The sequence below is a fragment of the Sesamum indicum genome, linkage group LG11 (genome assembly GCF_000512975.1).
Source record: "Sesamum indicum cultivar Zhongzhi No. 13 linkage group LG11, S_indicum_v1.0, whole genome shotgun sequence".
In the NCBI taxonomy this organism is placed as follows: domain Eukaryota; kingdom Viridiplantae; phylum Streptophyta; class Magnoliopsida; order Lamiales; family Pedaliaceae; genus Sesamum; species Sesamum indicum.
In genome coordinates this window covers 4,368,644-4,440,732 of record NC_026155.1, presented here as the reverse complement: position 1 = coordinate 4,440,732, position 72,089 = coordinate 4,368,644, and the positions used below count along the sequence as shown (strand labels likewise).

At 34.4% G+C, this 72,089-nt stretch overlaps 3 protein-coding genes and 1 pseudogene across 3 annotated transcripts; 3 read left to right on the top strand and 1 right to left on the bottom strand.

The window, feature by feature from the left end:
- On the top strand, nt 4,437-5,794 carry LOC105173347. Its single transcript, XM_011095052.1, has 3 exons — nt 4,437-4,769; nt 4,971-5,303; nt 5,747-5,794. The coding sequence occupies exons 1-3, from the start codon at nt 4,437-4,439 to the stop codon at nt 5,792-5,794; spliced, it is 714 nt and encodes a 237-aa protein (XP_011093354.1).
- LOC105173342 lies at nt 20,609-25,802 on the top strand (annotated as a pseudogene).
- LOC105173346 (polygalacturonase QRT2) lies at nt 42,904-51,111 on the top strand. The gene is made up of 9 exons (XM_011095051.2): nt 42,904-43,233; nt 44,064-44,195; nt 45,537-45,698; nt 46,543-46,569; nt 46,668-46,875; nt 47,517-47,598; nt 48,822-48,930; nt 49,670-49,786; nt 50,666-51,111. Exons 1-9 carry the CDS (start codon nt 43,009-43,011, stop codon nt 50,894-50,896), a joined length of 1,293 nt encoding a protein of 430 aa, XP_011093353.1. The 5' UTR covers nt 42,904-43,008; the 3' UTR covers nt 50,897-51,111.
- LOC105173341 lies at nt 51,273-57,701 on the bottom strand. The gene is made up of 3 exons (XM_011095047.2): nt 57,213-57,701; nt 54,202-54,545; nt 51,273-53,756 (listed from the first exon to the last, which is right to left on the bottom strand). Exons 1-3 carry the CDS (start codon nt 57,433-57,435, stop codon nt 51,738-51,740), a joined length of 2,586 nt encoding a protein of 861 aa, XP_011093349.1. The 5' UTR covers nt 57,436-57,701; the 3' UTR covers nt 51,273-51,737.

The following is a 72,089-nucleotide window of genomic DNA, read 5'->3' as shown; positions in this document are numbered from 1 at the left end:
TATGTCTATGCAATTTTAGTGGATTAGCTGACAAGGTTGTTAGCTGATTGATTTGACTCGCGGGATTTGTCATATGGAAGCCTTGAAGGGTTGGTCGGTATGACTTGAATTCCCCGACTCTGATAGTACAGGATTAGTCCTTGGACTTGAGGAATCATGGCAGTCGCATCCATATGATGGGTATATCTTGGATCTGGCGAGAGATGAAATAAATCTTTAGAGTTTGGGCTTAGATTTATTTAATTGAATTAAATAAATCTTCAACTTAGTTGAGCTAAAATTAATTTAATTATTTATTTTCAATGGACTTTGGTTGGGCCTGATTTAATTTGATTAAATCGAGCCCGGTGCATATTTGAAATCCAAGCGCATTTTGAGGGTGGTTGGAGCCAGTTAAGGAGAAGTTGAAACTCCTAACCATGATGAAGATAATGGAGTGGCTGTTTTTATCATGGTTGAAGATTATGTGCATGTATGTGTATAGATTGCCTTGGAGACAAACTTGGTGGTTATTGAACTTTGAATTCAATTGTATGTAATATACAATAACCACTCACATATCATGCATAACTATAACCTTAGCCACGAAATTTTGCTCCCTTTTTCTTTCCAATAATGTTGTCCTTTTTGTTCTGTATTCAATTGGATTCAATTTAGAACATAAAACATTCCAAAAGCACTAATCAATAGCGTTTGTTTGGAATTATTTTTTTCTTCTAGTTCATTGTTCTATCTAGCAATAGAACAAGAACTATATCTCTTCCTTAGTGTGGTGTGAACAAATTAGAGGAGTTCTAATTTGAATCCTAAACTAAACGGGAGAACGTAAAGGGAACAACGCACGTTGCTACTCAACTATAGTAACAAAAGGTAAGGTTTCAATTTTGTTTCTATATTTTTGTTTCATCCTCTAGCCACTTGTCTAGCATTGTTATTTGCTTATTATTATGCTTTTGACAAACATCGAACGCCCGAAAATTTCAAGGGAACACCCCTTTGAACTGATTTTCAAAATTTTAATTTTATGCTTCCGCCACGTTCCCGGGCCATACCGATTCTTTCAACATCTGCAATAACTTGCTACTGCTGGAAACTTTCATAAAGTTAAGTAAGGATGAGATGATTCTAAAGCTAAGAGATGGTGGCCGTCACTGCCGAAGCCGTGGGATCTCTCAACTCAGTTATTAGTGATCATATTTGGATAGAATTAAAAGACTGTTATTATGTACCGAACATGATTAAGAATATTATTTCTATTCCTCTTTTAGACAATGATGGTTATAAATTTACGATGAATAAAAATAATTTTTATTTGATGATTGATAATAACTCTCATCTGCTTGGTACATTAGTCAATGGTCTTTATATTCTCCAACAGTCTAATTAGATTGTGACTGCCCAACACAAATAAAAATTAGATAATCATAAAAATGCACAATTATGTCACGCAAGGCTAGGCCATATCTCAAAATATAGGATGAGGAAGTTGGTAGACTAAAAGAGTTTAGAGGTAGACGATTTGGACAACCTACCAACTTGCGAATCCTATCTGAAAGGAAAAATGACCAAGAAGCCTTTTGTTGGATAAAGTACGCTTTCCAACGGTCTTTTGATTTGATCCATACAGACGTCTATAGACCATTAAATACTCCGACTAGAGGAAGATACTCGTACTTCATAATCTTTACCGATGATCACTCATGATATGGTTATGTTTACCTAATGAGGTACAAGTCTGAGGCCTTTGGAAGGTTCAAGGAGTATATATTTGAAGTCGAGAATTAAACTGGCTGTAAAAGTAAAACCCTTCAGTCAGACCGAGGGGGAGAGTATTTAAGTGGTGAATTCATTGATTACTTAAACGAGAATAGAATTCTCTCTCAATGGACTCCTCCTGAAATGCCACAACTTAATGGCATGGCTGAAAGGAGGAATCAGACCCTGTTGAACATTGTTCGATCAATGATGAGTTTTTATGAAAGTGCCCCTTTCCTTCTAGGCTCATGCTCTTGAGACGACAGTCAAATTACTTAACATGGCGCCATCTAAGATGGTGCTCCAAACACCATATGAGATATGGCATGACAAGTCTGCATCCTACAAGTATTTGAGAGTGTGGTGTAGTCCCACATACGTCAAGAGGTTAGTGGGAAACCAACTAGACTCAAGGTCTACTCTATGCAGGTTTGTCAGAAATCCAAAAGAAACTGTGTGAATAATACTTCTATGATCCATCTGCGCAAAAGAATTTTATCTCAAGAAATGCAGTGTTCTTGAAAAAGGATTTTCCTACGGATAGCCGACGCGATGAGGTGCTACTTGAGGGAACCAATGAGACACCTTAGCAGAATGAACATCATTTGAGCTTATAGTTCCCATTGAGAGTGTTCCAGTCCTCCGTAGGTCGACCAAGGAATCGCGATTGCCTGATAGGTATGGATTCTTGGGACGAACTGGTCAATTGGAAAATGATCCAAAGTCATATGGAGAAGCGATGTCGGTCATCGATTCGGATAAGTGGCTTGAGGCCATGAAATCCGAAATGGACTCGATGGGTTCAAATTAAGTTTTCCTCGTAGACCCACCTAAAGATGTTAAACCTATTGGGTGCAAATGGGTCTACAAATATAAGCATGCAGCTGACGGGGAGGTTACAGCCGTCGAGGCTAGGCTCGTGGGAAAAAGATACGCTGAATGACCCAGAGTTGATTTTGAGGAAAACCTATTTTCCTATGGCCACAGCTAAGTTGGGATTCTGCTTGCCATAGCGGCATGATATAACCATGAAATATGCAGACGGATGTAAAAACGATATTTCTCGACGGTTTCATTGAGGAAGAGATCTAGATGGATCAACCGAAGGGTTTCACTTCTTTCGAAGAGGATTAGAAGATTTGTCGTCTTCGAAGGTCTATTGATGGCCTCAAACAAGCTTCCGAAAGCTGGAACACATGTTTTGATGAAGTTATACGAGGTTATGATTTTATCAAAAATAAATTTGGTCCTTGTGTATACAATAAGGTTAGTGGGGGCGCGATTGTCGTCCCTTTTACTTTATGTAGACGACATCTTGCTCATTTGGAATGATACCAAGATGTTAGGTGACATTAAAATATGGTTGTCCACAAAATTGCCCATAAAACATATGGGTGGGGCCTCTTACATCCTTGGCATCAAGATCTATAGGGATAGATCTAGAAGGATATTAGGATTAACCCAATCTCTTGTATATTGAGAAAGTCTTGAAGAGATTCAAGATGGAGAACTTAAAATGAGGAATCCTTCCCTTGAGGCATGGGATTAAGATGTTCAAGAGGCAGCCTTCCAAGACTGATGTGGAACTAGAAAGGATGTCGGACATCCCCTATGCTTCAGCCGTAGGAAGCAATCAGTATGTCCAGTGCACTAGGCCCGATGTCGCGTACTCTTTGACAGTAACAAGCAGATATCAGGCACGCACCTGAGAGGCACAATGGAGCACAGTCAAGACAATACTTATGTACCTAAATAAATTCTCGTAGGAATTTATTGGTTAGAATTGGGCCTTTTAAGTTCTTAATATTGTCGGTAAATTAAATCTTGAGAACGTTCCCAAGGTTGTTTACTGATTAGGGATTTAGTCAACGGGCGTTCCTTAACTATCCACAAGGTAAGGAAAGGTGAGGTCTTTAGGTCGTACCAATGGCCATAACCAATTTATCTCTAACGAATGATTGTATCTTTCCATTTATGATCGACTGTGGAATTAATCATGATCCTGTCTTTAAGTAGAATACTCTTTTCTTATATTTATCTCTTCCAATTTTATTAGCTATTTAGTTTAATTTAATTTTTATTTTATTCTTCTTCACAATAAAAAAATCCCCTTAATATATTTTTATTTATGAATGAATTAACTTAAAATTAATCCCTGTGGATTAGACCCTACTCACACTTCTACAAAAGTGTTCGTAGGAATTATTTTTGGTGGATTCGACGCCCATCAAATTTTGGCGCCGTTGCTGGGGATTGGTGTCTTTAAATTAATTTTTTTATATTGTTACTTGGTTTTATGCCACGTTCTTCTCGTACAAGTGAACTTGAATTTGACTGAAAGATCGAGAAGACCGCTCGTAGATGCGGAAAAGAAATCAACCAAACATGCTGACGCCGTTGGTGGATTTTTTGGGCAACAAGAAAGGAGATATGACCCATTTTCCAATATCTATAACCTCGGATGGAGAGATCACCCAAATTTGAGGTATGGCAATCAATTTCAAAACCTTTAAAGGGTTCCACAGCAACAACCACCACCAGCACCTCAAACCAATCCCAATGATGATATGCCCCTGGAGGATATCGTGAAGACACTCGCCTTGAGCACCCAACAATTCCAACAAGAAACTCACAAATTCCAAAAAGAAACCCACTTGAGCATACAAAATTTGGAATCCCAAATGAGCCAACTGGCCTCCTCCGTCAGCAGCTTGGAGTCTAAAGGTGAGTTTCCCTCCCAAACTATTATTAATTCTAAACAAAACGGTAACGCTATTACCTTGTATAGTGGGAAAGAGCTACAACTCGAAAATAGCACTAGGCGTGGGCATGAACAGCAGGACAAAATAAAGGCTGCACTCGAAATTCTTCTGAAAAAAGCTAAAAAATCCAACCAAGTCAGCAAGGAAAGTCCCAAGATGTTTGTGCCCAAACCTCCCTTCCCGGAGAGATTTGCCAAGTCCAAAGAGGAGGAAGAGGAAAAGGAGATTCTTGAAACTTTACTCAAAGTTGAGGTAAATATTTTCCTACTCAATGCAATTAAACAAATAACTCGCTATGCAAAATTTCTCGAGGAACTGTGCACCAACAAATCCAAATTGAGAGATAATGAAAGAGTAAGTATGGGAGAAAATATATCTGCCATTCTTCAAAAAAAACTACCTCCTAAATGCAATGATCCAGGTACATTTTCTATTCCTTGAAAAATTGAAAAGATTATAATAGAAAAAGCAATATGTAATTTGGGTGCTTCTATCAATATTATGCCTCTTATCATTTATGAATCTTTGGATGTTAGCCCATTGAAAGAAATGGGGGTCGTTCTTCAACTTGCCAATCATTCCGTAGTTTACCCTGAAGGAGTTCTTGAGGATGTACTTGTGCAAGTTAATGAATTGGTTTTTCCTACTGACTTTTATGTGCTTGATATGAGGGGGCATATTTCTCCCAATTCTACATCCATCTTTCTAGGAAGACGATTCCTTGAAACCTCAAAAATCAAAATTGATGTTGATGCCGGAATTCTCTCTATGGAATTTGATAAGGAGGTTATGAGTTTTAGAATTGGATGTGCCATGAAATATTCTAATGATTTGTTTTCTATTTTTTTCATTGATTTTATTGATCCTTTGGTGCAAAAAAATTGTTATGCTCGATGGTGGAGGAGCTTTTAAGACAACAATTACCAAAAGCCTCACTTCAAGTCCAAGAGCTTACAAGAACAAAGTCTTTAATGACAAAATAAGTTCAAGGAAGAAGTCATTCATGGACCGCCAAGTTCTCCTAAATCCACACCATCACCGGGTGCATTATATAGAAGAAGTGGATTTAGAGTGTCCAATTCATTTAAGTTGAGGCACAATAACATCTAGCCAAAGACGTTAAAGAAAGGCGTTTCTTGGGAGGCAACCCATGTCCTTCTCTTTTTCTCAATTTTTGTTTTCCTCTAACTTTGTGAATGTTGTGATACCACTACAATTGATTTTTGCAGGTCATGGTGAACATGCATCACCCTACAGTTAGGCGTGCCCACGCCTAACTCGGCCAACTAATTTGTCAAAAGGTATAAGCGTCGACAAGGGACTCTTCCTCTCATTCAAGGTCTCACAATTCTTGAGCTCCCGCAGTTCCACCACTTACCCTCGAATCACTAAGGGACGTTCTCTTTCTCCTTTCTCTTATTTTATCGTCCTAGATATGCATGTTTACTACATTGGGTACAATGTGGAATTAAGTGGGGGGAGGGTGTTTTGATGATTGTTTTGATAGAAAAATGAGTCTTGGTGGATTAATTATTTTGATTGATGCTTGCGACCCCTTCCATATTTGTTGAACCCGATATTTTTCTTCTTGTCCTCATACTAGCTTTATGATCAAAGACTTAGGCTAATCAAGTAATAATTTGGTAATGTATGATAAGGGTGTGCATCTAATGACTCTTGACAACTTAAGGGTTAAGAACTTGTTTTCAAATGGTGATTTTAAAAATTGAATGTGGAAAATTGTGGATATAACCTACCTAAATAGGAATTTTGAGCTTATACACTCATGAAAATCTACAATTTTTCTTATCTTGAGAGACTATGCATTATGATTTTATCTTCCTAGAACTTGCTTTGAACCATATCGAGGCCACATCTTTATGCATATACTTGAAAACGATAAAGGCACTAGGATAAAAATTCCTTTAGCTTAAAAGACCACCCACATACAATTCCCCTTAGTAAGCCCATTTGAGCCTTATAAGCCTTAATTCCTTGTTATGAAACCCCAAGTATAAACAAACTCTACCGTCTTTTTATTACCCTTGTTTGGCCTTTCAAGGACTAGTAGAGCGTCAAGGAAACAAAAATATATTCTAAGTATGTGCTTTGACATTAAGTGTGGGGATATCTCAAGTATTGTAAAAGAGGTTTATGAGCTAACATGTCACGTGACAATCTTGTTCTATGCCTTAATAGACAAACAAAGAGAGCAAAAAAGAAGAAAAGAAAAAAAAATGCCTTCAAAAAAAACAAAAAAAAAAGAAAAAGAAAAAAATCAAGGAAGGCAAGGAAAAAAAAGAAAAAAAAAATACTCTCTGTTTGAAAGAAAGGCATAGCTCAAGTCGAGAAAAGTGGGACATGAAATTAGAGTGTGAGACAGATCAATTTTGAAAAGTTTGGATTCTAACATCTATTACTTGGTGCTCTAATTTAGTTCCTTGGATTTTCACCTCATTTTTTTTCTAATTCTTCCTACCCCTAAACCAAAGCCCCATTACAACCAAAATATAAGACCTCTTGATTCAAGTGTTTGTATATTTAAAAGTGGTGGAGATTTTAGTGTATAATCAAGCCTATGGTGAAGCATTTTCATAGCAAACATTTGAGCGAAACACTCAACCAAAAACACTTGGGAGATTGGGAGATATGAAAGCATAGTCCACTTGTTTTCCATGCTTAGTTTTTTATGAAAAATCATCTTGTGAAAACTTTTCTGAAGCTTGTTGAGTTGTCTTTCATCATATGGTGTACCATTTTTGAACACTTAACTAGATTTTTGCTTGGGTACTTTCATTTGCGATCCATAAAGTTTGGAATAAATTCTTGAACCTATTTTATCTCTATTTCTTTGCATCGAGGACGAGCAAAGGGTTAAATGGGGGGGGGGATATTTGATAGGATCGCATTTGTGCTTATTTTATGTGATATTTTGACCTATTCTGTGATCAAAATGCTCCTGATTAAATATTATTTTACAGCATTAGGACAAATGAAATGAAAAATGAAGAAAAAAACCAAAATAAAAATTCGGACAAGACTCAAACTCGATTTTTGGCAAGAATTTTGAGCTGCTTGGACTACCTTTTGATGAATGGGGAGTTTAACTAGGATTATAATTTTATTTTCATTAGTCTTTTAGTTCAATTAGGAATCTATCTTTAATCCTAGTAGAATTAAGTATCTAGTTACTATATATATATATGATGTAATTCACTTTAAGAGATAGCTTTTGAACTCTTGAGATCCCTACGTTTTTATGATATTTTCTTACTTTGTTTTTTAAGCGTTCTTCCATGAGCATGTCTAGCTAGTTCTCTCATTCCGGTTGAAGACTTGGTGAATGCTTAAATCGAACGAGTTGTGAGATTTAATTTATGCTTTCTACTTTCATTCATATTGATATTTGTGTTGTTCTCTGTGCTTTTATTACAAATAATCTTATTTATTGTCAAAAATATTTGCCTAGCCAATTGAACTTGCAAATCCGTAATTGTTTGTTTAGTTCAATAACTAGTGGTAACATAACATAATTGATTATGTAGAAGTTTTTCGATTATGTTGTGGGGAATGCACAATCTAACTTAAATAAATCCTCGTAGGTATTTATTGGTTAGAATTGGGCCTTCTTAGTTCTTAATATTATCGGTAAACTAAAGCTTGAGAACGTTCCCAAGGTTGTTTATTGATTAGGGATATAGTCAACGGACGTTCCTTGACTATCCACAAGATAAGGAAATGTGAGGTTATTAGGTCGTACCAATGGCCATAACCAATTTATCTATCATGAATGATTATTATCTTTGCATCTATGATCAACCGTGGAATTAATCATGATCCTGTCTTTTAACTGGAATACTCTTTTCTTATATTTATCTATTCCAATTTTATTAACTTTTTAGTTTAATTTAATTTTTATTTTTATTCTTCTTCACAATAAAAAAAATCCCCCTAATTATTTTTTTTTTTTTTGAAGAAATTAATTTAAAACTAATCCCTGTGGATTCGAGACTACTCACACTTCCACAAAAGTGTTCGTAGGAATTGTTTTTGGTGGATTCGACCCCCATCAATAATCTATTCTGAAAGTAACTCGATTTTATGTAATATTATTCAGTGAATAAAATGAGTATTCGCTATTGGAATTTTATTTGTTGTGCTCATTATATATATATTTGCATTTTTTCAAACATCACGACAAAGCCCACATACCACTTTAACATCGTACAATAGTTGGAATGCGCATTGGATGGCGGTCATGAAACAAACTGTCAAGGGTTGGCTCTGAAATGTTCCAAAGTCGAGGACCTCGAGAATGGGCATTAACTGTTCTATGGAGATTTGTATTAAGAGTCGCATTTATTTAATGACTGTTGTGTTTCATCGGTAACAAATGTGGGACGTCTATGCGGTTTTAGTGGGTCGATTGACTAGGTGTTGAATTGACTGAACTGACTCGCGTGGATCGTCGTATGGAAGCCTTAGAGGCTTGGTCGGTATAACTCGAATCCCCGACTCTGATAGTGAAAGCAACAATAAATGTGAGTGGATCGACCGGGGAACACGCAAGCGGAAGTGGTAATATCAATGTGAATGGACTCGAATCCACGGTCTTTTGCCTATTAGCGGGATTTCTGGGGTTCTCCATAGTAACTCACGCCTTTAGCTCAATTTTTCACAGACAAAGCCAATTGATATGTGCAATTTTAGCATGAGTCCAAAGTTCTTGGATCTGGAGTCCGATTTGGGCTAATTGAGTTAAAGTCTTTGAGAAAAAGAACCTACAAAATAACACTTTAGCACTCTGATGCTTAAGTTAGTCCTGAATTTAAGAACAAGTAAATATAAAGGTAAATTATAATGAGAAATAAGGATCTCATAAGCGAAAAAACGAATTTTGGAATAGCAGAGTAGCAGACAAGAAAGTTTATCGAATGGTGAAGGAGTGATCTCTTGAGGGGTGCCTCCCATATTTATAGAGGAGGAGCCCTTCTTCGTGAGGACTCTGAAGAGAGCTGTGAATCTGAGAAGGAAGGCGGGATTCTGGTGGATAAGGTCATCCTTTATCCACTCCTTCTACAGCACGTCTTCGAATGAGAAAGGATTCCTCCTTCATGAAGACTCCTACCTCGCAAGGAGTCCTCTTAAGCTGTAGAGTCCAATCCCTAGAAGGCACCTTCCTTCCTTCGGGCTGGCCTTGGAAAGATGTAGCAGGCCTTCATACTAGGTCTCCTTCTCAGCTCAATCGTCGATAGAGTAGGCTTATTTGTTGCACAGGTCCTGGCATGGTGGGCTCCTTCTTAGGTTGGACCTAGTGGACCTCCTTCTTGGGTCGAATTGTGCAGGATGCTTCATTCTTGGGTTAAGCCCAACGCCTTTAGGCGGGTTGACTCTCTCCTGGACTGGCGGGCTTGGCTTAAACTTAGCATTTCTTTTCTGGCCAATTCCTTTTGGGCCATGCCCATCAAGGGTAAATTATTATTTCAATAAGTTATAAGTATCATGAAAAATAATATATAAGAACAATAAAATGATATCATGATTAAGAGTAAAACATCAATTTTGTCGCAGCAGACGAGTGTAAAAGATAAATAAATGATAAATGATAAAATTTAATAAACACATATATATGAGTGACTGGTAATGATTAACTTCAAAGATCATAGAGAAAGACAAATAAATTATTACCATAGAAAATTGTAAGATGTCATTGCAGCCATAGAAAAATAATTAAAAGAAGCATATTAAGTGTTAAATTTTTGAAATCATTTAGTCGAGAATAGAAAATTGATAGAAATGAGCATATCTAACAAATGAAGTGATGCATAGTATATTTTGTTCTATTTAAATACAAATATAATGGAGGCCATAATCATTGGAAAATTATTTAAGATAAATGCAAATTAAATCAGTATCATAATCTTAGAGATACAATTTTCAATAAATATGGAATAAATATTTTATATTAAAATAGATAATTTTTTCAACCAATAAATTTTTTTTCTTGATAATTAATAATTCAATTATAATATTGGAAAAAAATATTTAATAAATCAAAATAGCTAATTTTTCTAGTTAATAAGATTTTTTCTTTACAATTAAAAATAATAATTATAATCTTGAAATAAGATTTCGATAAATACAAAATAATACTTAATATATTAAAATACATAGTGTCTCTAACCAATGAATTTTTTTAGTAGTCAAAAAGTTCAAAACCACCATATGTCTAACTACGAGAGATTACATTTTCTATTTAGAAGTTTGACCACTTATTCAATTTTAATTCTTAAAAAATCACACGTTACAATTTTGATCTTCCAATCGTCAGCTATCTGACAATTTTAATTATTTTTGTCAATTCTGATGGAGAAACCTTACGAGACATGCATGTCAACGAAACAAAGGAATTTCATGATGAATGCCTCAAAAGGAAATATATTTGCATAGGTAAATAACCTTTTTTTGTTCGTTAATAAAATTATTAAAGTTAACGAAAATTTTGTTTAGGAAAAAAATATCTATTTTCCTTCTATTTTGCAATATTTTTCAAGTTTTGGCCCATTTTTCCCATTTCCGCCATTTTTCTTCAAGTTTTAAATGAGGAAAAACAAAAAGGGAAGAATTTAATTAATAAATTTTCTATATAATCTTAACTTTTAACTTTTTATTTATTTTGTCTTTCTTCTAATTTTTTTCTAATCTATGGATTAGAAAAGTATGATAAAGTTAATATTATAAATATAAATAATAAATACGATAAAGCTTATATTTTACGTTACATATATTTTGCAGGTATTGCATTATACACAAATAGATTGTTGACAATATTTTTTTAAGAATACATATAGAAAGTTTGTGGTTTAACTTTATTTTTTGATTTTCTTTTGTCTCTCTTGAAACTTGAAAAAAGATGGAAGAAATGGATACATTTGACCAAGCTTGAAAAATACGACAAAATCGGAGAAAAATGGTTAATTTTTTTCCATCAAATGAAACTTTCGTCAATTTTAATGATTTTATTAATAAAAATACTAAAAATACCAAAATAATAATAATAATAATTTGAGGACTAAAACTACAATGTCAAATTGTTTGAAGACAAAAACTGTATAAGTAACTTTGTTTGAGGTCGAAAATTGTATTTATCCCTAGAAAAACCTCATGCTTAGGAAACTGACTTATTGGAATTAGGTCTTGGCCGAAATGCCCAAGGCTGAAGTCTCGTGAATAAATATGAGATCTTGACTTTGAATCAATGTGGTTTGTTATAATTGGTTGTTCTATTATTTTTTGTGATTTGAATTACTGAGATATATATCAATATTATGATCATTATTAGAAAATATGATATTTACGACAAAATATTGTGTAATAATTTTAAATATTATCACTAAAAATACATACTAAGTCACTAGAAAATTTATTTTGTCATATATAATTATTAGTGACAGATACATAGTGACGATCTAGTGACAATAAATAATAGTTGTCACTATAATATGTGCCTAATTGTATTTAATGATAATTTTTTGCATATCTTTTTATCACTAATTCTTGCTAATAACAATTTTTATAAAATAATAGTAATTATTAACATTACGAATAATTATGACAAAATATATAAGGAAATATTATATTTTCAGTCCTTTAACTATAGGTCGTTAGCACTTTTGATCATGTAACTTCATTTACATATTTCGTCCTTTCTATGGTAAATTTAGTCTTGAAAATATTTTTCATCCTTTTAGTATTGTGTTAACAATTTTGATCTTAATGACCTACAATTACAGCACAAAAAATGAGATATACTTTGATGCAAAGGGGGGGCAAAATTGTCAATGCAAAATTAAATTTATCAAAAAAGGACTAAATGTGAGATGTTAGAGACGAAATTCATCAGAAAAGGGATAAAATGTATAGAGTAAGTTACAAAATCAAAAGTGCTAATGACCTATAATTTTGCCAATATTTAATGAGTGATAAAATTAAAATGTAATGAAGCCTATCTCAGTTAGCGAAGGTGAGGCCTCATGACCTTAAAGGTTGTAGACTTGAACCACATTATTCGTGGTATATTGTTTCTACTGTAATAGTAGGTTTTGATTAGATTTAGTTTATTCAATTTTGTTGATTTGATTATGACATTGTAATGGTGTTTTTAGATATTGATATTGAATAGAAACAATTATATTCGATTTATTTCAATTAATTTGATAGTGTATTGGTATCTTGAGAAAATGAAATAATTATCTTTTTATTTAAAAAAAAGAACCTACTTTTTTATTTATGTGACTTTTGGCAAACTACTCATGGTAAAACACACATAAAAATGTTAAGACATAATATTTAAGAAACCTTACAGCAGAACAAGAATTTGTGAACATTATTATATTTTTAAATTTATATTGGAAAAAAAATAGGAACTTTGGATATTTCAACATTTAAATCTTAAACTAGCTCCTCGTCTAAAAACATACACCCCCGCTCTCTCATGCCGTGCACGTGAAACTTTTCTGATATAAATACGAACGAAATGAAAGACCTGTTATTTTGCTTGACTTTGAATATCATGTTAAATAGGGATGGGCATTTAAATTGAGTTGTTCGAGTCCCAATTCGATTCCAACAGGTTCGGGTAGATCGAGTCCGACGATTTTTTATAATTTTTGGATTTCAGATTATCCTTACCAAATTTTAAATAGATCAGGTTGGTTATTGATAGAGATAAGTACCAGATCGAATTAATCGGGTACTCGACATCTAATTAAAAAATATAAAAAAAAAGAAAATAAGAAATTGATGCGTGCGATTTTAGCACGAGACCAAAGTTCTTGGATTTTGATATTGGATTTGGGCTAATTGAGTGAAAGCTCTTGAGAAAGAGAACCTGTAAAATAAAATATTAGAACTCCGATGCTTAAGTTAGTTTCAAATTTAAAAATAGATAAATATAAAGATAAATTATAATTTGAAATCGTGAGAGACATAATAATTTTGTAAGTGAGAACACGAATCTTCAAATAGCAATGCAATGAAAGAATTCCTCGAAGGTGGCAGGGGGGATCCGCTTAGAGGGGTCCCTTGTATTTATAGAGGAGGAATCCCTCTATGGCAAGAGCCCTAGGAGGTGAATCTGGCGAGGAAGGCGGGATAAGGTTGTCTTTGTATCCGTTTCTTGAGCAGCAAGTCTTTGGGTGAAAGAAGACTCTTCCTTTGTGAGGACTCCTTGCGAAAGAGTAAGGAGTCCGACTTCTGGAGGGCACCTTCCTCCCTCAGGTGGGGCTTCGAAAGGAACAATAGGCATTCGTGTTGGGCCTTCTTCTTAGACCGAGCTTGCGAGTTCCATCCCTGGACAGATCGTGGGGTTGGAGGCTTCTCCCTGGGTTGAGCCTAGCAAGCCTCCCTCTTGGGCGGACCTTAAGGGAGCAGGCCTCCTTTTTGGGCTAAATGCAACACCCTTTGGCGGGTTGTCCCTCTCCTGGGCTTGTAGACCTGAGATGAGGTCTTTGCTTCCCTGTTCTCCTTTTTTATTCTGAGGTCGAAAATGAATGCAACTCTTAGTGCAAGTCTCTAAGGATTCGACGTCCAATCTCACGGTCCTCGACTTGAAACATTTCAGACCCAACCCCTTAGCAGTTGATTTCATAACCGTTATCCAATGCGCAGTCCAGCTGCATTGTTGTCTAAATGATTTGTGGGTTTTGTTGTGATGTTAAGAAGATATAAACATAATGAATGAGAACAACAAGGATAAGGTCAATAGTGAACACTCATTTTATTCACTAAATAATATTACATTATATCGAGTATTGTCAAAATAGATTACATCCAGGCCAATTTAATTGGCTTTCTGGTCACCTTTTCTAACAATATCTTTGTTGTGCTCATTTACTATGTTTAATTATGCTAACATTGCAACAGAGCCCGTTGACCATTTAGACAGTCCATGCAGTTGGACCACGCATTGGATGGCGGTTATGAAATCAACTGTTTAGGGGTTCATTCTAAAATGTTTGAATTCAAGGACCTCGAGATTGGACGTCAAGTGTCCTATAGAGACTTGTACGAAGCATCACATTCATTTGATGAGTACCATATTTCATCAACAACAAATGTTGGACGTCTATGCGATCTTAGTGGGTAAATTGACTAGGCCTCAAATCGATTGAACTGACTAGTCGGGATCATCATTTGGAAGCTTTGAAGGTTTGATCGGTATGACTTGAATCTCCGACTCTGATAGTATAGAATTAGTCCTCAAACTTGAGGAACAATGGTAGTCACGTGCATACGATGATTGTACCTTGGATCTAGCGAGAGGTGATTGTGTCACAGACATGATCATTATAAGCCTTGCCTAGTACAGTCAGAATATGTAGCTAGTACAGTGGGTTTCAAGAAGAAGATCTGTCCCATATCTATATGTGACAGCGGTATCTCCTACGCACTTGAAGACACGTTCACGCCTTATAAACCTATGGCCCTAATAGTTGGTCGAATAGAAAAGAGGTTTCTATGTCGAGCAATTAAGTAAAATGCGGTCTCAAGTATTAAAATCTATATGCCTAGTCTAGAATGAGAACCGACACCAAATTTCATGCCCTAGATTAAGGCCAGGAGACGATAGACGGAAGGACCATACTTAAATTCAGGAGCGTATACATTCACACATATATTCACCTAGTCTCTAGTGCCATGGACCGTTGCTAGACAGCCACCCATGATAGCGAGCTTTCTTGATCAAAAATAATTAATTAAATTGGATTTAATTAACTATATGTGTTAGACACTAGCCCAAATCTAGTTGAGGATGAACCTAAAAAGTCACACAAATCACTAAGGATGAAAAGGAATTAATTATGAATTAATTCCAGGAGATGTAAATAATTGCATTATTTACACATGGAATGATTCAGAATTAATTCAATTAAATTAATTCATTTATTCCATGATTAATTCCACCACTTCGACAATGATTTGTGAAGGTGCTAAATAGAAAGAAATTAAAGAAAAAAGGAAAGGTTGACTTACCAAATCGATTCAAATCTAAAAATTTTTGAAATAGCCTTTGCCAATTATAGCCATGTAATAGGGGCATGTGTAGGATAAAGTAGTACTTTACTACTGCCTACCTTAATTAGTGTAGGATTTTATTAGTATAATTACCCCTCATTCCTCATTAAAAAAGAGGAGGAGAAAAAGAAAAAAGAGAGAATTGTATTATATTGTAGTGTAATTGTAATAAATTGCACCCTGCAACTAATTTTTGCACCATTATTACATTAGAGAATTTTTGAGAAAATATACTTGTAAATGAAGTTTAATTGAACACAACCATTTTGTCCATATAGTAAAAAAAAAATGGTTAATTATACGTAAATCCCCTCTAAAAATATAAAATTATAATTTTTCTCAAAAAAAATTTAAAATTACACTTATATTTCCTCCAGAAAGATGTCATTGCCACGTCATTTCTATATGCCACGTGAGGTGAGAATCATTACCACATCTTTCCGGCAACACATTTTGGTCGAAAAATTTTTATAGAGGACCAAATTTAACAACCCAACATCAAATGTGCAAGGCCCAGAACCAAATGTGTGACACTCTATACCAAATGTGATAAAATTAAGACCAAATGCATGATAGGGTAAATTACAAGAAGCTCCTAAAGTTTGATATAATTACGAGGGCCAAATTGAATATTACCTCCCTGTATTTTCAAAAGTCTGCTAAAGCCTTCCTGTATTTTAGAAATAGGCAAAAAACTCCTTTGTTGTTTTAAATATAGCATATTTGCCCTTCACTGTTAATTGAAGCTAATGACGTTAATTTTTTTGTCAAAAGACCGCTATGCCCTTAATAATTATATTTTATTGCTTATTTTCATGACCATTGAATTTTTTTCATTGTATAACAATCATCGAATTTAATAAATACATCTCAACCGTTAGATTTAAATTATTAAGGGTCATGATTTAAAATTTGTATATATAATATATCTATAATTATAAAATATAAAATATAAAATATTATTTCTTAAAAATAAAAAATATTAAAATTAACCCCACGCCCGCTACCAGGTCCCCTCCACTCGCCGCCTACCCCATCCCTACCTCACGCCACCCAACACAAAGGGGGGTGATGGTGGCGTCGCCCCCAACCTTGGCGACTGCAACGTGGAGGTCGACGATCATAACGTTGTGATCACCCATAGGTGATCTGGGCGATCGCGATGTAGCGGCCAACCAAGTCACCCGGGCGACTGTCGCATCACGATCATTCAGGGGACTTTAGGTGACAGCGATAGTGGCCCAAATTTTCTTTTAATAAATTAAAAATATATTTATGAAAAATAAAAATATATTTAAATTTAAATTTCATAGACGAGTAATTCAAATTTAAATTATTGATGGTAAATAATTTATTAAATATATTTAAATTAATTATTAATTTAAATTAGTTAATAAAATATATTGTTAATTACATTGATATAATATTCACATTTTAAAAAATAAACTTAGTATACTATTTTTTGTATTGTCATCTTAATTTAATTTTATATTTAAACTATAAATTTATAAAACATATATTTTTGTATTTTGAAGTTTAAATAAATATATTTAAAAAACAAAATTGATTGCTTTTTAGGAGGGAAGAAAATACCAAAAACTATAATTAAAAATAAACTTATACGAAGTGTATTTGATTATGGTAATTTTAAACACAATATAGGGGTATTTTATTAATTTATAGCCAAAAACAAATATCAAAATTCACAAAAAAATTATGTCCACCCGCACCACTTACGAGTGCACTTCACCTTCCATTAGTTTTTGACATACTGGGGATTTTGCACGGGGTTTTAGAAAATAAAGAGATTTTTTTGCCTATTTCTATAATACAGGGGATTTTTAGCTAACTTTTGAAAATATAGGGGGATAAGATGCAATTTGGTCAATAACGAGTGTCCCCTCGTATTTGAAACACTGCCAATATGCTCTAATATTGGATGAAATTATATAATCATTGGATAGAGCCCTGAAATTGTCAACGATACCCTTATTTTATTTTTAAAAAAATAAAAAATTATAAATAAATAAGACAAGGTAAATGAAAATTTTTTAAAAATTATAAAAATAATAGTCCGCTTATCCATAAAAGAAAATTAAAAAATTATAAATAAAATTATAATTCATAGTCTACCTGAGCAATTTAAATAAAATTATAATTCATAATCTACATAAAAATAATAGTCCACTTATCCAAATGGAAGGAGTGTTTATTAAATTTTGACCTAAAAACAAATTAAATGGGAATTAAATAAATTTAAAGCCCTGTTTACGTGGTTGGATTGGTATGGATAAATGGCTCAGGCCAACCTAATCCACCCTTCACTACAAATTTGGGTGGCTTGCTACAATTTGATCTGTCCAGAATAAAATTGAGATTAAATTGGAAAAATATTCCTGCAAATAAGGGTTGCTATTATTCCAAAATTAATTATGTATTTCATATTGATTTCTTTTCCTCAATATCCTACAAAGTAAATTAACATGCTGATTATGGATCAATTTTTCATGTTACATGATGTGAAAAATTATATTACCAACACGCAAACCCATTTTGGCATTTCGAATGTTTTCGTATAATTGAAGTTAAAAATATATTAACTGAAAGGGACTGGATCAGACTGAGAAGGCATTGTGTGAAAAAATAATAATTAAAACATTAAACGGAATAAAAACCAAATAAAAAAGGTGTCATCTTTGGATGTTCGGTGTAAATAAAATTCAGAGATACATAAAATTAAGTATGCATTAAATAGGTGGGAAACGATGAATGAAAACGAACAGAAAAAATAACCACGGAAATATACTTCCTTTTCTTGTTTGGTTACTCCTATTGACTCTAAATTTTTCTCCGGATCCGTTCACTTAGAAGGTTCAAATATAAAATCATTTTAAAACTAGTCCACACCATATTATGGGAAGATGGATCTAATCCTTTTGTTAAAAAAGATTAAATCCAGTGAAGAAACTGATTCTGAAACATACTATTAATTAATGTATCTGGATTATCCTTGTTTTCAACTTGAATCTAATTCAAGGAGAACATAAAGAACCCATAGAGAGAAACATTTTCGGATTTTTCTTTGTGAGAAAAAACAAAAGAGATGCTTGATGTGGAGATTGTGTTATATTGTGTGTTTAAAAGATATAACCTTTTAAACTTCCACACATCTAATATTTGGATCAAACTTATTTTAGTTTGTCCAACAAATTAAATCAAGGTCAATAATAATCTATTAGGTTTATTATTTAATTCAATTAAATAAAATACCCAATAAAAAATTATGTGAACATTTAATCCAATTAAATATACATGAATCCAAATATGCTCAATTAGGGCTGGCAGACGAGCTCGCGAGCCGGCTCGATTTTGAGCTCCAGCTCTTTTCTCTCTATTCATCAACTCGTGAGCTTTTTTATTTTCTTTTTATTTTTTTATATATTTTTATTTATAAAATTTTTGTATATTTAATTTCATATTCAATACTTTATCAATTTTATACTCAAAATTGACCATATATTATAATTATTAATCAATATCATATATTTTATTTTCAATAATAATAAATTATGGTACTTTTATTTATATATTTAATCTTTATACAAAAATAAATTTAATCAACAACTTAGTAAATTGTAATATTTTTTATAATTAAAATATATTTTTACGCCCTAAGGTAGGAAACGTAATAGGGCTGTACTGTTTGTTGCTGAAGGAGCCAAATTCCTGTGAACCATCTGTTGTGGTAGTGTTGTTGGAAGAAGTCCATAAAACCAAGGACTTCGAATACCTAGAAACAAAGCGGTCAAAGCAAGATATGAATTTATGGGGTCTTAATTTATTTCGAAAGCATGTTGGGCCTATTTCTAAGCATAAGGTGTAGTTTCACTAAAAATTACAAAGAGAGTTGATTATAGGACCAATAGTTTTAAAATTTGAAAACCAAGGGATCATAACTGTCGACCATGAAAAGCGTGGGACTAAAAGTGATAATGGCCTTATCTAACAGGACAAAAAATGATATTTTGCCGTAGATAATTTACCTAAAATTTTAGGATAAATTGCATAAAACACTCTTGTGTTTTCAGATTTAGTTAAAAACTCCCACATGTTAAAAAATAGGCAAAAAATTAAAATATTGCATATTATCCCCTTCCATTATGTAAATTTAACTACGTTAAATTTTATTGTAAATTGTCCGTTATATGTTTTTCAAAGCAGCCATTAATCTTCAATTATTAAAAGTGAACGATTAAAATCTTAAGTAATTTAAAATATATTTATATATATAATTATATATACAGTATATTATATATAAATATCGCTATTGCCGTCCGCCTGCGCACAAAGTGGATGATAGAGAAGTCACCCCGCACACAAAAGGCGACGACAAGGTCGCCTCATTCAGTCAGCCTCATAAGAAGGCGGCAACCTCATTGTCGCCCCCTTCTGATGGGGCGACCTAGTCGTTCTATCCTTATGGAAGGGGTGGCGGTAAGATCCAGGGCAGGGCAACGTCATTATTGGCATGTTGTGGCTGTCGATGAAGAAGAAAAGAAAGAACCTACTTTATAAAATTAAATTAAAATAATTTATTTTTTTTAATTTTAAATGATTTAGATATTATTTAGAGTATATAATATAACTTAAAATAATTATATATTTTTTAGTATTTTGATATTTATTTTGTATATTTTACAAACAATTAAAATTTATTGAACTATATTTAAATTAATAATAATTTAATTTAATTAAATTAAAATATATTTAAATATAAAAAAGGAATAAATGAACATATATATATACATATTTAAAGTAATTCTTAAAAAGATAAAAAATGAAATCTACTCAGCGAATGTCGGCCACTCTCTATTTGTTTGTAAGGAAGAAAAGCGTTTTTTGCTATATTTTAAAAAACATAAAGAATTTTTTACATATAAAAAGAATAAAACAAATTCACGCTTTTTCACAAAAACAGGGGTGCTATGCAATTTACCCAAAATTTTAACCACTAGGCCCCCAACATTTCAGAAACAAAAGCCCTAAACCCTAAATGCGGCCATCCACCCTTACTCTATTTTGCACTTGGCCGCCTCAGTGAAAATGGAGCAGACTTTCATTATGATCAAGCCTGATGGCGTCCAGAGAGGCCTGGTGGGCGAGAATTTTTGCAGGTTAAGGTTTCACTTTGAAAGGTTTGAAGCGACTGTCCTTTTGCTGAGAAGCACTATGCTGATTTGTCTGCAAAGCGCTTCTTCAACGGGCTTGTTGAGTACATTATCTCTGGTCCTGTTGTTGCAATGGTTTGGGAGGGCAAGAATGTTGTAACTACTGGAAGAAAAATCATTGGAGCCACCAACCCCGCTGAGTCTGCTCCTGGAACCATCCGTCGTGATTATGCCATTAATATTGGCAGGAATGTCATTCATGGCAGTGAAGCGGTCGAGAGCGCAAGAAAGGAAATTGCTCTTTGGTTCCCAGAAGGAATTGCTGAATGGAGCAGCAGCCTTCACCCATGAATTTACGAGTGAACTTGATTTTAGAAATATAATTATATATATGTGGTCATTGGCCATGCTATCTGTAGCCGTATGTTAAAGATTTCGACTTCATATTGAGCTTTTATAACCATATCTTTCAGAGTGAATTTACATTGCCATGGTTTGAACCACTTGATATATCTGAAGCATCTATGCTATCAAAAAAACAAAAAAAAGAACCCTAAATGCGGCCATTGCAAGCGTTTTTCACTCTTCACCCCATTCTTCAGTCACTGCCATGGAAAGGTACTCTCTCTCTCTCTCTATATATATATATATATTCTGGTCATTTGTGTTCCCTCGGGCGCAGGCGAGAATATGTATGGCAACCCTTTGTTTTTCTTCGCAGCTTTTATTTCTAATTTATTGTTTTTAATATTGTTACTGTTATTTAAGACTTTTGCCGTTATTTTTTGTTCAATATAGAACATATCCCATGGATGAAATATTTAGTAATCTGAAACTGTGCATATTTGGTGCTCCCTTCTGCAAGCATGTTGCGGGAGGTGGAGGGACCATGTGGTTGTGCCAGGTAGAGAATAGGCATTTCTGAGGGATATGTTGTTGAATATACCATTGACTTCTTTATTTCTCAAGTTACCTACTGTCAGTCAATTGATCTTTTTTTATTTAGTTTTTTGGTTGTTGGTTATTTGTTGTTATTTATTCAGAACTAACTATTACTAATTCAATATGCTTTAGGATGTTCAATTTTTTTTTCATGCATATGATATTTCAAAGAATGACAGGTGGTGCTCAAAAGGTCAAATTGAATAAGCGCAAGGTTTAATCTAATAAGTCATCAGATGAGATATATTGAAGATAGTTTACAGGCACGATGACCATTCTTGATCTGTATTTGTGTAGTGAAAAGAATTTTTTGGGTGAAGTCGTGCTGGTTGAACCGGTGAAGCTGAAATCTGCAATGTGGAGATTTTGGACTTTCAGGGGTCTTGCTAAATTTTATAACATAGCAGTCTTGAAATTTTTAAGAGAATTCTTGTTTAGTTTGGGTCTAAAGGGAGCATGTGGAACCATAGCGTGTGTGTTCTGTAAGACACCTCTGGGAAAGTTGGAAGGTTTGCCACTACCGAACTAAAGCATGGACCATTCTATTAAACCAGATGTGCCTGACATAGCTTCTTGACTGATATGTATGATCTTGCTTTGGTCTATGCAAGGATTTCCATATGATTGATTTTATGTGTGGAGATGAGAGACCAATTACGAAAATAGTTTCTTTCTCCCCTCACTTTTCTGGCATGATTTTGTTAGCCCAGTTCTGTTCAACAACCCTCTTAGAAGGATAAAGATGATCTTTCTCCTCACTTATTTGGCATGATTTAGTCAATCCAGTTCTTTGTAACGGCTCTCTCAGAAGGATTAGAATGGATAAAAGTTGGGTAGCTTGGGTGGAAATTATGTTATGCTCTTAACTATTTGATGCATCAAAGGCTGACAAATAATACACTTGCTATCTTCTGTGTGGAGATAGCCTTCAACAATTGCTTAGGTAGTGAATGGCAGAGACATCTCTTTTTTTAGGATTGTTTGGATAAACGGTTATCCCAGAAAAACTTGAGGTGAATCTTGATTTCTCCACCTGAGGTAGTAGCTTCTGACAACAAGGACTACCTTTATGTTAACTATTTGATTTTAAGAAATGTACCTTGATATGATATAGGGTGTTTTAACACTTCTTCTGGAATCTGGAGAACTGATTTCTCAGGGACAATTATGACTGAGATAAATAAAAACTACTTCTGAAAAGTACAAGTATTCTACCTTGAAATAAAATCATAATTGATGCCTACGAGATTCTTTTGGGCAGCAAGAGTTTGTAGAAAACGTCATGGATTGTTGAAGACAAGCACCAAGAATCTTCTTAAGATATATGAGAAATGCAGCATTTCAAATGGGTTTGGAGTTTAAAGCAACCCAAGTCAGTGAATCCCAGAGTTCTAAGAGAGCTGAAAGTGATTCTCAAAGACAAGCACCAAACTCTTCTCATGTACTAGGATAAATGCCAATTCAAATTCTGAAGAGCATTCTTACAATTGTCCAATTTTTTAGCATGAAACCATAAATAAAGCGTGCCAGCCATGTGTTCTTACAGTACACAGGTGACCGACTTTTTCCTTTGTTGTGAAGTTGGAGGAAGAGGAGGTCCGAGAACTATACATTGTTATCCACAAGACAAATTAGATGATATCAAGGGAATAAATTTAGCCCCATCTGTCCGATTACGTCTGGCCAAGTTCATAGATAACCATAACCTCATCACAGATTTGCTTGTAATTGAAGTTATTCCTGTTTCAAAAGAATTGTCGTAGTTATACGATGAGCACCAAAAGGGAAATTGCAAAATAGTCGTGAAAAAACAAAAAAAATAAGTTTGATGCAGATTCAATTTTGTATTTTAAATCTTATCACGTCTTCTATTCTATTTAACATATATATGTTATGTATACAAAGATAACGTCAGCTATCTTATTTGACGAAAGATTTTGTACCTGTAAGTGTGTAAATATTAATGAAACAGACAATTGAATAGAATTTGAAATAAAACATTAAGTTCAATTCACCTGTTGCTAAGTCTGTCTTTGGGTTTTTGTTTGCCAACATCTTTCCTCAAGCATTTTAGATTCTTAGTCTGCACAGCTATCTTGCTCCTGCATCCTGGATACCTGCTGTGCACTTTGTCTTCCTATCTGCAGAAGGCATGGCTTGATCAAGGACTATAGTTTGGTTCAAGAGATGCACTCTGTTAGGCTATGCGGTTAGGCCCAGACATTGGTTCACTGTTCACCTGATGCTAAGTCTGCCTTTGTGTTTTTCTTTGTGAACATCTTACTTCAAGCATCTTTGATTCTTAGTTTGCACTGTGATCTTGCTTATGTGTCCTTGAATCCCTGCTGTGCACTTCGTTTTCCTATTTGCAGTAATTGTGGCTTCAACAATCGTGGATGCTGATGTCCTACCATTTGGTACCTTTTATTTTCTAATCCAGCGGTGTCATGATTATCATATTATGCTTTTATGGATTTTGGCTTTGGATTGCAGCACGTGGTACTAGAGCTTGATTGTAGGCACCTTACCATGCGGCGCTATTAGTTCCAGAGATGAATGTACCTTATGAGCTAGGTTTCCCTTGTATCATACCTTTGTTTTCATCTTTTCTTTTTCAGTTGGGTCCCTATTCTCAGTGTAACCGCCATTAGTTCCTGTTATGCAGATAATTATGCACCATATGATGATGGCAGCTTAAGATAGCTACCTTTTAGTTCTCAGTTTTGGTGGCGTCAGGGTCACCATATTGTACTCATGTGGTTTTAGCTCTTGGTTGCAGAATGTTCTAATCGCGAGGTGGCGCCAGAGTAATGAAAGAGGCACTCGTGATCTGACCTATTAGTTGCACATATGGAAGCAGCCTACACTAAGTTTGCCAGTGTCACTCTACTCTCTGCTCGTCTTTTAATGTGCATGTGAATTCCCTGATATGCACTGCCATCTTTCTTATCAGTCATCATATCCTTACTTTTGTCCACAGAAAACTATGCAAGGAATGGTGATGCGGCCAACCATTTTGGTACCTTCTGCTTTATGGTTTTTGAGGAGTTACACTTATCTAGTTATGCTCTTCTTGAGTTTGGCTTTTGATTGCAGACTTTTTTTGCTCAGGAATATTGGCTGGGGTAAGTCATGGTTATCCTATTAGTTGCAGAATGTGTTAATCAAAGAGGTGGTGCCACATTAGTGGTTTCTGTTCCAGGATAGGCACCATATCGGAAACCCCATTAGTTCCAGATATGGATGTACTTGATGCTAAGTTTTCCTGTGTTACTGCCCTTTCTTGTCTTTTGTCATGCATCCTCAGATTTTGAAGTGTCAACCATATGGCTTACTGTCATGGGTTCTCCTTTTGTCTGCAGAACATAACAGCCAACTAGAGTAATGATGGCAGAACAACCATTTTGTACCTCTAACTGTTTTCTCGTTTTGGGGAGAGATGGTGATGTTACTTTTCTTTCCAGCCTTGGGTTTCATTCACAGAATGAGAATTAGTGCTGTTTGCCTGCAATCTCCACTCCTGTGAGACCCTGTTAGATCCAGAGATGGACTTGCCAAGTTCGCCTTGTGCCACTCTGACATCATTCTTTTTTTGTGCAAGCCTTAAGTTCATAGCATGCACACTATAATCTATCTTTCCCCACATTCTAGTATGTGCATCCTTTCTGTTTGCAGAAAACTCTGTGACAAGCATCATGATCCGATCACTGTTTGGTAATTTCTATTTTCTGAGTTTGCTGTGTCTTCTACTCCTGGAACTTGCAGAGAATTATGCAACAAGATAATTGTTGATCTATGATTACTTGAATGTAATCTGTGTGATTTTGACTTTTGTTTCAGGTTTTGCTGAGGCAAAAGCTGTTTAAGCAATTTGTTCTAAGATTAATTTTGGACTTGCTCTGAAGAGTGTGATGGGCATGACATATGATGGGAAGAAAACCTAATCTGTGTCTTATTTGGTTCATGACTATCGTATTTTGCTTGAAGGAGAAACCTTAGTAGGACGGAAATAGAGCTACGCCATGGAACTTTTTGTGTGTTCCCGACTTGTACATCTACTAGTAATGTTCCCTTGGTTAATGAAGTGATAGTTGTTTCAGAAATTTGTTCAATGGAGGCTGATCACCTTTTTTGGTTTGTTTATGTTCGTTTACAAGTTAAATTTGCTGTGGCCTCTGAAGTTGGTAAAACCCAGAGTAATTGTTGGAGAGATGCTATCTTTGTGATACTTGTGTCCAAGAGTTTCGCTTCGGAGCTGTGATAACCTGTTAAATGAAGTTCTTTAGTTTACGAGGCGTTAAAAAACTCTCCGATGATTAAGTAGTCATCTTAGGTTCGAGCCAAGCTACCATGAGTATCTTACATGACATGTTTCTGATGGAAAGTGAATATTGGTCCAGCATTTTTCTTTACGTGAAAATACTAATCAACAAAAATTCCCTAAAACAAAATAAAGGAAAATGTGATTCTCTTTACTTTTTAGAAAGCAGATCATTATCTCTCCGACGTGAGGGCGTGGATTGTCCTTTTGTTAAAAGTTTAGGAGGTCTAGCTGCTAAATTATTTTGGGTAAATTATATTATGTCATTTGAATTATATATATTTTTACATTTTATTATTGAAATTTTTATTCATCTGCGAAATTTGTACTTTGCCATATACGATCGTTTTATAGAAAAATCTTTTGTTTTTTCGAGTAAATTATATTTTGTCATTCAAAATATGTTCGTTTTTACACTTTGCTATTGAAATTTTTATTACCATCTTAATTTTATAAAATTTGCACTTTGCCATGTACGATCGTTTTATTGTTGATTTTTTTACCGAAAAAAATACAATATGTGAAAAATGTTACATCACAACTTGTAAGTATCACATGTAACTGCATTTGATGTTTTTTGACAAAAAAATTGGTTGAAAATCAGTTATAAATGACAAACTGCAAAATTTTGTAAAATTCAGATGGTAAGTTGACACTAATAAAAGTTAAATATCAAAGTGTAAAAATAGTTATAGTTCGGATGATAAAATGTAATTAACCCTGTTTTATATATATTTAGGCTCTGTTTGATTCATGTGATTAGACATGATAAAATTATTTATTATGCATAACTACAAGTTTGTTTTATATTATCAGCGTTCAATATAAGTATTAGACCCCGTTAGTGGACGTTTTCCATACCGACCATTATACTAGTCAATACTCATTTTAAACCCATTAGTTTTTTTTATATTAGACCCAAACTTGGACCCATATTTAAGATACTTAATAGGTTTGGGTTTAGATTTAGACCCTACCTACGGGTATGGGTAAAATTTAGTACTCTAAGAATTCATTAATAACTATTAACTTGAAATCATTGAATTTATAAAATTTTGGCTAAAATGCATTTTACCCCCTTGTGTGTTATATAAAAAGCTAAAAACCCCTCTGTGTTATTGAAATAGGCTAAATTCTCTCTCTGTATTTTGTAAAACTTAGCAAAAAAATATCTTTTTCTTTAATAATTAATGAAAGGTGCATTACATGCGCTCTTTGTGCGTGAGATGTTTTTTTAACTGTTTTTTACATTATTTTTGCATGTGTTTTTTTTATTAAAATGTACTTATAGTATTTATATATTTCACATGTACATTTTTTTTACTTATTTTGAGTGACTTTTTGTATTCTCATCTATCTAAAAAATAAACTATTTCTAAATATATTTACTTAAAAATATAAAAATAATTATATAATTTTTATAATTTTTTATAATTTAAATTGAAATATTAAATTGAATTATATTTAATTTAATTAATATTAAATATTAAATTAAATTATATTTAAATTTAAATTAAGAAACTACAATTGCTAAATCTAAAACTATTTTTAATTAATTAAAGTATATATTTAAGTACAATAAATATTATAATTATCTGAAATTATTCTTAATTAACTAAAATAAATTTAATTAATATAATTAAAAAAATAAAAAAAAATGCGGGCGACGGTGTCCACTTACAGAAAGGCGACTGCGATGCCATTGCCTAGACCATGAGCGCTATTGCCCAGATGTCGTCGCCCTCTTTGTTGATTTGGGTGATATCGTCAAATTTGGACGACGTCGGTGGGGGACGGGGGTGGGGTCCGGGGGGAGGCGGCAGGGTGGGGCTGGGGGGGTTAATTTTGTTTGTTTAAAATAATATCTTTTATAATATATATTTTTTATCAGTAAAATCTGAACTCTTATTTTTTTTATAAATTTAAAATCTAATGGGTAAATTTAATAGATTAGATATAAAGCCTCTGTTATAATCAATATAGATCCAACGGTATTAAAATAAAAATTAATATATATTTAGAAAATAACGAGGGTTCTTTTTGCCTATTTTTAAAATAGAGGGGGATTTTAGTGGACTTGTAAAATACATAAGGTTTTATGCATTTTAGTCTAAAAGTTTTTACAAATATCTACTAGATTTACTGGTTATATAAAATTCTTAAATCTTGTACAAAGTTTATTATACTTTTTTATGTATTGATATTTTGAGAAATTTGTTAGAATTTTTTTATTTTTATTTTCATAGTGACAACTTTGAATTAAGTGTTTGATAAAATTAATTTGAACGTAAGTGATAAAGTCAAGCTCCACTAATATATGGAACTAATAAAATTTATTCAAATTTAAATTATAAAAAACTCATGAAATGAAAGTTTTTAAAGTTAAGATATGATTTTTATATTTTTTCCCATAAGTTCTTTAATTTTTGTTTCTATCTCAAAGTTACACTGATTGTTTAATAGATTAATAATGATCCATTATTTAAACAAAGTCAAAATTATTATATGCATTTCAACGATATTCAATTTTACACTTGTTAAGAATTCAAATAGCTTTTAATTTATTTTATCAATTGAAAATTTATAAAATATTTTTGATAAATTAATTAAGTAATATACTTTTATGATATAATTATAAAAAAATATGTATAATTATTTTGTTCATTTTAATATGCGTAAGACATAATGGATAAGACTCCTATCAAATCCAATTATTTTGGGTGTCGAATAAGTAAGACTCAATGGGTATTTTTCTCTTCCAACAAAATATAAGCAACAACTACGAGTATTTGATGGGTCCATATATTCACTCATATTAAATAGGTTGATTACTTTTCACTTCTTCATGAGAATCACTCTGACTTTTTCATTACTTGTGAAATACATGTATGCTTAAAAAAATATACTTTAAATTATAACAATTTAATAAGAAAATAGGAAAAAATACAATTTTCGTCCACTTTCTTAGGGGCGATGGCATTTGTGGTCCATGTCTTTTCCAAAATAGAAGAGTAGAACAATAATTTAAAAATTATGGCAATTTTAGGACAAAAAAAATCCTAATTTAGCCTGATTGTTCACGTGGGGGGCACGTGATTGACTGAAATTGGGGGAAGGCTGACATGGCCGGCAACATGGCTAATGTGTAAAAAAAAAAAAAAAAGGACCCACATCACATGGCATTGCTGACGTGGAAAAAAAGCCACGGCAGCTTGCCAACGAGATTGGATCTTGGAGGGAAAATAGATTAAAGTAGGGAAGGGAAAGGGGAAGGGGAAGACTAAAGTAGTGGAGGATGATGACATAGTGTTTTTGGGAGAAGTGGGGGAAGGAAATGCAATCAATCATGAAAAAGAGGGTTTGGAGGATGCTGCAATTAACAATTAGACTGAGACAGGGGGTGTGGGTATATCTGAATAAGATGCAGAGTTTTAGATAAATGAATATGATGTAGGTATTGCCAGTGGGTCGAATGATGGTGAGGAATCAAACTCTGAATGTGAGTCAGTTGATATGGTGCCTAGTAAGAATGATCTGGATGAACATAGATAGTCAGATGATGAGGAGAATGGGCCTAATTATGTTGCATTCAACCCAGGTCAAGTGTATGATCCTTCACTCGAGTTGGGAGTGATTTTTATTTCTAAGAAAGAGTTCAAGAAAGCAGTGCAATCACATGCAATAAAAAATAAGAGAAGTGCCAAATTCACTAAGAATGATTTCCTTAAGGTCTATGCAGTGTGTTCTGGGGAGGGTTGTGAAAGGAAGATACATGCAACTAAGCTGAAGAATGAACAAACTTTTCAGATAAATCTGTACAAGGATGAACACACATGCCCACAAGTATTCAAAGTCAGAAATGTGAAAACTAGTTAGCTAAGTGAAAGATATCTTCAGGATTTCAAGTCTAACCCAAAAAGATGTGTAAAGGGGTAGAGGGTAGACATCATGAATGAGTTTAGATATTATGTGTCTAGAGATCAAGTATACAGAGCCAAGAGAGAAGCTTTAAAGAAACTGGAAGAAGCCTTGAGTATCAATTCACTAAATTGTGGGATTATGCAGAGGAAGTGAGGAGAACAAACCTTGGTTCAACTGTGATCTTGGGGATTAATGATGAAAATGGGCAAAACAGATTTGAAAAAATTCTATGTTTGTTTCAGTGCTTTGAAGTAGGGGTTTTTGGGAGGTTGTAGGCCTATTATATGTATTGATGGTTGTCATTTGAAGGGACCCCATAAGGAAATCTTGCTTACTGCTGTGGGAGTGGACCCTAATAATAACTTGTACCCCATTGCATATGCTGTGGTCCAGAGGGAGTCTACAGACACATGAGAATGATTCTTAACAGTGCTAAAACAGTATGTTTGTATTCACAGGGACAATGAATACACCTTTATGTCAGACAAACAGAAAGGACTCATACAAGCTTTTCAAAGTGTATTCACAGGGAGAGTGAATACACCTTTATGTGCATTATATAAGGACATGCAAGAATCATGACTTGATGAGATAATAATGGATACAATGTTTTCAGATCAAACAAGAAAGGTACCTCAATATACATACTATATTTCTATACATAATCTGTTGTTAATATTTAAACTAATGTATTCTTTTGTATATTAATTTTTAGAGTCAGGGAGGTACATCATTCACAAGCACTACAAGAAAGAAGAAATATTGTATCTATCAAGATCCAAACAGGGTAAGTATGCCACTTTTTATGGGTTGACAGTGTTTAATGCTATTGTACAAATTGGTTGACAATGTGTTTAATGCTATTGAATTAGGTGACTATGCCTGCTATAGATAGTGGAGTAAATGATCAACCACCAATTTTACCTCAAATTGTGGAAGAACATGAGACAATGAGCATGACGTTACCCCACACATACTGACTGAACATGGCCCTACACCCACTCCACCACGTGTAAAAGGGCCTACGATGTATGAACAATTGCAGATGGCCAACACAAACATGTCATTCCAGCCTCAAGTGACATTGCAACCAAGACTCAACATCAAGGCACCTCCTCCAATGACTGGTACAAGTTTTATGTCCTGTTTTTCAAGCAATCCAACAGTTCCTATTTTCAAGACAATAGTGAAAGAGCATGGCAGAAAGTGGGTTGACATCTCTAAATGACTTTCCCAAGGTTCTGAGGATCACGTGTATAAGTAGTCTGTTTCAGACTTGTAGTGGTAGGAATGCTTTTGGTGATCAGTTTTTGTAGATAGTTTGTAGTGGTAGGAATGCAGTTAGATGATCAATTTTTGTGGAAAGTTAGTGTTTATTGGTAGTGTAAGTGAAATGTCACCCACTTAAACAAATTGCAATGTAAGAATTTGAATACTTGGGTTAATGGCATCGTTCCTTTTTTTGTTTGCAAAAATTTTGAGTTCAGTCTTCACTTTTTATTTTTTTTTTGGCAGAAATTATGAGTTCAAAGTAAACTTGTGTTCAGTGAACATTTTATTACACATAACCAAGTGATTACATATGGATTTGTAATACAAGTACTTGAAAGCTAAGACTAAATACAATACATTGAAACACTTGCAAACTAAAAATAGTACAATATGAACTAAGACTAATACCACAACATTAATCAATCTTGTTAGCAACCATCTTCTTCATCTTCTACACCCTACAGTTTTCTTGCTTCTTCGAACACAATCCAAGACTCACCCAAATGTATATTATGCAAACAATCAACAAAATAAGTGTCAGTCTCCAAAGTATTTCATGCCTGAAATTTAGTTTCAAAATTTCAGCTTCTATTTCATTCTTCTTGCACAATAAACCTGGGATAATTGCGTGTATAAGTAGTATGTTTCAGACTTGTAGTGGTAGGAATGCTTTTGGTGATCAGTTTTTGTAGATTAGTTTTTGTAGATAGTTTGTAGTGGTAGGAATGCAGTCAGATGATCAGTTTTTGTGGAAAGTTAGGGCCCGTTTGGTTGTGTTTTCATTTTCATTTTCAGTTTCCAACTCTTGGAAATGGGTGAAAATGCTTTATTGGTTTTTGTGCGAAAACTGAGAATATGTTTGGTTTAGTTGTTTCGAAATGTAGGTATATAGGTGTGAGAATATTGAAAATAGGTATATGTACTTTTGATGTGACAGAAATTAGTTATGAGGGTTGACCTAATTGATTGAATATTTGTCTCTTTTTTATATTATTTTAATTCTATTTATATTATTTTAAATTCTGACTATTATTTCATCAATTTGAACAGAAAAATAAAGAATAAATTAATTATCATGAATAATGAACTAAATAATTATAAAATAAATTAAAATAATTTAATAGTCATGAAAGAATAGACCACTTTCATTGGTGCAAATAAATCCGAAAATGAAGATGAAAAACAAAAGAATCAATTGAACAAAAAATAAATCAACAATTGTAACAATATTTTATTAGATATTTAAATCATAGGAGTGATTAACTGTGAAACGAAAAAAATTGAAAGGGATATAATTACAATATGACAAACTTTAGAGAATTGAAAGTATTGTTCAGTGTCAAGATGAGTTATATTATAATTTATTTAGTTCTATTAATTAGTAATAAAAAAAATTATAGTTGTTGGTTAGTTATCCATATTTGATATTAATAATTGCGTATATTGATTGTTGATTATTGAAATTTATAATGTAATAATAATCAATCACTAAAAAAAAAATATTAAGTAAATTAGCAAAACACATTTCACCATATTAAGGTAAATACTTGTATATATTATGCTAATTTTCTTTTTAATTTAGAAAAAGGAACATGAATTTTCATGACATCATCATCCTTGATGATCCAAAAAGAAAAAGAGACCAACATGGAAATATGAGCGTGAAAAGAAAATTTAATAATAAAGCCAAACGTAATTACGTCTCAAGAAAGAATATCACAATATTTGTCTGAGTTTTGAATATTCCATGTTTTAAAGCAAATAAACAAAATATATAAAAAATAGAATGCATGTAAAAGTAGAAGATGTATATTATTATAATAAAATATATTTTTTATAAATCTAAAAAAAATGTGAACGGGATTAAGTTGAAGATGTATATTATTATAATAAATATATTTTTTATATTAATAGAAAAAAGACGTGAATGGGACTAAATATATTTTTCATAATTAGAAGATTCATGTAAAAGACAAACAAATTTTATTATTAGACAGTGAGTAAGAAATAGAGATTATAACATAACTTTGCATTGTTATATTATTAATTCAACAGTTAATTCAACAATGTTTGAGAATATATTTATATTGCTTGTGAATGGGAGAGGACAATAGCAAATATGAAGACTATTACGTGCAAAGCTTTCATGGATTAAGCATCAATGGCTTACATAAAAAACAATCTTCAAATTAAAAAAAACTTTACAATCATTTTCCTTTACTAGGGGGTTCCTTCGGAGGCGCCGCATTGGACGAGCTTGCACTATCGTCTTTTAGCACCTTTGGGACGTTTAAGTCCGTGCCATTTTCGTCGTCCGAGCGCGACGACGGATCAATGCAAATTGGATAAAAATGACGGTAGCAGGCTCGTCATGTTGAGGGGGGGCTGCCATACTTGGAATCTCCGGGAGAAGAACATCATCGTCATCTTCTTCCTCCTCGTCGAGTACCGGAATGTCGAGATTCTCATCCTCATCGAAGAGCGAGCTCGCACAGCTCTTCCCACTTTGGCTCGTACGCATTTTGATAGCATCGAGCCATTAGATTCTCCTATTCATTAGCATACCGAAAATTATTTCAATTTGTATTGTTAAAACAAAAATAAAGAAATTTGCAATATCCAAACATAAAAAAATTTGAAACATACCCAGGCAATGACATTCCACACTTGGTTGTCCGCCGTTAGTCTCCTTTCATCGTGGTTCCATGTAACGGTCGGGTGATTTTCCACCTATTGAAACGTGTAAAAGTGATCTCGCAGTTGGTCGACCCTTGTATACGCCCAAGCGTAACTTATTCGCGTGTGGAAATCCCTATTCACGTCGAATAGGGCGGAATGGATGGCTTGCATGTTGTGGTGGTTTGGGCGCCATATACCGAGCCATTTGCAGTATATGAGAGATTGGACAAATACGTCCTCCATCTCCCTTGTCCACCATTCACGATAAAAAACGACATCTTGAAATATATAACCGAATACCACCATGTTACGATTTTATGAAGAAGAAGAAAAATTTTGCTTCAATTTTGCTCAAAGCAGTAGTTAAATTTTGCAGTGATTATAGCCGAAGAAGGTAGTTTCAAATGGTGCACGAATAAAGTTTGATGTCATTATATAGGCAAAGTGTTAAATTGGAAGGTTGCATGGGAATTACACTAAAAAATAGGGACATACTAGTAAAATTTGATGCAAAATACATCATTACAAAAACAATTTGCTGCAAATTACTTGGAGAACTCATTGCTTCCTTCCACAAGCAATTGACATTTGATTTGATGTGTATTTGGTGTAATTTTTTTTAGCCAGCTAAATATATTTAATATTCACTTTAGTTCAATAATTATACCTAATTTTTTTAAAATCTTGCAGCTGACAAAATTAATGACGTCAGTAAAATGATGAATTACCATAACCAACATACATGTAATATTTAACCTCTCTTGCTTTCATAAGTAATGTTCATATTCACCTGCATCCACAAGAAGAGAATGTTCATTAAATTCTCCATACACAAGCAAAAAAAATATTCCAAAAAGATAGAATGACCTAACTAATTCAAGCTTCCCAATCATGATATAATCCTTTAAGTTACATAATGAAAAAATGATCCATATATATAGAGAATATTGATTTATGTGATCAATGTTAAAATGCATTCAATAAGCTTCACAGCTGCAAGGAGCAGGTTTAATGTCATTCTACAGCACAACAACAAAATTCGACAGCAGAACACAAGGCATAATTGTGCACAGGTGTGCTGAAGAATAAGTTGCAGCAGAATAACGTGTATTCTGCCGCAAAATATTTGTGCATAGTTATGAAGTAGTAAACAACAGACTCCATAATTTATTTCCATTGACGAATGAGTTATAAAGTAGATCTCTTGCTCGGTAAAGCGGTGTTGCCCTTATACATCATACAATGTGTTCATACGTTCATTCTATTAAGAGATATTGAAAGTGCAAAGATGAGGGCTCATTCTATTAAGAGATATTGGAAGTGCAAAGATGAGGGCTCAACCTTATATAATTTTTGAATTAACTCAACTTTTTGTTGGCTATAGATCATTGACATACAAGAAAAAATGCAAGAAAAATGATGCAACAATCGTAGATATGAAAGAACGCATTACGATCATTAGAAATATATAAATGCATGACTACTCCTTCCACTAAACACTATCTAGATGATTGATGGAAAATATTTTCTATGAGCAAAGCATATCAACGTACCATTACAATAGGAATAGCCATCTCCATCTCCCTTAAGGTGCACACCATTTGACTTAAGGGAACAGCTTTCGTATTGAAGCATCTCTAACTCTCTATCTCTCTTTTTTTTTTTAACCTCTCCTTTTCTCTCTTTCTTTATTTTTATTTTTTCAAAAAAACTCTCTTTTGCTTCCATGAGTAATGTTCATTTTTGTCAACTGCATCCACAAGAAGAGAATGTTCATTAGAATCTCCATACGCGAGGAATAAATCGCCATTCCAAGAATAATTCAATCTTTCCAATCATTATATAATCTTTTAAGTTACATATGCAAAAAATGATCCATATATATATAGAGAATATTTTGATTATGTGATCAATGTTAACATGCATTCAATGAGCTTCACAGCTGCAAGGATCAGGTCTAATGTCATTCTCATCACAACAACAAAATTCGGTAGCGGAATACAAGGCATAATTGGGCACAAGTGTGCTGAAGAATAAGATGCAGCAAAATAATGTGTATTCTGCCGTAAAATATTTGTGCATAGTTTTGAAGTAGTAAACAACATACTCCATAATTTATTTCCATTGATGAATGATTTATAAAGTAGATAAACCAAATACCTATCTCTTGCTCGGTAAAGCGGTATCGCCCTTATACCAAACATACAATGTGTTCATACATCCATTCTATTAAGAGATATTGGTAGTGCAATTAGATGAGGGCTCAACCTTATATTATTTTTGAGTAACGTACCATCAAAATAGGAATAGCCATCTCCATCTCCCTTAAGGTGCACACCATTTGACTAAAGGAAACAGCTTTCGTCTTGAACCAACTCTAACTCTCTATATCTCTTTTTTTTTTTATAACCTCTCCCTCTCTGTTTTTTTTTTAAATCTCTCTCTCTCTATCTTTCTTTGTACTTTTTTTTATTAAACTCTCTTGTTTCCATTAGTAGTGTTCATTTTTGTCACCTGCATCCACAAGAAGAGAATGTTCATGACATTCTCTATACGCAAGGAAAAAACGCCATTGCAAGAAGATAGAATGACTAAACTAATTGAAGCTTTCCAATCATCATATAGTCCTTTAAGTTACATATGAAAAAAATGATCCATATATATAGAGAATATTGATTCATGTGATCAATGTCAAATGCACTCAATCTGCTTCACTACTTCAAGCAACAGGTTCAATGTCATTCTATAGCACAATAACAAAATTCGGCAGCACAATACAAGGTACATTCTAGATCTTTGACATACAAGAAAGAATGCATGAAAAATGATGGAATAATTGTAGATATGAAAGAACGTATTACGATCATTAAAAATATATAAATGCATGACTACTCCTTCCACAAAGCACTTTCTAGATGATTGATGGCAATCATTTTCCATGAGCAAAGCATATCAACGTACCATCACAATAGGAGTAGCCATCTCCATCTCCCTTAAGGTGCACACCATTTGACTTAAGGGAACAACTTTCGTCTTGAAGCAGCTCTAACTCTCTATCTCTCTCTTTTATTTTTAACCTATCCCTTTCTCTCTTTTTTTAATCTCTTTAACAGCTTTCGTCTTGAAGCACTTTCTAGATGATTGATGGCAATCATTTTTTAACCACGTCAGTGGGCTGTTCCACCACCACCACCATCGACACCACCAACAGTCCCCCCACCATCAACGTATCAGTATATCAGCCTCGATGACGCAAGGTAAAATTGTCTATGAATATTTTTTAGTATTATTTATGAAAAATCACTAATTACCACGTCCTCTTAGGTCTTACCGCCGCTTCCACAAGTGCATCAATATGATGGTGCAAGGACACTATCCCCACCCATGGGCATGTTTGAGGTAGGTGCCGGCAAAGCACCAACATTTCTGGTTCGAGTCAATGAAGGTAATGTACCTTAATACTCAATTTGGTATTATTTTATAATCTAAATTACTTAATGAATTTTGCTAATGCTTTTTTAATTTGGGAGATATAGATGACTACTAGTGGGACTATGACAATGAGTCCATGTTCCGGGTCTTCGATATGTGGGCTGGAAAATATATTCTAAAGAAGTTCTCTATTGCTCGGGCGACCCTAGTCAAGCCACTTTGGTTGGCCAACAAGGTTTGGCTCCAAATCCAGACGTACTGGACCAGCGCGGACTTTTAGGACGAGTTTGCGAAGAATAAAGCAAACGGGGCAACGAACCCAACGGCGTCCTCTAGTGTGTACCACGAGGGATCCTCCTTTGTCGGTATGCACAAGAGGAAGATGGTAAGTACATTACTTTTTTTTTTTTTAAGTTTTATCATTATTTTACAAATATTATGCTAACCATTTAATTTTTCTATAGGAGGCAGCGCTCGGTCGACCGCCGAAGCAAATGGAACTTTTTGCCAAATGTTACGAGAAGAAGGCGGATGGCGGGTGGAACGAGCAAAGGATGGCTGAGGCGGCGGTAAGTCAATTAGTCATTTTATTTTTTCTTAAATTATTTTGGGATAAAGTTCTAATAATTTTATTTTTTTTTGCAAGATACATTCCAAAAGCTGATGGAGGATCATCGACTCAGCCCACGACCGAGGACCATGATATCCGGTTGGCGAAATCGGAGGCTTTGGTGGCGATGACCAAACATCAAATATGGCTGGCTGCAGTTCGTGGCAAGAATAAGAGCTGTGTACTAAGCCTTAGTTCTGAGGCCCACATCTCCAACTAGATCTACACATCACTGTTGCCACCCCCATTGTCAGTGTCACAACCAAACCCAGCTATGGAGGACCACATTGGCCGACTGGAGTGATGATGTCCATCATGATGGAAATGAGGACCACTTCTCACTGCGGGACCATCACAGTCGACCACCTCCGCTGCTGCCTCAGCAGAACCTCCGACAGACCCTTCAGTGCCGAACAACCACGATATCGACGACGATAACAAGGAGGATTTGGATTGATTTTAATTTTTTTAAAATTTTATAATTAGATAATATTTAAAAATACGGGGAGAGACTAAATTGTTGCATTTTTAATAACACAGAAACATAAATTGCTATAATTTTACTATAAAAGATAATTTACTCATTTATAATATCACAAGAGAGTTATAGCATTTTTTTCCTTTTCCTTGAGGTAGTAAATCATGTTGTATTTCACAAGTATATTACACTCAATATTAGAGAGTTGTACATATTCTACTTCCATATTACAATAAATAACAAAACAAAAATAGCTACAATCATAGCCTTTATAATTGCTTGATTCTCCTCCAACATATGGATGATTGATCTCAATTCCTGGTAAATAGAAAGCAGTTTCACAAAGCTCTCTTCCAATGATCCTCCAACTCTATTACAACTACCCTCATCTTCAACTTTTGGCATTTGGGTTGAGATTGCGGAGTTTGTCCAAGAAACATGAATAGGTTCCAACCAAGCAAAATAATTACAGTGATTTCTCCTACAGTTGCAAAACAATTTGCCCTTTGTTTCTCTATTTATGTCAGCAAGTCTAATTACAGCAGCTTTTTGGCAAAAGCATTTGGGATTTTTATACCTCAAATCAAGATTTTCGTCGTGCTTTAAAGTTTTTTTCTTAGAACAGAATGACATTTTAGGGATAGAAAATAAAAAATAAAAAAAAAAACTTATGTGTATTAATAATTTGATTTAAATATAAATAATTAAAATAGAAATTGGAATTTCACCATGTTTACAGCACCAACTATGGGGAAAAACTCAACTGATCACAAGTGCAATGGACATGGCGAAGTGGGCTTCAGTTATTTATATTAGACGTTAGGGATAAAAGAGTCATTTCCACTCACCAAAGAAGTGTGGAAAGCTATGAAAACTATGTGCGTCGTACGTATGTACGTTCATCAACGACACAGTTTTTTTGTCCAAAATGGGGTTTGTTCAGATTTTATTAGCAGGGCGTAACGTAATTTACCTTCGTGATATTATAAATAGTAATTTACCTTATGTATTTTTTTAAAATGATTCAATTTACCTCTCTGTCTAAGGAGATAAATGATTCATTTTAGAAAACAAAGGGGGTAAATTGCTACACTAAAAAATATAGAAAGGTAAATTGTTAATTTTTTTTTTTATAGAGGTGTACTTTGCTCATTTACAACATCACATGAAGGTGCTTGTATTTTTCCCTTTAGTAGTACAAATGGGGTTTTTTAGATTAGTTTTTATAGTATAATTTCGCTAGTAAACAAAGAATTTTTTATCACATTTTACCCCTGAAAAAAGAGACCATCATAGATGTTGAAACAAGACCTAACAACATTTCAATTGGAATTTTTTGAAGGATTTTTTTTTTAAAAAAAAAATTGCAATGGATTTAAACAATATTAAATAATGCAAATAATATTACACTAATATAGATCTGACTATTGAAGTGGCATGATCCACATTAATTAATTATTTTTCTCACTCGATTATATAAGAAAAACTGGACGTTGAGTTGAACAGTAGTTTGTTCTTATCCTTCTTAACTCATCATCTTTATGACAAGGTCAATGTGGTGAAACTCTTATACAAATGAGATTCGGTCGAATGACTATTGACATAAAAATATGATGCATGTGTATTTGTTATGTGATTGGTTATTTTTTTTAAAAAAAAAATTATACATCAATCACATAACAAGTATATTACAAATATCTTATAATTGTATGATTGGAATCTAATCGAACCAAATCCAAACTAAAATTTTGTTATCAAAATAATTGTACAACTTTAATGGGGAGTTCAACTTTCACATACATAGTCAAATACAAGAGACACTATGTTGATTTGTTACTTTTAAAATTTGAAGTGTTGCTTTAACTATGAGACCAACAAAAATAGGGACCCAGAAGGTCAAAACTAAATGTCCATCCCTTTTGCATGCATTTGGCCTAAACACACAAGTTGATTATTATTAATAGGGCAAATTACATCAACACTCCTCGTATTAGGTCAAAGAGATGTCGATATGATTTATTTTATATGTATTTGAAATTTTACTTTTAAATAAAAGGTATATATAATTATAATAACAATTATAATTTTAAGGAATGTATTTATAATTTTATAAAATTTATGGAGTTTTGTATGATTAAACTTAATCTGAAAAATGTCCACGGTATTTAGAATATAAATAATGACCACGACGGCGACAACTATAACAATGACAATGATAAGTATAAGGGTAAAATACCGCAAGCTCCCTGAAGTTTGGCGTAATTTTAAATTCTTCCCCGTTATTTGAAAAATTATCAATGCTCCTAATTTTAATGGCCGTCGAACAATTAACCCAAGCCGTTAGTTTCTATTAGTTTTTCATCCATATTTTTACGGTGAACAACTAAAATGTCCCTGTGGATTTTTTTTAATTTTTTATGGAATATTTTATGGACTAACTGTACAATGTTTCAAAAACTTTCATCCAATTTTTGTATAATTTTATAATTTTATTTAAAAAATAAAAAATAGTACAATAAGGGTAAAGTCGATAATTCTAAATATTCATCCAAAAATTATTTAATTTTATCAAATATCAAAAAATATTAATAATTTTTCAAATTAAGAAAGCTTTATTCGGATGTCAATATTTTAGAAGAGTTGGTGGTAATTTACTTTAATTATGGTAGTTGATAAATTGTGGGTTGTTTGGCGGCCTGGAAACTTACACGCAAATACCATCTCTTACCACAAACTCACCTAGTAACTCTCTCTCTTTTTTTCTTTTTGGTTTGCAAACAAAGTGGTCAAATTGCAAATAATCAACTGTGTTGCTACCTTTCCTCACTCAGTCTTCCAAACAACCCCTCCAAGTTGACAACATTATACATACGAAAAAACATACATACGTACATACAAGCACTAAAAGGATAGTCTTTTTGACTCTTTTCTATGGTGTCCAAATAGTGTGTGTCTGCCCAATTTCGGCAAAGCACTTCATTGGACTTTTAAGAGCCTCAAACTTGGTGGAGAAAGAAGTGAAAAAATGTTTGGTCAACTTCGGTAAAATTAGGTCCTATTCAAATATATTTATCGTTTGATATATTTTCTAATAACCACTTATAAATAAATTCCACCAGAATTATGATTTAATAAAAGCTACAGTTTATAATTTTTAATTCTACTGTAATTATTTTTTATCCAGTTAAGCATTATTGCCATTTAATAATTTCTAAATTTCTTCATTAATCGTTAAAATGAGGTTCGACTTTGGCATTCATGAACAATAATCTGCATTAGCATAATTAATTATAAAATTATGAATTCAAATAGAAAAATCACTTTTTCTAATCACATCAATTATTCCAAAAATAGTCGTAATCGATTATTTTGTAATCAATTAAGCAACTGTCGATCCAAACTGGACCATATATTTTATCAAAGACATTAGGACAACTATTGAAAGATAAAACTACAAAGAGATTGAAAACTTTTATATTTTTCATACTCTTTTATTTAAAATTTATTTTATTTTTCAATTTTAAAATTGGGCAATGAAAATGAAAGGGTTTAAATCCAAGATTATGGTGTTCCTCTCACGATCTTGTTTCTTAATATTTAACCCTAATTTCCCACTTCAATTATATATATCATGCTCTTGTGCATTTCAATTTGTCTTCCAAAAATGTTTATGTCGGTTTGCAGCCATAATATTTGCTGTCGACAAGTGATCAGTCAAATGAGAGTCCAGAAAAATGTTTAATTCCTTACACTGCCAAAATTAAAGAGTGAAATAAGGTTTAATTGTATGATTTTAGTCCCGTAAATATAATCATTTAACACTTTACTTCTGTAATTTGTTAGGGTTGTAAAATGATCTTTCATTTTTCTAATTCTTCAATTCTAGGACAAAGTTGGTTGAAACTCGACACTTTGAAAATTCATGTCAATTTTATCCTAAAATCGTAAATTAAAGAACATGAAGGACAATTTTACATCTGAAGGATATATTTATAAGATTAAATATACAATTAAACCATAAAATATTTATCATGCACTTACCGAAAAATATTTGCTAGATGTATTATTTCATTAAATATATAACACTTGTTGGGGGAGAAATAGGGAGTTCTTGTGCCACGTTCAAGATCAACAAGGGCTTTTTGGCTATTTTTACGAGGGGATTTTCTCTAATTTCGCATAATAACGGGGTCAAACCGAAAATTTTCCATTTGTGTAAAATTCCATGCATGTAATAAATATATTGGTAAACAAGCATATAAGCCACCATTAACTAACCTCTTCTTATATTTTTTTTTTCCTTAGTTGCAATATACCTAATCATCAAGAGTCAACCATTTCTTCACTGCAGTCCATCAATCTCTTCGATAATCTCATACAGAAAGCAGTCAAAAACTCTGCACCAAACCCTTTTTTTTCCAATCCATTTCAGCTCTTATATATATATGTTCGCTGCTCGATCATAACACAAATACCCTTCCTTACAAGATATATATATATATAGAGAGAGAGAGAGAGAGAGAGAGTGTGTGGGAGAGAGAGAGAGAGAGAGAGATTTTGTGTAATTTTTGAGCAGTTGCAGAGGAAGAATTATGAGGGCAAGAATTACTTGGTTTGTTACAGTTTTCATCATTGTGTTATGTTGTTCCTCCTGTTATGGGAGAAACTGCCGTTGCAGAACTTCCAGACACTCTTCTAAAACCGGCCATGCAAAGAGGCTAGCTGGGCCAAGACCTATACATGATTACACTAAAGAACAGGTGCTCAACGTCGAGGATTTTGGAGCCAAAGCCGACGGAAAATCAGATAATTTTCAGGTATATATATATATATGTATATACATATATATGGGTTAGTAATTGGTACAAGAAATATGATTTTTTTGATGTGGCTAAGAGGGTTTGAGCTAACGCTTATTTGAAAATTCTTATAAGCTCGTACATTTTATAAAATATTTTTAAAGCTTATAAAATAAAATTATAGAGCTTATACGATGTTAATAATATAATTACTTTGAAGGAATTTGTTAAGATCTTTAGATAAGTTGGCATCGATCTCCTTACGTTTTTTAAAGAGTTTATAAGCTCCAAACACTTTACTTTTAAAGTTCATAAGATCTTTTTCTAAAAATATTATCAGATACTTTATAGCATCTTATAAGCTCTGAATCATCTTATAAGATGTTTACAGCATCTAATTTATTACCATAACTGAAAGAGACATGTCGGAGCAGATACTAATTACTCATTCATGGTAGTGCAATTCTTATCGATGGTCGTTGTTTAGGAGACGAGGCCAATACATTAGCTATAACTATAATCAGGACAAATATATGCTTTCGTTATAGTTAAGAAACCATAGCAGATATCGATAAACTGCAGTTAAAACTTGAGTTTGTACATGCATTTTTAGACCATGATGATAGTATTGATTTGCTATAATTTTTAAGATGTGATTATTTTAGTTAAACTTATTAAGCTTGTTTCTATGATTTTATGTCAATTATTATTAGTTGTTGATATTTTGTAGCATTTGTAAGGTGGGTTGTTGTTGAGTTTTAGTCTGCCATAAAACAAATAGTAAGTAAATTTCAGTTAATGTTTCTAAGTAGAATGTTTATTGTTAATGTATTTACTTTTGCATGCAGGCATTCAAGAAAGCTTGGGACAAGGCTTGTGATTCTTTAGGATCAACCAAAATTCTGGTGCCCAAAGACAAAACGTACTATGTTAAGCATATTAATTTCACAGGTCCTTGCCGCTCTAGTATTTCTATGGAGGTATGTGTAATATATATATATATATATATATATATATGTTTATGTACATGCACTTAATTACGGGCAAAATATTCTTTTATTTTTTGGTACCACAATTTGGTAGGTGCCGCTTTTAGTCCCATAAAACTCATAATGACGCATTTTTAGTTTCAAAAAGTCATGTGTGTTATAGTTTTGAAACTAAAACGACTTTGTTTTACACTCAAAATGCTTTGTGGTTTTGGGACTAAAAAGTCCCAAAATCACACTTTTTGAGACCGAAAAGGCGTGATTTTAAGTTTTATGGAATTAAAAGCATTACATGCCATAATTGTGGTAGCAAAAAAATTTTACCCTTATTTTATGGGACTGAAAACATATTTTGCCCCTTAACTAATGCTGGATTTAGCTTTTTTAACTCTAAATTCTATTACATTTTATGTTTTATTTAATTTATAGATGTTATGTAAGAATACATATTATTTAAGATTGGTTTGGTTCAAGCGAGAGGAAAAGAAAAGTGAAAGGGGGAGGGGGAGGGATGGAAAGAATAATAATTTTTTTTAAAATTATTTGGTATGATTGGAAGGGGATTAAATTTCAAATGAAACCGCTTGTTTGGACGAGAAAAACAGATTGAGAATAAAAGATTATTTTTTGTAATTTTACTAAATAACTCTTCTCTTCATTTTGTATCAAAAAATTAATTAATTAATTAATATTATACTACTATAATTTTAGTATATCAAAATTTTAAAATCTTATTAATAAAGTATTTATCAAATAAGAATAAGAATATTTCTTATTGATAAAACTAATTATCATTTCTCAACGATTTTATTATCTTTTCTCTGGCGATTATGTAAGGTATTACCAGCATAAAGGAGAAAAAACTTGAAGAAAAAATATATATACACGGGCAATAGAGTAAATCTAAAAATAAAATATATACTTTTTTTGTATTTTTGACCTTATACTTTCACTTTTTCGCCCAATTTTGAACAAAAACAAAATTGGACTTTGGAGGTATTTAATATAAATCGAGTTTTACTTCGTCTTCATCTATTCCCTCTAACCAATCACATAACTATTTATTATACATTTTTTCTCCTTTCACATCTCTTGTACTTTCACTTTTTATTTCAACCAAATATACCCACTATTCTAAAAAGAAAAATTCTACATGTGTGTATATATTAAATGAAAGTGAAATTATACTAGCCATTTAATCAAAATAGAAAATCCAATCCGCCGGACACATGCATATAATTTTCATTAGATTATCTTTTTTTTAAAAAAAAAATTCAAAAGACAATCGATAATTTTGTAATCAGTAATTTCTTTTTCATGTGGATTTTGTAGATCCAAGGGACAGTCAGGTCTTTTCCTACGATGTATGATATCCCTAGGAGACTCTGGATAATGTTTGAAGATGTAAGAAACATGGATGTTTTCGGTGGCGGAACCATAGACGGTAATGGGGATGTATGGTGGAAAAATTCTTGCAAAATCAAGAAAACTCAGGTATATACGTATACCCTTTTTATTTTTATTTTATTTTTTTTAATGTAAACGATCAAATATTACTCCATTGGAATTATCAATATCAAATATTTATATTTAACGATAATCAATAATTGGATCAATCATATACTAATTATAGATATTAGATAATTATATTTAATCAATACATACTATTAAAGTAGATTAACATCTCACGCGTAGGTGGGCTTCGAATATAATCTTATAATTATATCCTTTTTATTATGTAGTGTTCTATAAGCCCTTTCTCCAACTATCACTTTTGGGATCAAATTCGACATCAAAATCACATTTTGTTTAAAAGCTACAATTGCAATTATTTCTCATCTAATTATCCAATTATTCACATTAAATACTTTTCGTTGATTCCTCAAAAAAACCATAGGAGTGAGGTTAGTTTGAAGTTTAACAACAATTTACATTTATATAATCAATTATAAAATCACGAATTCGAACACCATAACCACTTTCTAAACTTAATTACTTCATAATCAATAATGTGCGATGGTCAAGCTGATTTGGACCTTTAAATTCCTAATAATTATCATTATAATGTATATTTTTCGAAATAAACATTAATTGAGCATAAAGTATCAGGAAAGCATTGCGAACAACCTACTTATGATATTGCAAACGAGCAAATTACCACCCCCAATGAAAAAAAATAGTAATTGCTTCATTTTAGGAGGGGTAAATCGCTATTTTTTTTTATCATAATAAATAATTTGTTTATTTGCAATATCACAAGAGGTAAATTGCATCAAACTCTAAAATATCGTTGCAAAACATAATACTGACATGTTTTTGCTGTTTCTCTCTTTTGCAGCCCTGCCAAAGCCAAAGTGCCCCAACGGTACGTTTTTTGGCTATTGTCGTTACTAACATCTTACATAAAATCGAAAAATTCTTGGACCGTACCCCTAATCCAGTATTGTTTTTTCATCCAAACAGGCTCTAACGTTCAAAAATTGCACGAATTTGAGAGTGAGCAATTTGAAGCTAGTGAATGCACAGCAAATGCAAGTGAATTTCCAGGACTGCAACGACGTCGAGGCTTCAAAACTTTCAGTGGTAGCACCAGCAGAAAGCCCCAATACAGATGGAATTCACATCACAAGAACAACCAATATCAATGTTCTTGACTCTGAAATTAGAACAGGTAATTACATAAATTCCTTTTGTTAATTACACACAATGTTTTTTTATTTCAGTTTTTCTTGTTTTGGGCTACCATGATTATTATTATGGGCGAATAGCAATTTAACCCCGTAAATAGTGTAAATGAGTAAATTATCCCTCTATGAAAAAAATAGCAATTTATTTCCTTATATTTTTAAAATGAAGCAATTTACCTCCCTGTTTAAGAATATAAATTGCTTCATTTTAATAAATATAAGTAAATTGCTATATTTTAGAAAGCACAGGGAGGTAAATTGCTTTTTTTTTTTTATCTACCCATAAGATGGTAATTTGCTCATTTGCAATATCACAAGGAGTTTGCTTGTATTTTTTTTTCCTGATTATTATGGATAATTACATAAAAACCCCTGAAATTCGGCCATACTATCAAGAATCCCTAATATTTTGAAAAATATATATATTGGCACTTTTTGCAGTTATATTTCACAATGTGACAGATTCATGAAATGTACGTACCATGAAATGTTCAAGTTGGAAAACGAGTTTTTAGCACTAATTTTCAAAAGTGGTTTGCAATATGCATAAGTTTGAGGGATGTTGGTGTAATTATTTCTAATTAAAATCATTTACATTTAATTAATTTTTGGTTTGGATAATTAGGTGATGACTGTGTTTCCATAGTAAATGGATCAAGAAATGTGGAAGTCAGAAATATAGTGTGCGGACCAGGCCATGGCATCAGGTACATATCTACCTAATCTATTACATATTACTAGCACATGTGCAAAATTAAATCTATATTTAATAAATTAATTATTTTTTTAAAATATATTTTAATTGAATAAGTATAAAATATTAAAAAATAGAAAAATGTTATAAAAAAATTATTGAGAAAAAATTTGATAGAAGTAAAAGCAATGTGAAAGTTAAGAAAAGAGAAATAAAAAATTGAAAAAAGCGAGAATTGAAAAGTTGAAGAGAGGGAGAAAATAGTTAAAAATAAATAAAAATTAATAGACCATAAATATTAAAAACACACCAAAATAATTATATAAAGGTATAATTATTTGAAGGGGCTCATTGTCCCAAGTTCTTTAATTTTGAGCAAATTTTGAATTTTTTAAATTATTAATTTGTAGAGTAAGCATTAATGGCTATGTTAATGCTTTTCAGTTTATTTGGTCCTTTAAAAAAAATTGACTAAAATATTTGGCCTCTTTAAATTATGTCCCCTGTATAGTATATATATATTATATTTTATAAGAAAAATTATAATTTTAGTTCTATAATAATTTTGAGGGGTACATTTTTTTTGCCTGACAAATTCAATTTACGTAATTTAGTCTTGTAATTTAATTTAATTTTTTGATAATTTTAGTACTTCTCGGCCACTTCAACAGAAAAATTACATATGACTTCCACATGATTCAAATTAAATTTTAATTTTAGTCTTGTAACTTAGTTGGGTTAGCATTTGTGGTCCTGCAAGGAATTGATTTATAAGATTAAAACTGTAATTTACTTGGATTTTGTACAAATCACATTTAATTTTCTAGCTAAATTGGCTAAAAAATGACTAGATTTTTTAAAATTTTAAAGTTACAAAACTAAAAATGTGAAATTAATTTCTATAGGATCGAAAATACTATCCCTAAATTACAAGATTAAAATTATAATTTTCCTATTTTATGATTTTGAAAATATTTGATCCCCCCCCCCCACCCCGAAACCTACACACTACGTGATTAGTATAAAGTTAAGAAAAATAATCAGTTAAAAAACAAGTGTGGTACAATTGCTGGTTCAGTTCGACCAGACCTAATTTGAGCGAAAAATTTCACGTAAGACTTTGATCCCACCTCAACACTTATGAAATTTGTGCATTGAATTAATTTTTATTTCTCAATTTTGGTGAGAAGATAATGAAAGCAATATTAATTAGTGACTGATAATGTTGAATTGCAGCATTGGAAGCTTAGGTGAAGATAATTCAGAACATTATGTCTCAGATATTTCTGTAAAGGGAGTAAAGATGACAGGAACTAGCAATGGAGTAAGAATAAAGACTTGGCAGGTAATATATAATTCTAATTTGAATTTTGGAGAAATACGCTAATAATCACAATTGAATTTTTGGCAGGATGTAACATTTTATTTAATCGTTTAAAGTAAATTATACATTTTATATTAAAAGTTACACTTTCCTTTCTTAAAATTTGGTATAATTATAATTTAAAAAATTACATCTAGCACTCTTGAATTTTACTTCCACATAACAAATAAGTCACTCGATGAGTTAAAATTCACCGAAATTGATGTTATTAACAAAAAAAATTACATTTACCCCGAATTGACTTAATAGTGATTTATTGCAGGTCAAATAAATCTTTTTATGATCAAATTACCCTTGTACGTCTTCACATGTTTATGCATGTGAGTAGGTATATTTTCACCGTTACAATAGTAGTTCAATCGAAAAAAATTGGTCTAACCTGCATACGTCAGTAATAAGTCAATGGAGGGTAAATATCAATTTTTATTCAGTTTATTATCGACATCAAGAAATTTAGTGAATTTTGACTAATTGTGGGACTTATTTATTAGACGGAAGCAAATCTCATGGTACGAGATATAATTTTTCAAATCGAGTGAGATTTACATGTAATTTTACCGAATCTCAATAGGAGGGAGTTAATTATCCCTTTATATTATTTTCTCTTGACATTTCGATTTTAATCCATTGTCGAAATTATGAGGAAATGTATATGAATAGTGTTTTGGTGTGAAGGAATATTGTGAATGTTGTTGTGCAGGGAGGGAGAGGAATTGCAAGAAACATAGAGTTCGACGATATTGAGATGAGGAACGTGTCCAATCCAATAATCATAGACCAGTTTTACTGTGATAAAAATAAAAATTGCAAGGAAGAGGTACGCACGATTATCCTGTTTCTTTTTAATTTATTATTTTACTTGATTATGGTAATCTCACTCATCAATTATTGTAGAAAAACTTGATTAACTTCAGTTATTAATAATATGAATGACTAGTAAGTAGTTAATATTTCCTGATTAAATTTTAATTAAAAATAATTAACATCAAGTAGCCATCAGCATTATTCCTGATTGCTGAGATCAAATAAACCATATATATATGTTTACAATTGTTTGATCTCGCTAGTAAGTATATATCTTACCAATACATTACTATAATTAAGATAATTATACGTGTACCTTTTAAAAATTTGGACATTTTGTACAAAACATAACTTTTACATTTTACAAATCCAGGGAACATTAAATTAAAAATATGATTACAGGCAATATCAGTAAAATTTTCCTAAAAACTGAAAAAGAAATTATAATATACTCAAATCTCAGGGATGTCTATGCAATTATCCTCCATAAGTATTTTTGTCCTACCAATTTTTAAAAATTCAAATTTATCCTTTATTTTATTTTTTCCCTCTAAACAAATTTAGTCAGATGTAATTTTAGTTTTTAATAATCTCACCAATTATATGTATATTTTTTTCTGTTAACCACCCACCCCTCTATATTTCTCTCTCACTTTACTTTTCTACATTTATTTAAATTTATAATTATAATTTTTTCTTTTCACAAATTTCTTTTTTCTTATCATCTCACATTAAGGTTCTTTTTACATGCTTGCGGGAATCGCGTGCTGCAATATCCAGTATATATATATAAATATAACAATAATTTCGAATTCAAATTGAAAAAAAAAAAAAGATATTAATAAAAGAACCCATCCCTCATTTCCTAACCCTGTGTGTGCATGAAATGCAGAAATCAGCAGTGCAAGTGGAGAATGTAATATACAGAAACATAAGAGGCACAAGTGCTTCAAAGATAGCCATAAGTTTCAAGTGCAGTCAGTCAGTCCCATGCAGAAATCTCATGCTCCAAAATGTGAAGTTAACTGCCCAAGAAAAGGGAGAGAAGGTGGAAGCTTTCTGCAGCCAGCTTGCCTTGCAAACTCTCAACCAGAATTCACTCCCAACTTGCCCTATGCACTAGCACATTATAACTGATTTCTTGGTCATTAGTACTAGTTTTTAGCTTAGTTTTTTGTTTATAAAGAGGAAGTAAGAGAAATAGGTCTTATAAGTTGAGTTACAGAGAGATTATTGAGGTTAATCCATTATATTCCATGACCCAAGTTTCAAATTTGTTCGATCTTCGATTATGAAGTCTTCTTTGAATCAATAATAAATTGATATATTTTCTTACCACATGGAGGATTACAATTAGAATCGTGCATGAATTATACATACCTCAAATCCCTCGAGCACTCAAGGAAAAACAATAGAGGGGGAGTTATGACGGGTGTATTTTTATGTAAAACGTGAAATTTCATATTATCCACCTGAATACTGCATAAATGACTCATGAATAGTACAGAATCATGATAATTGAAGTGAAATAATTGTCATCAGATGTAATAAAATGAATTGTATGCCACTGATTAGAATCCCCGTCCAAGATAAAACACTACCGGTTAGATGTCAATACCCAGTTCACCTATCCAACTGCTATATGACCTAATGCAGAATTCATATGGTTGCTTTGTTTGATTGAATGTAGAATTTCACTAATTTCTCCAGGAATTGCTTTATGTTCCAACACAAATTCCTAATGATATAGCAACCCACATCTTCCATATTAAATCCTCTACCAAGATTTTGTACATGAAATCCTCTACCAAGATATTAAATCCTCGGAAATCCCCTCCCCCACACAGGAACTGAAATGAGGGAGAGAGGGAGAAACAGCAGAAAATAAGTATGTGGCATGAATTCCTCCCAGCATGTTAGCTCCATATAACTATATACATTCTAACATAGACATTCTCAAAAGATTAAATAAGACTCACATTCACTTGTGGGCTGCTTGGGGTTGCACAGCATGTGAGATCTCCACCCTCCAAGTTTGAAGACCCATCAGCAGCATAAACGCCTAGATCTACCAAAAGATGGTTAATTGGCAAAATGTCCATTGTTTCATAACTGTTTGTGATGGCATCATTAATTTGCCCAGAATTTTGATCATCACCACCATCATGAACCGAAGGAGTTTCAGCATTAGACTCGGCTACTCCATCTAATAGGGCTTCCAGTGGGGACTTGGTACTGGTATACACGTCTGAAGTGAACTTCACTTCTAGAATCGGAAACTCAAAGTCCAGCAAAGACGCATGTGAAATCTCAAGGATCTTTGTTTCTGATGCAACATGTCTTTCTAGAACTTCTGCTACCACCTCAGACTCATGATTTGAAGCAATGTCATAATCTGGGTTGAAACTAGTTAATTTTCCGGGGTTAGTTTCTTCGTCAATCTGGTGCCTGCCAGTTTCCTCCGAGTCCTTGGCTACTAGATTAGGTGCAGAATCATCACTATTCTCCACAGATTTGCAATCCCCTTCAAAGGAAGTGTCTAGTGTATTTACTTCAGAACCTTCATTCAAGTGCCTGTTGCCATGGCATGTTCTGCTTTCCTTGACAGCAACAGCAGAGATATCACCATTAGATGCTGAGGTAAAATCATGAGTGCCATCATTCTTCCCGAAATCAGAGTCTGCAGAAGCAAATAGACTCTTGCTTTGAATGCAAGAAGAAACCATCTCATCACTGTTATGGTCCTCTTCATTACTAACTATAGGAGCCACATCTGAAGAAGACTGCATATGATTCAAAAGCTCCTCGTTGCCAGTTTCCTCTGAGGTTAACCTCGGAGCTTTAACTGTAAGGCTTTGAGCGTATGCCGAAGACTGTCCATTGCCATTTCGTACAGCAGGGAACTCTTCAGGTTTCATTTGAGAAGATTCCGCATGTTCATGATATTGGTTTTCCTCGTCTACTTTATTGGAAAGACCTGAAGGTGTTTGAATATGCTCAGAAGGATGAATGATAGCAGTAGACAAAAGTCCATTAAGTGCTGCTGCTAAAGCATCATCAACTGACATAGTTTTCTTTGATTGTATGCAAGGAACATCCTTCAATGGTTTCATATCATCATTGTCTTCTTCATCTTCGCCACATGAAAACTCAGGTGCACTAACAATAAGGCTTGGATGAGAATTTGCATCATGGGATAACTCAGGCATGCTTGTAGGCAAATCATTCTTTCCAAGTTCTGATGCCCCACAAGGTGGAGGATCACTTTGTTCACCGTAGAATGAGCTTGAGTTTGATTCACTGCATGAAAATGAAGGAGCAGAGATTCTTGTGCAATGTGGTAAACCAGAATAGTGATCATTCTTGGCAAGTTTTTCAAGTTGATGCTCAACCTGTTGAAGCCTTGCCTCCATGCGTTCTATGGGCTTCAGCATTTTTTCTTCAAACCTCAAGCAAATATCTTCCACTCTGCTCACTCTAGAAATAAGCTGTTCCAGAGCTCTTTCAAGATTTCCTGGCGGCAAATCATCATTGTTTCTAGACTCAACACATTTCTTTGCCATGGTTGGTATCTGAAGTTCAGCTGGTTCAGCTGTATCCTTATCATTTTCTCTCGGCTTCACATCTTGTTGGTGAACTTGGTCTTTTTCCAATTCAATATCAATTTCATCAGCTTTTCTTGACCCAGTTTCCATTTTGTCATCCTTAAGCACTTCATCAGAATCATGTTTACCTTGAACTTGTCTGATACCTGATTTTGATAATTGCAGAAGAGTAGGCATGAACATGGCCATCAGAGAATTTTGCGTTGTGCTTCCTGCCAATGCTGCCTCATTTCCAGAATCAGTTGACTCCACAGGGTCCACAAATAAATATAATTCATCAACATATACGTGGCCCTTATCTTGAAGTGACAGTAATCGAATTGTAAGCGATGAGCAAGGATCTGCATCGCTTATTTGTGCTGTAGCCTCATAAAGATCCTGCATAGGCATACAATAATATCAATACCAGATAAATTTTGTTGCCACAATAGATATTGATACTTTTCATCTTCTACACCCATAAACTACCAACCCATGTGGTTTACAACTATAATCAGAGAGCTTATGATTTCTGAAAACAAATTATGAATTTAACAAAGATGTAAGGCATGAGTTGATCGCAGAGACTGATGAATATACTTGAAAACTTCACATATGCAAAAGAACCCCATAACGATCAATCTGAGTATCCCTGTTACTATTATGTGACGTCACTAGAAAGTTGAAATGGTTTAACCAAAACAAGAAACAGAAAGTTGTTACTGTTAAACTCACCGGAAATCGAATAAATTTGGAAATAATGAATTGCTTTAAAAAATGACTTCATTCGACCAAGGATGGAAAGCAAGTGGTAATAAAAAAAGTGTGGATCAGAATATTTTACCTGTACACTTTTCCCTTTATGGGTATTAAGCTTATCTGATAAAGAACTTCTCCCAACCTCAGGTACTTTAATCTTAACCCAATCATCTTCACTGGTGACAGTATTTGCCCCATCTGTAAGAGTTTCTTCAGCTAGTTCCCCCAATAAACACTCTCCACGCTCCTCCTCAACATCTTCAATGCAAGTTGTTTGGAGTAATTTATTTTCTCTTTTAGCAAGACCACACCGAACAGTGCAGAGATACTCATTGGTAGTGTGAGTAGAATGTGCATAGTAGACCTCATATACACGGGCACTGCTCCGAACATAAATTTGACCAACACCATACTTTTGGTCAAAACATACTGCAAGAAACTGATATTGTCAGTCAACAGAAGATGTTGAGAGTCTTGCGACAACATATTCATTTTAGTCGGTGGACACACATGGAGTTCATGAGAAACTGTACCAATTTCTTCCACCATCTAATATTGTTTTGAACAATGTATATAGCACAAAGCAACGAATACAAAGAGAATCTAAAAGAAAAGTGTGCAACTTAGCAAGTCCACAATCAGAAACAGAAGAATGGGATTCATATAGCAGATGTTTTGACTCAACTCAGAAATAATATAACTTTTGGTCCTCCTATACTTGGTTACTCCTCCAAAATGAGTAATCTAACCCAAAAAAAAAAAAAAGGAAAGCATGTCCAGTTTCCTAGTCATAAGAGATTTTGGGTTTAGCAATGGGAAAAAAACAGGATATACTCTATTCACTAGAGTCAGCATCTTCATTCCTTTTTTGTTTAAATATCCTATCCATTGTCCTTCAGCAAACACTTATTTCATGGTAGAATCCAACTCTTGTAAATTGATTTCAGCTAACACAGTAATCAAGTCTGACATCAAAGATGTAACCAAAAGAATAAGACAGGATAAAAAGGCTCCCTGCACTTGAGCCTAACAGAATACCTATACATATACCATATTCAGATAGAAAGAGCACTTTTATAGGACATACTCCTCTTACTGGCATATTAACTCCTGATGTGCTACTATTGGATAAGAGCGGAATATAAATTGCTTGTTTGGGCTCAAAGACTAACTAATTGCTCTCCCTGTGGGCCTAGTTGCTGATGCAAACAAAGTGGTCGCATTTCGAAGTGTGATGTTGGTCATGTTTGCTGGCAAGAACATACAGCCGGAGGACCTTATATAGAAAGCATATAGACAAATCCATGCACACAGTAGATCATCTAGAACAGGCCATTGACAGGGAAGCTTAAACAATTTTCACACTCTCTTAGACCCCGACTTCAGTAAATACTAAGTACGTTGCATGACAAAACATGATTCAGGATTCATTTTTATGCTAAAGCAACCCTGGTAGCAAAAAAGCATGTTTGTGAATAAGTTTCCATATTATTTATGGAGAGGATAATACTTGATTCCTTTTATATTTAGGATTTGGAGCTTTTAGATTCTTAGTGTATTTCCACTTCTATTACTACAAAAATACATTAAATCAACATTAGGATAATTATGGCCAACGAACTCTAATCGATATCCTTTCGCATATACTCAAGAAAATCCAAAATCAGATGGGAAATTAATTAGGATTAGCCAACTCTAAATCAAGGGTTCTTGGCAAAAAAATACTAACAAGATGCATAGTGGCGGCTTTAATGCACATCCAAACATGTCTGCTAGATGGTGCAACATTATGAACCTATGGGTTACAAAATCTAGTAAAGGGAACTCGAGTTGGCTGGCTTTATGCTCCTCTTCAAGTTGTTACATTTACAATTCCATGTCAGCGGAGATTTCATCGTGGACCTTTGCAACACTCACAAGTGGGGTGACTCCATTGTTTTTTATGTGGATAATTTTCTAAAGAGGTCATTTAGTTTTTTGTTCAAGTATTCCAAACAAACCATGCATGCTTAATAATTCTTCAAATAAATGTTTTTCTTACACAGTTACTAGATCTATTGTATTTCGTGGAAATGTTAAACGGGCAACCGATGCAATCAACCATTCCCCATCTTCAAGCTGTGGTCAAACTGAAGTGTAGCAATTATAGTCCAAAAATGTTCTTATAATGATTGTTGGAGGATTCTCGAAGGTATGCAACTCAAAAAGCCACAAGCTAGACTTACCCGCCACTACTTTTTACCTTACAGTCAAAAAGAAGACTCCTTAAGATATGCGAACTTAAAAGTTATTCCTAATCCACTAGCTCATTTCCAGCATGAGGCAGTTTTGATTACAAGTACATTGGTTTGCACATATGTCCCTCTGTTTCCATCCAAATTAGTGCTCCGGTAGATTAATTTTACCCTGCTATCTCCTCCCAAACATTTTGCTTCATTCCCCTACCCCTTTTTTGATTCAATGTAATGAAATATGGAAATGTATAAATTCGATCCTTGCCATAATGCAGTAAATCAGAAAAGAAGATATTTGGAAGTTAAGGATTCAGCCTCTTTTACGAGGGAGGAAAAGTTGTAATCTATTACATAACAGAATTGCAAAAGACCAGAAATAAAAATGATAGATACCCCTCCGACCAACTAACCAATCAAAAAAGCAAACAGAGTACTCAATTTTGCAAAGAAAATAAATTGCAACTGAAAAAGGAAATGGACAAACCATTAAGTGCAACTCTCAGGTACAGCATTTCATGATCCACTTCACTCCATTCTGAATCGAAGAAATTTACTAACTGATTTAATTTTCTCTTTTCCAATATTCAAATTAAATCGTCAAAAAAAGCAAAAATTTCCCAGCCTACCACTAAAATTCACGAAAAGCGAAGGAAAATTTCCCATATATGAAATCAAATGAAAAATTAAAATAAAATCCATAAACTCTTTCAAGTTGACTATAACCATAAAACCCTCGTAATGAAGAACCCCAACCAAAACCCTAAAGTAGACTGCAAAGCAAACAACAGGCGAACAAAACCAACAGCGAAAAAAAAAAATTATAACTCTGAGGGGAACCAGAAAAAAAAAGACATAAACTTACCCTTAATTTCACAAGGGCCGGAATCGGGGCCACGAGGCTCGAGAACAAGAGGAGATATACAGACCGTTTTTTCGAAGTCAGATTCAGCGATCGGGTAGTCGGAGGACTCGACGGTGACGGAAGCCTCGAGGGACCCATGAACGATTACCCAATTAGTTTCGTAGCTCCACGGATTCATACTCGTCCTACTACTGCCCATATCGCGATCGCTCGTCGTCTCCATTTCTTGCGTTCACACAGTGTATCTTTGTTTATGTGCGTGTATCTATGTATGTATATATGAAGTAGCTGCTAGTTAACGCTTCAAAGGAGTTCTCTTTGCCGGTCTTTTGGCAGCGACTGATGTAGCAAACGAGATCTATTCTAGTTTATATGGTTAGGATACTTGCTACCGCACAAGAGACTCCGGTTCGAGTTTTGGCAATGGAATTCAAGATTTTTATCGAGAGAAGTGGGAGCGGTTTCGTCGAATCCAGGCAACGGAATTCACCTTTTTATATAAAATATACTTGTTTAACGCTTCCCTTTGCCAATATCTTCATTTTTCAAGATGTTTGTGGTCATTCACTGCAGTCAATCACATTTTGGAGAAAGATTAGGACCAAAAAAAACAAAACTTAACAGAAGTGGATTTGCAAATAATTTTGAGTTTCTAATTTAATTTGTATCAATATTTTTTCAAGGGCAAATTGCATTTTTATCATGCACTTTAATTTGCTTTTATATTTAATCTCATTGATATGAGATTCTCAATTTTTATCCCATAACACCTTTTTCTTAAAATGTTTAATGATGTGTGGGACTAAAAGTGTTACTTTTTAAAAGTTATGGGATCAAAAGTGAAAATTTTGTAACATTTGGAATCAAAAGTGCAAAGACTCTAATTGTCACGTGCTAAGCACCTGGCATTTTTCGTTAAAATATATAATGGAAGTGTATTATGTGACCAAAAATGTTACTTTTTAAAAATTATAAAATTAAAAGTAATAATTCAAAAATCAATGGAATCAAAAGTGAAAAGATCCTATCCCTTTTTTAATAATTAAAGAGTTTTTGTTTTGTTTAGTGTACTTAGTATCACTTTTCTATTCTTAATTTCCTATATTCTCTCACTCTGAGAATCTATTTCTTTTGAGAAGACTTGAGAATCTATTGTTTCTATATCTATTGTAGCACTCCCTACTCATTACATTTAATTATTTTTATTTTATTCTTTCTTTAATTACTTCGTTTTATAAGTAATTTCTTTTGAACCCGTCTACTTTATCAATATAATATATAAACATCATAAAAGATAAAAGACATCGCCAAAAGTTTATTATTTACCTCACCTGATATCCTTATATAAATAACCTCAAGGAAATAGTGTAATAGCCAATAGTACAAAGTTTTAACACAAACCCGACAAAAGGCTCAAATGTCTAACAGTTAAAACTCCCGCTTCAGATGGCATGGCTGACCCACTTAAATGTCTACTCAATAAGTATAGCTAACCAGTCTATATATATAAACATAGGCTGCAAGTCATGTACAATGCAATCGCATCAATTAACAAATATTTGTCATATAGCAACATCAAATGTAAGAAATAATCATACCCACGACTGTACATCAATCTACGATATAATATTAGACGTTATCGCTTATTAACTAAGGGCCCTACTTACTCTAATTGGAGTATATTAGTCAATGATTTTGCCGGTCATTATCATCTTAGTTAACGTCATACCATATACAGCACAGGATACCCATTGTATTGTGATCTCCCCACACTCTCTACTCCAGTGTGTAGCAATATCAGCACAGGACATAACAACAAGCACGGTATCTCCACACTACCCCAGTATGTAGCTAACAGTACAGGATATTCTCCAGTACCCTACGTGCCATGGTACCTAACTTAATTCTTATATTTTTCATATCATATCATCCATCACACTATCGAAAACCATTAACTATGTTCCCAATTAGATAAGCACCATCTTTTATTTCAATTCACGATCATCATTCTATTCTCTATAATAATTACTTCCTCAATAATAATTTTCCAATTTGATTTCATACAACAATTATTTATACGATCATCACATAATCATATCTTAGTGTCCCTATATTCCAATCACATATAACACATAGTAATAATTTCACCGACATTAAGGTAATCCAACAAATAATCCACAACTAATTATATACACAATCAATAGACAAAGTCCACGTATATAAATATAAATCCAAGTTCACAATCAAATATAAGAAACCAATATATATAATATATAATACTAAACATAACACTATATATATAAATCCAATTAGCTATACTTACCTTAAATTCCAAAATGCTTCAATTAACATAAGGGACTGCTCAACCCTTTATTTTGTTTCACATCCTATAATAGAATATTATACGTATAATTAGTATATAGAATATCATAAACTCTAAATAAAATATTATGTAATGTTCGTATATCTTCCATCAATATTTTAATATTTCACTTATTTTAATGTCCAAACCCTTGTAACATTTATTTTTAAATAACTACACTTTCTAAGCTTCTCAAACATATATTTAATTTGTCAACTAATTCATAAGAATTCAGTTAATCAAACCCCTTATATATTTACAACTATCATTTTTAATAATACTCTTAAATTAGATTATCATTAAAATCTCATTTTTCGTCTTCTTTTTTCAGTAAATGTAAATTTCATTAAGTAAAATGGGGTACATAAATATAGCTTAACAAGCATCAACTAGGTAGATTCCTCGACAGGCCAAGGAAGCCGCTATAAATGATAAAGTGCGCATGTACTAACAGCATAAGGAAGTTGAACACTAAGAATCCTCTATCTCACATCTTCAAGAATAAGTGTACCTAAAGTCCGTGAATCACGATGGCTCCCATCAAAACGTCTAAAATTACGCTCATAGCAGATATGATAAATCAAGAAACCGAGTAAGGCACGATAGGACGCAAAGATCACGTGCTTGCCCCTCCATATGCTAGCAGCTCACAACACGTCGGTAGGCCACGGGCGGTTCGGCCAAGGGAAGCGAAGTGTGAGTCGAATCACCTGCAAACAACTTCTCCAATAGGGGTGGTGAAAGAATAAGTGGCTGTAATTTTCCACTGCACCGTCCGTAAAAAGAATACAGGAGCTATCAAAGTGAGATAACCAAGGCCTGTCCATGGTAGAAAGCCTACCATGTATGGCTACCGTATCACCCGCAACAACTTCTCGAATAGGGGCAGTGAAAGAATAGGTGACTATGATTTTTCACTGCATCGTCTGTACAAAGAACACAAGAGCTATCCAAGTGAGATAACCAAGGTCTGTCCATGGTAGAAAGCTTACGAAGTATGGGTAGCCAAAGGACAAAGGTATGCCTAGGGATCTTAAAGGGGCCCAAGAGTAGTAAAAACCAACCTATCTTGGGACCCTCAGCCTGGAGCGATCGGAGCACCACAACTGACGTCGGAGTTACTGTCTGAGTTCGCCATAAAATACGATTATTATCACCATGAATGCGTGGAAGGGAATGCATAATCTGCTGAAAATCTGTGAGCGATCTTAAATGGTATGCGTGGGATCGCAGGAGGAGCCAACGTCATTGCCCATCTCAATGCAAGCATCAACTCTGTCTGTCAGTTGTGTATTCATGAGGCTAGGTCCATTTGGAAACTGTCGAATAAGTGGGCCTAACTCATGCCAAGGATCCTGCCATAAATAGAACGTAGCTCCATCTCCAATAACATATTCAACAAACAGTCGAATAAGGAGCCGAAGATGGAGGAGTTTCCGCCAGCCCCATGAACCCCCTCGATGTAACTCCGTCCAGATAGAAGCATCTCGCAGTCACGTGTGATAGATCTAATCCACCAAGATAGATGCCTTATTGCCCCGAATAACTTACCACAGTTTAAGTCCCACAAGAGCATGGTTGAAGGTAGTGATGTCCTGGATGTCTTGACCACCTTCATTAAGAGGTCGACAAACACAATCTCAAGCGACCTTCGCATATCCACGAGCAGTCGAACCCTTCTATAGGAAAGCCCTCAGTCTCTTTTCTACCTCCCGAATGACACCCTTAGGCAAAATAAAAGCAGAGGCCCAATATACACCAAGAGCAGTAAGAACAGATTTAATAAGTTGTACTTGTCCCGCATATGATAAAAACGTATCTTCCCAACCTTTGATATGCTGATCGAGTTTGTCAAGTAGGGGTTTACAATCCAAGAGAGTAAGTCGTGACGATATAAGGGGGAGTCCTAAATACTTCACCGGTAAGTGTCCCTCTTGGAATCGCAGGCTCTCAAGCAGCTGGCCTCGAATCCCAGAAGTTGATCGTGAGAGAATCATGTGACTCTTTTGTACACTAACGTGAAAGCCAGACAAGTCACCAAATAAATCAAGGGCTCTCTTAAGAAAGCAAACCGAGTCAGTGTCAGCACGACAAAATAACAATAAATTATCAGCAAATCCAAGCTGAACCAATCTCAAAGGCTCGCATTGTCAATGAAAAGCAAAAGTCATGTCTTGATCAATCAGCTGCAACAAAATAAGGTTCAGAGCTTCCATAATCAAGACAAATAGGTAAGGAGACATAGGATCTCCCTGGCGAAGACCCCGGGCTCCGACAAAGAAACCATGAGGTTTTTCGTTAATCCTAATAGAGAAGTAAGGAGTAGTAACACACTCCTCAATCCAGCGAATAAACCTATCTGGAAAACCAAATAACCGTAAAACCGTTAGCAAGAAATCCCATTCAACCGTGTCATATGCCTTCCTGATATCCACCTTGAGTGCACATCTAGGTGGTAGTTGCTGCTGGCTATAACCTGTAAATAATTCCTATACCAGGAGTGTATTGTCACTAATAGAGCGACCTGGCACAAATGTTGTCTGTGAAGGGCTAATAATTCTCTCCAAACCCATACTCATCCGTTGCACAATAATTTTTGTAATGATTTTGTGTAACACATTACAACATGCAATAGGCCTAAAGTCTGCCACACGTGAAAGGTTATGGACCTTAGGAATAATAGCCAAGAATGTGGCATTCACCTGCTTCATAAGTCGGCAAGTGGTGAAAAAATCAAGTACAACCCGCGTCTCACGAGGCGGCTTCCGCAGTGCGCACCGTGTGGCTAGTAGTCCACTGACTACTTCCACCAATCTCAACACACACTCTCGCTCGATACTAACGAGCGCACTGACAGGAATCACAATACAAAAGCAACGACAGCAATTTGAACACACAATTTCAGAAAGTGGATTGCATTAAACTGAAAAGTGAGTATACAATGATCAACGATGCTAGAGCAAGGGGGATCGCCTTGAGGGGGACTCTAATATGTCACTAAACCAAGCTTCTTGTACTCATTCCCCCCTACTATTGCTTAAAAAAATAAATCATATTGAAAGTAGTAGATATTAAAATAATTGAAAACGCACCTTAAGAGGCCTGACGTCCCCTAAGCAATCTAAACAACATAAAGAAAAATAACAAAGCAAGTAAAAGACCAATATCTAAAAATCTACGACTGCGGATGTCCAACGTCTATCGGTGAAGGTTGAGTGGTCGGCCATATGGAACGGTTGATTGACCGAAATGCACGTCAAAGGTGCTGAGTGCACGGGCGGCCCTTGACACCGCGTCACTTCATCACCCGCAATAGGCGACCTTTAAAAAAATCCTAAGATAAACCCATCAAGACCAGGAGTTTTATCATCTGCAATGTCAAACAAAATCAATTTTACCTCAGAAGCCATCACAGGACGCACCATCTCCTGAGCCTCGGTATCTATCACAATGTGGCATGCCCATGGACACAGATAGCATAGATCAAGAACCCTCCGACGCCTCTCACAGCCCAACAGGTTGCCATAAAAGTCAACAAACTCCCGGATCACATCACAAAAGTCCATGCGGGTATGGCCATGTTCACATCAATTTGCAAGATAGGTCTTTTAGTACGGCGCTGGGCTATTTTCCGAAGAACACTCGGGAACATTGGTCACCTCCTTTCATCCACTGCAATTTGGCACATTGCGGCAGCATAATGTGCTCAAGTTGAACTGCTCGTGCATAAACTAACCTGCAGTAATGCTCAAGAGACAATAGTAAAGTATTACGTCTATCCAAAACCGCTGAGCTGTATCAAGAAAGTCCTTAGCCAGCTTAACGTTGCGTGACAGGTCCCCTTTATTCCTTCATTGCAGACGAAATACTGGTTTTAGAGCTTTAAGCTTACACACAACAAAATACATCAGAATACCCACTATGTGTTGCTGCCAAACATTCTGCACACTAGGTATGAACTGGGAGGAGAGGTCAAGATAATTATCAAAGCGAAACATACCTCCAAATTAGTGTTGTACATCCCCTTTGAGGACAAGGGGTGATGATCAGATGTACGAGGTGGGAGGCTGATATATGTAGACTGGGACCATCGTTTTATCCACATGTCATTAACCAGGATTCTATCCAACCACTTCCACAGGCTGCGGGCATCAGTACTACAGTTGTGCCAGGTAAACCATTCCTTTTGCATAGGCAGAGGAAGCAAACCAGTACTTAGTATACAATCATTAAACTCATCACTAGCTAATCGGTGATCCCCAGAGTGGCCACACACCTCACTTAAGTCACAAACAACATTAAAGTCTCCACCCACAATCCACATCTCCTCGGTACACGGCCCTGCAAGTAAGGTGAGTGCCTGCCAAAGATCTCTTCGAGCACCTACATCGTTGGCACCATATATGACCGTGACAACATAAACAACATGTACATTTCTCACATGAACATGACAAATGTATAAATTGGATACCGATATCCATAATAGTTACATAGAGTAAATCATCATCCCATGCAAGCCAAATTCTATTCCCAACACTCGCATACTCAACAAACCACTTCCAACGAGGTAAAGTAGCAAGTTGAACATGTACAGCATTAGGGGATTGGACCCGCATCTCCAGTAGACCAATGAAGTGTAGCCTGAACTCCTCAACTAGATCAGCCACAACAAGTTGGTGGTCTCTCCTGTTCAAGCCTTGAACATTCAAAAAGGCTAAATTCAGCATGGATTGCTAGTGGAGGGGCAGCATCTATTAGGACCCCGAGTGATATCATCTGCATCAGTCTTAAGTAGAGTTAGCACAAAAAATGCATTATACACAACAACTTCTTTACCTTTCTCCTCTTGACTGCTCCGCCTAGGGGATTCCATACGCTGAGAGGCCTCCCCCTCAGTCGCCGTTTCAGCTACCGAGATGCTACATATAGATTGAAACCAGGTGTGTTCATAGGCTTGCTCATCACACAATCCTTCATTGCATGCCTCAAAATCATGCAAGTGGTACATTTTGGTGGCAACCACTCATATTCAACATCAACCTTCAATGCGGCTTCCGCCACTCCTCGGTAGGTGACATAATAACGAGGTGCTTAGGCAATTTGGAGGTGATATCAAGAATAACGCACACATGAGCGAAACCCATTCTCGTGCATGCCTGAGTAATCGCATCAGGATACAACAGCTTTCCTATTCCACTTGCCACCATACTCAGCCTCTCATTAGTCCACAGTTCCACCGACAAATGACGAAATCGAAACCACACCGGAACCTGTGTGTGTTTCAACTTTCTCAGTACCATGCCCGGTTCTCACTTCTACAACACAATGGGTTGTCCTTGGAACAACCATAGGCCCCCCTCAATGATTTCCTCCATCGCCACAGTCATCTTGAATCAAAAGAAGAAGAAACCATAGGCCGTTATCGTTACATCAATCAACATAGGCCATAAAGATTTAACGTAATCTTTAAGGAGGTGAAAATATGGACGTTTACCCAAAAAAATATTCAATTGTCGTAGAAGTCCAACACCTTGACCCATTTCGGATAGTTTCCAACATAGGACGAACAATAATTTTTTCCATTTTTTCTCGATGGAGGAACATAGTACCAAGGTTTTGTGGGTCGAATTATGAAATGCACCAACAATTTTATCAATAGAATTAGGAATGCTTGAACTAGAATGAAGAGGAATATTACCGACAAAAAACCCGATCGGCATCATAGGCGGCGTGTGAACTGCAGCCACGGGCGGCGACATCGTAGAAAATGGACATTGTAACAACACTACCAGCGGTTGCTGCTGCAACCAACTCTATAACAGCATTCAGAGCAGCCGGCACGGGCCAACAACAGCGATAGACCCAGTTCCCGTTGATGGCAATTCAGCAAAATCCGACAAAGAAATAGAATCCGTCGGCAACATACCAGAAACTGGTGGAACAGCAGCAACACCTTTTTGCGATGCAGTAGGAACCGACGCAGGAGACAACACAGCAGAAATCACGTTGGTCATCTCCTTCGGTGTAGTAGTCGCAAGAACAGGTTCAGGCAAAATTTCAGAACCCAAATCCACTTGGTTCATCTTTGGAGTAGGGGGCAACGCACTCGAAGATGACAGACCAAGAAGATTCCGTCGCGCCCGTCGGAAACCTCGCACCAGCGTACTCCCTTTTGCCGGAAAACACGGAGTGGATGGAGAGGGCCAAACCGTGCTTCCCACTTCTGTTTTAGGGTTTCCAACGCCGCAAGACAAATGACTTCACCATCGTCGACAATCTTGTGCTCCAAATTCAAAAATTCTACAGTATTGAAGGAGGCACGAATCTCATCCTCCAACCGCGCTAGTGGAACAACAACGGGAATCCGACCTTCAACCACGAGAGAGACGCCATTGTCGCTGCTTCCATGGCCGGTACTACTCTCCCCAAGTGCAGTTTCAGCCACTTTATTACCCGAGAAATCGAGACCATCCTCTCCCCGATGATTCGTACGCTCGGCAACAGGTTCGCCGGCATCCTCCGTTGCGTCATCCCTGTAGCACCCCCTTCGCTACAAGGGCTATATCTACCCTAAACGTCATACTTATAGTAATCCCTGTGTTTATAAATATAAATGCACAAAATTATTTAATCCATATGTATACGTAACCCCAACGTCATAACAAGCGTAATCAACCTACAATATCATATATGCACATCAAACACTAAGTAGTCCATCATAAGTAATCTCCATGGTTACGTTCTCTCTGTACAACAAAATGTGATTTGTACTCTAACTGACAAAGAGGAGAAAACAGCATACTGGCCCGACCTGCCTGGGTATAGCGCGTAGACCTATTCTTCAACAGTCAGACACCTCAAAGTCTACTCCTGAAAGAAAATATCAGCAGAGGGATGAGCCTGCCACTCAATAAGTAAATAACCAGCCCTATCTATATATGCATATCAAACACAGCCCAAACAAGATAAACAAGCAACACACATGGGATACACTCAATTTAATTCCAACATAATGAGCTTTATTACACCACATGACTATCTCATAATAAGACAATTAACCAAACTCTATTTTTCTTCCTAGTTTGCTTACCAGAAGGTGATATTGTGTTTTTTCCAACAACTCAATCTCACCGTTATATAAATTCAAGTGAATCCCCTTGACAGCCGGCTCATCAATCTCATCTTGCATCATAGCTCTTTCAATTCGCATCATAGCTCTTTTATTTCGCATCGTAGCTCTTTTATATCGCAGCATCGCTCTTTTCATATCACATCTTTTTCATCTCGCATCAAAGCTCTTTTCATTTCATTTCGCCTTATAGGCTTTTCAACACATCAAGGGGTATTCACGCCACAATATATATTCAATTTCCACCACTCCCTCATTTTTACATATCACCATTCTCGTAAGCAACTAGTAACGTAAAACAGTATATCCATATATTGTTATTTTCAGACATCCACAACACATCAAACAACAAACATAATATTTCAACGTATTTTCTCATTCCACGTACACAATACCATCAGTCAAATCAAATCATCCATCACTCATATACTTTCAGATAAATCAATGTCAGCATGAACCACAAATTCAGGTAACAGTAAAATCACAAATAAAGATACATATATAGATAATACTAATTATTTACTTACCTCGACCTTACAACGCCTTTATCTATTCAATAGGTAGTGGTTCGGTCTTTTCACTTTACCCCGTATCCTATAATGAATTATACTACATACAGTTAATATGTTGAAAATATCATAATTTCTTTTGAAAATAATATTAAATATTATTCGTACAATTTCTAATAATTCTTTAATATTCCACTTCTATCGAAGTACAAATCTTCGTTTCCTCTTTGTTAACATACCATTTATTAAATATAACTTTCGGTATATTTATATGAATTTTCTATCAATTTCTCGCTATTATACAATTTAATTAAACAATAATACATACGTATTTGGCTAACAATTCGATGGAATTGTATAAATTAGCTATAATAATATTTAAATCTAATAAATTTAATAATATAATTGACCAATGATATCATTTTTATATCCAATTCGATATTTAATTCGACACTATTTAAATAGCCAAACTCGTAAAATACTCCGTTAAATAGTACATCGCTCAATATAAACAACATTTAATAAATGGACTAATTAAATAATACAATTGTATAAATTAATAAAAATTAAAATAAAAACTTACCTCGCTGCGAATATTCGAACAGGCACAGGAATTCCAATATGATAAATCCAATTGTGATTGTTTTGGCTCACATATATATATATATATATATATATATATATTTAGGCGGTGGGCCGGTGGGTGAGGGCCCCTTTCCTTTCTTCTTTTTTTTTTTTTGCTTTCATATATATATATATATATACATATGTTACTTATATATATATTATTAGTAATATATATTATATATATAAAATATTATTATTATTATTATTATATTTATTTAATTAATTTTTTTTTCTCAAAATATCATTTACGTCCTTTCTAATTTTATTAATTAATAGAAATTGTCCAAAATATTATAACGAATTTCAATTTAATTCGTTCAAGTGTTATTATATTCCAATTATGACCCATAATTTATTGGCTAATTAACTAAATTTTATGAAGATTTACCAGCTAATCCTACAATTATGTATTATAATATTTGGGGCGTCACAATTCTCCCATCCTAATAAAAATTTCGTCCTCCAAACTTAACTAACTTACCGGCTCAGGGAATAAATATGGGTACTTCTCTCTCATGTTCTCCTCAACTTCCCAAGTGGCTTCTCTTGGAGAGTGGTGACTCCATTTGACCCTCACCATTGGTATTTTCTTTATTTCTTAATTTCTTTATACTCCGGTCCAGAATTTCCATTGGCTCTTCCATCTCTGATATCTCCATCTCTGGCTCATGCAAAATATGACTAGGATCGGATCGGTATCGCTTTAGCATAGAAACGTGAAACACGTCATGTATCTGTGATAATTCTGTCGGTAATGCTAACCGATAGGCTAGAGGTCCAACTCGCTCCAGAATTTCATATGGTCCAATATACCGCAGACTCAACTTTCCCTGCTTTCCGAATCTTAAGATTCCTCTCCATGGTGATACTTTTAGAAAAACTTTTTCCCCTACCTTGTATTCCATCTCTCTGCGATGCTTATCGACGTAACTCTTTTGTCGATCCTGTACTGCTTTAAAACACTTTTTAACTGTTTTTATCTTGTCTACTATTTCTTGAACTAACTCCGGCCCTTCAAGCTGTCTCAATCCCTCAATATCCCAACAGATCGGACTTCGGCATTTTCTTCCATACAAAGCTTCATATGGAGCCATACTAATACTGGAATGAAAACTGTTATTATAAGCAAGTTCCATCAGTGGTAGATGATCATCCCAGTTTCCTCTGAATTCAATTACGCAGGATCTCATCATATCCTCTAGTGTTTGAATCGTTCTTTCTGACTGTCCATCGGTCTGAGGGTGAAACGCTGTACTGAAATGCAATTTTGTAGCCAGAGCCGTTTGCAAGCTTCCCCAGAAATGAGAAGTAAATCGAGGGTCTCTATCAGAAACTATAGAGGTAGGAATGCCATGTAATCTCACAATCTCTAAAACATATAATTCGGCGAGCTTATCCAAGGAATCATTTTGACGGATTGGCAGGAAATGTGCAGATTTAGTCAGTCTGTCAACAATCACCCAAACAGCATCATGTCTTCTGAATGTACGTGGTAACCCAATGACAAAATCCATAGTAATCTTTTCCCACTTCCATTCAGGTATAGTCAAAGGATGAAGTTTACCAGCTGGTGTTTGGTGTTATGCTTTTATGCTGACAAGTTAAACATTTCGCTACAAACTCTGCCACATTTTTCTTCATTGTTGGCCACCAGTAATAGGGTCTCAAATCCCGATACATCTTGGTACTGCTAGGATGCATAGCATACGGTGCGTAATGCTCCTCGTGCATAATTTCCATTCTCAACTCCTCTACGTTCAGCACGCATATATATTTTCAATTGAACAATGTACCATCTTCTTGGATTATAAATTGATTGCTCTTCCTTTTTTGCACCTTAGCTTTCATCCTCTGTAGATATGGATCTCTAGCCTGTGCATCTTTAATTTTATCCTTGAGGGAAGGCTTCACTTGTATCGTAGCCAGTAGAATATCACCACCAATGCTAAAGTGTACATCCATAGCTCTGAGGGCAGTCAAATACTCCATGTTATAGCAGATCATACCCGCTAGTTGGTCCACCGTCTTTCTACTCAAAGCATCTGCTACAATGTTTGCCTTTCCGGGATCATAGTCAATGGTGCAGTCATAATCCTTCAAAAGCTCCATCCACCTTCTTTGTCTCAAATTCAACTCTTTCTGTGTTGGGATATATTTCAGACTTTTATGATCTGTAAATATTTGAAACGTCTCCTCATATAAGTAATGCCTCCAAATCTTCAGTACATGTACTATGGCTGCTAATTTCACATCATGGGTCGGATAGTTTATCTCATGTGGCCTCAACTGCCTCGAAGCATAAGCTATAACTCTCCCATGCTGCATCAAAACACACCCAAGTCCTTGTCGTGAAGCGTCAGTAAATACCACATATCCTCCATCCCCAGACGGCAAAGCAAGGATAGGTGCTGAAGTGAGTTTCTTCAACTCCTCAAAACTCTGAGCACATTTGTCATTCCAATTAAATGGTGCATTCTTCTTCAACAACTTCGTAAGAGGTTTTGCGATTATAGAAAAGTCCTTTACAAATCTTCTATAGTAACCATCCAATCCCAGAAAACTCCGGATCTCCGACACATTTTTAGGCGCTTCCCATTCTAAAATAGCCTTAACTTTTGCTGGATCAGGTTGTACCCCTTAAGAAACAACGTGCCCCAAAAACGCAATTTCCTCCATCCAAAACTCACATTTGCTAAATTTACCGTACAACTGTTTCTCTCTCAAGATCTGTAAAATTTTTCGTAAATGTTGCTCATGTTCCTCGGGAATACTCGAATATATCAAATATCATCAATAAACACAATCACAAATTGATCGAGGAATGGTTGTAGCGTCTTGTTCATCAGAGACATGAAAGCTACAGGGGCATTCGTCAATCCAAATGGCATAACGACAAATTCATAGTGGCCATACCTGGTATTGAAAGCTGTCTTTGGGATCGACTCTTCCTCAATCCGTAGTTGCCAATACCTTGACCTCAAATCAATTTTAGAGAACGCAGTGACACCTTTTAGCTGATCAAGCAAATCGTCAATCCATGGCAGAGGATACTTGTTCTTGATTGTGATTCGATTTAGCTGTCTATAATCGACACATAATCTCATACTCCCATCCTTCTTCTTTACGAATAATACTGGTGCTCCCCACGGTGAGCTACTAGGTCGGATGAACCCTTTATCCAATAGCTCTTCTAACTGCTTCTTCAATTCTTTCAATTCTGACAGAGCCATTCTATACGGTGCAATTGAAATAGGTGCCACCACAGGAATAGTATCTATTTCAAAGTCTACTTCTCGATGAGGTGGTAGTCCAGGTAATTCATTAGGAAAAACATCAGGAAATTCCCTCACCATTGGAACGTCTAATACACCCGGGCTAACTTTCATGGTATCGTGCACACTGGCTAGATACGCCTCACACCTTTCTTTAATTAGATTAAAAGCGGTCACAACAGAAATTAAGCAGTTAGGTATCACTTTTCTTTCCCATACTATAACCGTCTTCATCTGCCCATTGACTTTAACCATCACCTCTTTTGTTTGACAATCCACTAAAGCATGATTACTAGCTAACCAGTCCATCCCCAGAATAACATCAAATTCCTTAAGGTCTATTACAACCAGATCTGCATATAAAGTAACACCCTCCACCACTATTGGACAAGATCTCACCACCGTATTCACTAATACAAACCCACCAACAGGCATAGACACATATAAATCATGTCCAAATGGTTCTATTTTAGCATGTACATGAGATGCCAAATCACGTGATATAAATGAACAAGTAGATCCTGGATCAATTAATACATGTGCACTAGAATCGCAAATAGAGAAGGAACTAGTGATAACCTCGGGTGCCGTAGGAGCTTGTTCTTTTGTGATTGCATACACCCTGGCTTGTGGTCGAGGCTGACTACTTTGTCATGTAGATGTCATGGAAAGATTCCTGCTACCTCGACCACCTCTACCTCGTCCTCTGCTCATACCTGCCCGTTGTGAGTTTTCCCCCACACTGCTAAACTCTGAAGTCTGAGATGCTCTGGAATTATCCCTCCATGTAAGACAATCCCTCATAATGTGTCCTGGTTGATGACAACGATAACATATAATTGGTTGAGCTCCCCAACATTCACCAATATGTCTCCTACCGCAGTTAGCACAAGACGAAATAGATCTTCCACTGAACGATCTGGCTGGACCTTATCTTGCTCCAGATCTAACCGAAGTAGGCCCGCCTCTACTCGAAAG

Excerpts from the sequence above, each read along its gene's own strand:
- LOC105173347 (XM_011095052.1), top strand. The coding sequence starts at position 4,437 with ATGAGCCAACTGGCCTCCTCCGTCAGCAGCTTGGAGTCTAAAGGTGAG. Across the intron at positions 4,770-4,970 it reads AAACTTTACTCAAAGTTGAG|ATTATAATAGAAAAAGCAAT; the intron begins GTAAATATTTTC and ends AAAATTGAAAAG. Across the intron at positions 5,304-5,746 it reads CTATGGAATTTGATAAGGAG|GTCATGGTGAACATGCATCA; the intron begins GTTATGAGTTTT and ends TGATTTTTGCAG.
- LOC105173346 (XM_011095051.2), top strand. The coding sequence starts at position 43,009 with ATGAGGGCAAGAATTACTTGGTTTGTTACAGTTTTCATCATTGTGTTA. Across the intron at positions 44,196-45,536 it reads GCTCTAGTATTTCTATGGAG|ATCCAAGGGACAGTCAGGTC; the intron begins GTATGTGTAATA and ends TGGATTTTGTAG. Across the intron at positions 48,931-49,669 it reads TAAGAATAAAGACTTGGCAG|GGAGGGAGAGGAATTGCAAG; the intron begins GTAATATATAAT and ends GTTGTTGTGCAG.
- LOC105173341 (XM_011095047.2), bottom strand. The coding sequence starts at position 57,435 with ATGGAGACGACGAGCGATCGCGATATGGGCAGTAGTAGGACGAGTATG. Across the intron at positions 54,546-57,212 it reads CGGCCCTTGTGAAATTAAGG|TATGTTTTGACCAAAAGTAT; the intron begins GTAAGTTTATGT and ends AGTTTCTTGCAG. Across the intron at positions 53,757-54,201 it reads ATAAAGGGAAAAGTGTACAG|GATCTTTATGAGGCTACAGC; the intron begins GTAAAATATTCT and ends ATGCCTATGCAG.